Source organism: Hyperoodon ampullatus (assembly GCF_949752795.1).
Source record: "Hyperoodon ampullatus genome assembly, chromosome: 16".
Classification (NCBI taxonomy): Eukaryota; Metazoa; Chordata; class Mammalia; order Artiodactyla; family Ziphiidae; genus Hyperoodon; species Hyperoodon ampullatus.
In genome coordinates, this window is record NC_136929.1 from 60,118,284 (window position 1) to 60,170,156 (window position 51,873).

General features: G+C 43.7%; 1 protein-coding gene across 2 annotated transcripts; it reads right to left on the minus strand.

Moving 5' to 3' along the window:
* Positions 1-8,169: 8,169 nt before the first annotated feature.
* EBPL (EBP like) lies at positions 8,170-51,348 on the minus strand (the record flags this gene model as incomplete). 2 transcript variants are annotated; one of them, XM_079721558.1, is made up of 5 exons in its annotated part: positions 51,255-51,348; positions 21,136-21,278; positions 17,763-17,832; positions 10,135-10,273; positions 8,170-8,410 (listed from the first exon to the last, which is right to left on the minus strand). In XM_079721558.1, exons 2-5 carry the CDS (start codon positions 21,229-21,231, stop codon positions 8,170-8,172), a joined length of 546 nt encoding a protein of 181 aa, XP_079577684.1. In that variant the 5' UTR covers positions 21,232-21,278; positions 51,255-51,348. The 2 variants fall into 2 exon arrangements, with proteins under 2 accessions (XP_079577684.1, XP_079577685.1); XM_079721559.1 differs by lacking the exons at positions 21,136-21,278; positions 51,255-51,348 and adding an exon at positions 50,944-51,144.
* Positions 51,349-51,873: the final 525 nt, after the last annotated feature.

A 51,873-nucleotide genomic window follows, 5' to 3' on the forward strand; every position in this document is an offset into this window, starting at 1 on the left:
GATTCTGAGATTGTCTCTCACACGGAGGCAGCGGCGATGTCATATGTTCAGAACCCGGGTAACAGACCCAGTCAAAAGCTAAATAAACGTGTAAGCTTTTACTTGGATCAGAACAGCGGGTGGAGTGTTTGATATGTGCTCATCCTCACAGCTGTGTGTGCCAAGTACCACGACTCCGTTTCTGGATAAGGAGACTCAGGACCCAAGCATCTGGGCCCCAAATCCCACGGCACGTGAGCCGGGGCAGCGGGTTCGAACTCAGCACCGCTTAGCGGCAAAACCCGTACAGCTCGGCTCCAGGTTCTGTCCCGTGTGCTCCCTGTGGCACGGGACAGATGCTCACCTTTCGTGGCCAGTTCTTCTTCTGTAGAAGGAAGATGATAATCCCTGTCCACAGAGCGTGAGGGATTATCGTGAGGATCAGATAATACAACGAACAGAAAAGAGCTTTGAAGTGGAATGAATACAGGTGCAGGGCGTTAATAGTACCCAGTGTTTTCCTAGATACCAAACAACTTGGCATCCCGAAGGTTTCCACTTTCTCTAGTTCATGCTTACAAACTGACCAAGCAAAGGAAAAAGGCAGACAGATTCAAGAAGACGTACCAAGAACCTGAAAGCCTACAGGAGGTTAGGAAACAGACCCCTCCCCACCCAATTAGGAGGCTTTCAACTTGAACCTTGGAAGAGCTAACTCCCCCAGACCTCACTGCTGCCTCCTGCCCACACCCAACCCCACTCCTAAAGGCTCCACACACTAAAAATACCCCAGCCACCTGCTGCCCAGGCAGGCAGTAAATCACTGGCCCTCGAACACCAGAATTCAGGCCAGGCCTGGCCTGACGTGGCCGCTGGCGGCTGACACGCGCCAGATGGGGCAAGTCCACTTCTTCCCAGCCCGGCGGCCAGGGGGCCTGGGAGGAGAGTGCCCCCAGGAAGCAGGGGCGCTGCTGCAGGTGCTTCCTGGGTGTAGGGTGATTGGAGGTGGGTGTGTCACAGGAGGAAACGGGGCTCCCTGGGAAGGGGCAGTGGCTCCTACAGCAACAAGTATATATAGAATAAGGTCATCTCATCAAAATCCACAGATCAGCCACTCGACTGCTGTCCTATTACCCCAGGGCCACCAGATGTCACTGTTGCAGGGGGCATGAATATTTGCGGTCCCATCTCCAGACAAGCACTGACTTTATGGAGACAGTTCAAACTGTGGGCACTCAAGGCACACCAGTGAGATCCATTTCCTGCTTCCAGTTCTTGGAGATTCGATCCCACCCTCCCATCCCCACCCCTGGGACCAAAATCAGTCCGACTCCCAAAATGCAACCAAGAAATGCCAAAAATCTGTTCACAGTTACTTTCAGCACAATACAGTGAATCAGAAATGAGAGGCCAAGACAGAATATTTAATTTATTTTTAAACTAAAATGCATCATCAGCAAACACAGTTGTGGGGAACAAGAAGTCATGTGCTGTGCTGGAGTGTTGCTCAAATTTGAAAAAGTGGGGACCCTGAGAGCGCGTCCTCCACTTTGTCACCCCTCCCCCTAGAAAAACCAAAGCATTAATGTTAACTGCTGCCACCTGACCACTTGGTCCAACCAGTGAAAAATACTTACAGGACAATACAAAACACAAGATCAAAACAATGAAATTGAGAGGCTACTCAAGTATAATGAATAGACCTAGATGATCAGAAATGTGCTGAGGTTAAATTTTTTTTTCCCACAAAATTGAATAATTTTCATAGCTTGTAGGCTTCTGGAAACATGTCTAACACTGTTGGGCTAGAAAGAGTACTTTTAAGTGAACTAGGTTCTAGTTCACTGAAAAGCTCTGTGGCCTTGGGGAGGTTATCTAACCCCCCTGAGCCTCAGTCTCCTCATATATGAACTGGACCCGTTCAAGGCCCCTTTAAACTATACATGATTCTAGGGTTCTAAGCGTGGCCTTGAGGGGCCCCTGTGTAGTTGGGAAGGTGGATGTCAAAAATAACAAAACAATACAGGGCCACTTAAGTGACACAGACAAGGGCTACAAGAATTCAGAGTCCTCCCCTTCCGACTCCTGGGGGACTGAGGGAAGGCTTCTGGAGGGGAAGGGATTAAACACCTAAAAGGTAACACTGCAGCACGCTCAGCATACTGCATCCCTCCCTTGAAGAGCTGGGAGGTGGCCAATCCAATATTTTAAGATGTCAACTTGATCTGTGTGGACATAAAATAAATGATAACTGCTACCTAACAACCTCTATAGGCACATGAATATCTCAAGAATGGGAGCATGTTCTGTAATACTATCCAGTCGGTTTTGTGTGTACATGTACAACTGCTATTTCTTGGATGATAAATCTGGGGCAAGGGACAGAGAGGAAGGAAGGAGGGAGGTTAAAGTCCTTCTTCAAGTGTTAAAAGCCTCCCCCAGATGTTAATACAAGCACGGACAAGAGCTTGAGAAATGGAAACTAAATTTGTAATAGTGGTTCTGTCTGATGATACTGGGGGTAATGATTATTTTTTTCTTTTTGCTTATCTGGATTTTCCATTTTTCAGCAACGGACATGAATCAATTGTATATTTTTTTAATGCAAATATATTCGGGACAGATAATACATCAAACCACTATCAGTTATTAGCATTTTAATGTGGATTAATGGATGTGATTTGCTTCCTTCAGTGAAGTGGCGTGGGATATGGATTTTGTGAGGTCGGGTCTGCCACTGGAAAGGGAGAGAAGATGTAGTTTCCAAAAGCACAGCGGGTGGAGGAGGCCTGCCAGGCCCCTCCCTATTACCTCAAGGGCATTTTATTAAAGGTAAGGACAGCAACAGTTAACCTTTCTCATTCATGGTTTGGCCCAATTATTCTCATTATAAATTATTTATTTTTAGAAACTCCAGCTTTCAAACCAAACAAACAAAAAAGTGCTCATGGATTTTAAGAATAATTTGAAAAAAAAAAAAAGAAAACAAAGGATTCTTCTCCAAACTCTGTGCATTTTGGTTTCCATCAAGCCTTGTTTGGACAAAGTTTTATTTTACTATTTCATATTGCAGTCTGCAGATTTTTCCTGGAGCCTCAGTGCTAGCACTTCAGGAGTTGTAAAGCTGACATAATTAAATACAAGGAAACGTCATCATTTAGACTCTGATTTTAGATGGGTTATGCCGATAGCTGCCTCAACATTATCTGGAACGGCAGAGTATGCAGAGGAAATTTATAGTGTAAACAATACTGGGGAGTGATGGACAGTCTGAAGGAATCCAGTTACCATCAACATAAGCAATTCATAACTTATTGCAAATCATTTGATATGTACATCCAAATATTCCTTCTATGGCTGGCTCCTAGGAAACGAATGTGATAGAAGCGGGGTGTGCAGGGGGCGGATAGGGAAGTAAATGATTCCTAAGGTCCCATGCAAAATTTAGACTTAAAATATATTTGAACTATCACCTCCAAGTAGTTGGAGATATCGAGGTTTGAAAAGAGGAACAATATTGAAGGCAGTGACTTGTTTAATTGAATCTAAGATGCCATCAATTATAAGATGCATTATATTTTTGTAAGAAAAAACACTGCCAACTCAATTATGACACATCAACTGTAAAATACATCCTAATTTTTAAAATGTTAAAATGTGGGTGGAAAGTATCTATCTTAGAGTTAATGAAATACAGTATTACCTATGTCACCTTTCCCCTACCTCCCTGTCACAGGGAGATGGGCTTCTATTCTCAGTGACCTGTTAGACTTCATATGGGGACATCAATCTTTCTTCCAACTCACTTAAGGGTTAAAACATTTAGATCTGTCCTTACTTGGCAGTAGAATGTATCTGTCCTCCAAGTTCCTGTCAGAGTCTATAATCTCCATTTCTCTCCCATCCAATACTCAGCAAAAACTCAGTTGAGAAAAATCATGTTTTCAGGACTGCCTGCAGGATATGCAGCCCATCCATTTTTCTCTACTCTGTTTACCCTCGGATTGAGCCAGATCAGCAGAGAGCAAAGTACTGGAAACAACTGGGTAATCCCTCATAGAAAGGCTTTTACAGACTCTCTCTCTGGCATCCTGCCTTCAGCCCACGTGGGGGACACTGTTAGAAACAGCCCGAGCTGTACTAAATTCTGCTGTCAAGGACATAGCGTCCTCTTCATGAGGACCCACTGGAGACATATTTCAGGTCTTCATACCAGGAATCTTTAAAAATAAAATGTTTAAATTGAAGTATAACATATATAGAGAAAAGCACACCATTCATAAAGGTACAGCTGAATGAATTATCGCAAATTATAACAACCACTCAAAGGAAAAAAATAAAACATTACCAGCACCTCAGAAGCCCCTCATGCCTTCTCCCCATCACTATACCCACCCTCTTCCCCAGAGGCAATCTCTGTCCTGATCTTTAACACCACAGTTTTATCTGTTTTTGATTACACTACAAAAATGGAATCACACAATATGTATCCATTTAGTCTGGCTTCTTTCACTTATCACTATTTCTTTCACTTATCACTAATTCATCCATGTTGTTATGAGAAGTAGGTTGTTAATTTTCATTCCTATAATTTTCACTGTACAGTAGTCCACTGTATGTATATACCACAACTTACTCATTTAGGTTGTTTCCGGCTTGGGGTTATAATGCTGCCATTCTGGTACACATAGTAAGCACTTCTGTGAAGTATACCTAAGAGTCAGATCGCTGGGTTTCAGGGCTTGCACACGTTCAGTTTAATTTCAAAGTAGTTTTCCACTTTACATTCCACCAGCAGTGTATGAGAGTTCCAGTGGTTCCACATCTTCACCAACCCTCATAATTGTCAGTCCTTTTAGTTTTAGCCATTTTTATAGGTGTATAGCAACATCTTACTGTGGCCTTAATTATCATTTCCTGAATTGCCTTCTCTTTTGTGAAGTATTTATTCAAATATCTTGTCAACTTTTCTATTAGATTGTCTTTCTCTAATTGATTTACCCATTGGGATAGGTCTTTTGTCAATTATATGTACTACAAATGTGTTCTACCTTCTGCTTTTTTTTTTCTTTTCTTAATTTATTTTTGGCTGCTTTGGGTTTTCCTTACTGCATGGGGGCTTTCTCTAGTTGCGGTGTGCAGGCTTCTCATTGCGGTGGCTTCTCTTGTTGTGGAGCATGGGCTCTCGGTGTGCGGGCTTCAGTAGTTGTGGCCCGCAGGCTCAGTAGTCTTGACTCGCGGGCTCTAGAGCGCAGGCTCAGTAGTCGTGGCTCGCGGGCTCTAGAGCGCAGGCTCAGTAGCTGTGGCTCGCGGGCTCTAGAGCGCAGGCTCAGTAGCTGTGGCTCGCGGGCTCTAGAGCGCAGGCTCAGTAGTTGTGGCGCACGGGCTCAGCTGCTCTGCGGCATGTGCGATCCTCCCGGACCAGGGATCGAACCCCTGTCCCCTGCACTGGCAGGTGGATTCTTAACCACTGCACCACCAGGGAAGTCCCTGGCTTCCTTTTTTATTCTCTTAATGGTGAATTCTGATGAGCAGAAGTACTTGATTTTAATGTAGTCAAAATTATTGCAGCTTTCTGTATCCTTTTTAAGAATATATTCTACTTTTTTTCTTCTTGAAGATTTATTGTTTGCCTTTCACATTAAAATCAATAAGCCCATGCACCTAGAGTCTGTGCTCCGCAAAAAAGAGAAGGCACTGCAATGAGAAGCCCGCACACCACAACGAAGAGTAGCCCCCGCTCGCCAGAACTAGAGAAAGCCCACGCTCAGCAACAAAGACCCAACGCAGCCAAAAATGAATAAATTAATTAATTTAAAAAACTAAAATCAACAATTCACCTGGAGTTGATATTGTGCATGATGTGAGGTAAGGATCAAAATTCATTTTTCCCACATGGACATGCAACTGACCCAGCACCATTTATTGAAAAGACCATCCTTTCTCCATTGTTCTGCAGTGGCACCTTTTTCCTAAATCCAGTGTCCATATACAGGAAGGTCTGTTTCTGGACTTTCTAGTCTGTTCCATTGGTCTATCTGTCTGTTGGCTTTCTGGTGCCAATACCACATTGCCTTAATTACTGTGGCTTTATATTAAGACTTGATGTATGGTAGAGTAAGTCCTCCAGCTTTATGCTTCTACAACATTGTCTTCGCCCTCTTGGCCCTTTGCATTGCCATAAAATATCTTAAAATCAGCTTGTTATCATTTAAAAAATGATAAATAGATAAATCTGTTGGGATTTTGATTGGGATTACATTCAATCTATAGCTCAATTTGGGGAGAATTGACTTCTTTGCAATATTGAGCCTTCCAATCCATGAACATGACATATCTCTCTGCTTATTTAGGTCTTATTTAACTTCTCTCAATGTTTTATAGTTGTTTTTGTTTTCTGTGTAAGCCTTAATATCTTTCAATTTCCCCCTAAATATTAGAATGTTTTGATGCTATAGTAAATGGTATTTTTAAAAATTCTATTTTAATTGTTTATTGGCAACTGGTTTGTTTTTAATCTATGAAAACGGAACTCTGTTACTCAGTGCTTCCCTATCTGATGTTCCATGAAACACCATCCTACTTGTTAAAGTGGTCTGGTAAATATGTTGGGAAAAGCTGAGTTAAACAAGTTAATCTAGTTTCTTCACTGCAGGACTTCTAAAGTCTTTAATGTGCGAACGTAATATTTCTCAAACTTACTTGGCCAGACTTACTCAATATTCAACGAATATCATAGTCAGGTGTCATTCAGGATAAAAGCATAGAAAACGGCAATTACTCTAGGTGTTGTAAGCAGGAGGATTTAATAGAGCATGCTTATAAAAATCACTGGAGGACTCCAAGAGTAGGTGCTTGGCTCAGCTTCTAGGAATGGCTCCCAGATGACCACAAGATGGACCCTCCCAAGGCAGGCACTGCCAGTGAGGCCACCACTGGAGCTCCTCAGCCCGCACACCCTTTACTCCCACTGCCCCAACCACAACTGCCTCTCAGTACCCACGAAGTTGAACGCTCGATGTGCCAACGCTCCAAACCCTCACGTTTCCATAGTCATAGACATTACCTGTCGCCACAAAACAGCAAAAGTAAAAAAGGAACAGCTGAAAACAGTCTCCATGCTTTCACCCTCCAAACCACTCACAAGTACCTCTGAAAGATGACAACAATTTTGCATCCAGGATAAGAGGACACCTAGAAGGAGGGGGAATGCAGACTGAGCTAAGTGACAGCATCTGCCACAACCAACCAAGTGCCTGGTGTATATGCTGGGCACCCTTCTAGGCAGAGAATACATCTGTGAGCTAACGGGCTAGTAAGAAAGTCAGGTGTTGAGCAAGTTAATGTGAGTACCCACTCCCCACCTCCGACGGAAGTGCTATAGCCATCTGCCAAAACGAATGTTTTCTGAAACATAGGGTGATCGTGTCTCCCTCTTGGTACTGAAGGTAAGTGTTAAATTTATGCTTCACTTCTATCAGTTACATACGACGTCACGGCATGCATTTTGCATATTAATTTTACCTTCATCTTACTGTTTCTCACTCATTTTCCCTATGTTCCTATTTCCTGATTTACTTTTTATCGTATTTTTGTAAGGTATCTTAAATCTTCCTCCTTAAAAAAGCACAGATATAAATCAATCATCTGTGTGAAACCCCAATGTTCATCCATGAGGAGTTAGCCCACTCACAAATTCCTTCCACTATCATTTTTGTTGGCTTCACAAATTTGATAAAGTACAAATGCAAAACAGAAGCACTCATTTCGTTTCTGGTTTCACTTTGGTAACCAAAAGACTGGAGGGAAGATCAAAGGTTGAAGCAACAACATGTTCTTTGAAATAAAAAATTAATATAACATGCTCTATAGCGTTTCACGATAATTGGCTTTATTAATGTAGAACAATTAATGCTAGCCATAAAAGTATATAATTAAATGTGTTATTATTACAAGTTAAAATTTATTTTCTGTTCCCTGTATTGCCATTTAACTGGAAAAAACAACAGCCAAAACTTGTCAACCTTACAGTCCATTTGAAACTGATTCAATTGAAAGCAATTAGGTTGTTCAAGAATGACAATATAAAAGAAAAGTATAGACTGGAATGTATTACATTTTGGCCCAACAAACAGGTCTGATTCATTCTGGCTCATAAAGCACGCTGATGGTGTTTATGATTTTGAAAATTCACTGAAACTTTTTGCCTGAATTGAATCCTTTGTGATGCATTTTCTTGAGTTCTACCCATGACTGCCACAGTAACAGTCCTGGGATCAGAACCCAAACACCATTGAAAAATACCAGATAGACCCAAAAGTAGAGCCAATTGTTGGTGTTGAGGTTGGGGCTTCCCATAAGCCAGTCTGGGCAGAAGGTCATCCACCCGCCATACAATTCACACACACACAGGGTGATCTGTATGAAATGCCTGTTAGAGAGAAAGAGACAAGGGATGAAACTGCCAGCAGCATCAACAGTCTTCCACGGCAGAAAACCTCACTGAAGTTGGACCTCAGGTTTTACGTAGAGCTCCTTTGATGGGGCAAATTGATAATTAATGAAGACCCATGCTTTCCTTGGAGAAGCAATAGTGCCTTTCCTAGAAGATTATCCTCAGAGTTGAAGAAGGTCTCTTGGGTATCCTGTCCTATTCTTTGGAAGATTTAGTGAGGTCACAACTGACCCAGTAAAGAGAGACCTGGATGTGAATCTCTCTATGAGCCGCAATTTCACTTGTTGTAAAAGGGATAATAATAGTCCCTTCCTTGAATAATATTGTGGAGATTAAATGAGATATGTAGATAAAGCACTGTGCCCGGCACATATTCAACAATGCATATGTGTTAAATGTTTGAAATAATAAACAAATGGGTGCATGTAGTAAATCTACAACCATGATCATGGAGTCAAGGACATGTAAGGCACCCAGGAGAAATTTAATTGTTCCTGCCAACTCTCTATGTAAAACTGGGTGGGGGAAAGTGGATTAAATGACCTTTGAGGTCTCTTTCAAATCTGAAATTTTGGGCTTCCCTGGTGGTGCAGTGGTTGAGAGTCCGCCTGCCGATGCAGGGGACATGGGTTCATGCCCCGGTCCAGGAAGATCCCACATGCCGCGGAGCGGCTGGGCCCGTGAGCCATGGCCGCTGAGCCTGCGCGTCCGGAGCCTGTGTCCCACAACGGGAGAGGCCACAGCAGTGAGAGGCCCGTGTACCGCAAAAAAAAAAAAAAAAAAAATCTGAAATTTTATGATGAAGCTTTACATAAGACTTCTTCTTTGATACAAGATGGTGGAAAATGGAATGCCATTGTGCCTACTTGACATTGTTTTAGGGAATCATCCCCAGGATAGTAATCTGTTTGTCCCAGGTCACCCTGTCCCTAAGATGGAGAGGAAGGAAAGGGAGGGAGGCAGCGGAGTTCGAAGTTTCAGGGTCTGACTGATGGATGGTTAATCCGCCATCTTTCTCCTTCGTTTCCTCACTCTTCTGCCTTCCTCATACCCTCCACAGCCTGCTTCTGGAAAGACTTCTTATTTACCTTGCATGTCTACCTCAGAATTACATAAGAGATTTTTCTTTGTGTCAAGCGGAATGGGAGTTTTCTAGAATGAGTTGGAGGGAAAGGATGCAAATATTACCTTTTTTTTTTTTTTTTTGTGGTACGCGGGCCTCTCACTGCTGTGGCCTCTCCTGTTGCGGAGCACAGGCTCCGGACGTGCAGGCTCAGCGGCCATGGCTCACGGGCCCAGCCGCTCTGCGGCATGTGGGATCTTCCCGGACCGGGGCATGAACCCGTGTTCCCTGCATTGGCAGGCGGACTCTCAACCACTGCGCCATCAGGGAAGCCCCAAATATTACCTTTTGATTCTCCAAAATATTGGTGGCAAATCATCCAATGCTGTCACCACCGTGCTTGTCTACACAGCATCTAGGTTGCCAATACAATCATATTTCTCATATTTTTTATTTTGAATGGTCTGAAATTATCCTGGTGGCACCATGAACCTTAACTAATATCTAACAATTTTCGTTTCTAGTCTACTTTTTGTCTAACAAAGAACTCTGGTCATTATCCCCTCCAAATGTCATGCTGGCGTTGGGACAGCAAATGTTCCTCCTCTTTTCCGTAGGACAGGAGAAGGGCACTTACCGATAATGTTCCTCTTTGACGATGGCATAAATGAGAACCAGTGCCAGAAACCCACCCAGAACGACAGTCAGAATTTCCACAGACACAATGGTTGGATCCAAATAAAGCCATCTTGCATCAGCTTTGCCATATTCTTTCCCTGAAAACAAAATACATTTTGTTACTCATCTGGCAATCATTTTTATGACAGTTAGAGGAAATGACCTTTTTTTTTCCCGTTAGGAGGAGATAAAAGAGGAACTGCCACTCCCTCTCTAGTCTTCATAATGCCTTAGTGGAAGGCGAGAGAGGCCCTATGACGAAAATGCATTTGCCACCGGACACAAGTAATAATAACAATATCATGTTATATTTGTAACATGATTTGCATTTTCCAAAGTGCTTTCACACGTGTGCCCTCTTCACCCTCTCCCTTTTCATCATAAGCAGCAGAATTCTACATCAGTTTGACACAGTCAGGCTTTGCAAAGATAATCTTTAATAGTTATCTTGGTAAATGCATTATAATTCCTTACTTCAAAATTTCAACATAAAGTCTGTATTAGTTAGATGTGGGAAAACTATTATTAAGGAAATGTTTATTAAAAACACACATGTTTATTAGTGATTGAAGAGGAATTGAGTGCTGAGGAGGCAGCAGGGAGGGGCGGCGAATAACACAGCCTGGACTACAGAATGAATCCTAAATGGACAAAGGGGCATTTCGGTCTGCTACAGGGACAGAATTCACTAACACAGCTACCACGAAATTGTGCTGACCAGGGAGCAGGTGTGCCCTAAGAAATCCTTCCAGGCCCCGTTATCAGGATGGTTACTTCTAGGAAGCACCATGGGGTCAGACAGTCTTTTTAGTGAAGGACCAAGGGCCATGCACTAGGTGAAGTCACATTCCCCTCCCTCCCTCCCTCCTTCTCTCTTCTTTCCTTCCTTCTTTCTTTCTCTCTTTCCTTCCTCCCCACCTCCCCCCATCTCTTTCTCTCTGTCTCTCTTTCCTTTTTACTTTAACAAAGTAATACGTGCTGGTGCTAAGATCTCAAATAACCAGAGGAAAAAAACCCCAAAGTCCCCACCTCTTCTCTCCCTTTAACTACTGTTCTCACATTACTTAGAAAAGGTATGAATGGTCAAAAATTAGCTGCATGATCTGATTGGTCTGAGCAGCACAAAGCAATAGTCTCTCTTAATGGTTAGAGTTAGGATCCCTCCAGGGCCAGGGACAAAGGGTTCCCATGAAAGGCTGTCCCCAGAGAAAGGACAGGCCAGTAAACAGGATTAGCTATTTAATGAGATAACACACAGACACACGCTGAGCGGAGATTCTGTGAAAGGCCAGGCGCAACTGGCAGACCAGGCAGAGCCGTCCAGCCTGTCCTTAGCCGACTGCCTGCCATGACCTAACTGGAAAACAACATCATAGTGAAAGTAAAAGTTTTCCCTATAAATTTAAACATAGATACAGGGCTTCCCTGGTGGCTCAGTGGTTAAGAATCTGCCTGCCAATGCAGGGGACACAGGTTCGAGCCCTGGTCTGGGAAGATCCCACATGCTGCGGAGCAACTAAGCCCATGTGCCACAACTACTGAGCCTGTGCTCTAGACCCTGCAAGCCACAACTACTGAGCCTGCACGCCACAGCTACTGAAGTCCACGTGCCTAGAGTCCAAGCTCTGCAACAAGAGAAGCCACCGCAATGAGAAGCCCATGCACCGCAACGAAGAGTAGCCCCCACTCGCCGCAACCAGAGAAAGCCCGCACGCAGCAACAAAGACCCAATGCAGTCAAAAATAAATAAATTAAATTAAAAAAAAAACAAAACACATAGATACAATAGGTGAAATATACTACCTAGTGCAGCCAAAATCTAAGAAAATATCACAAGTAAAAGGTCAATGCTTTAGGAGCTAAGAGATTAGTGGGTGTTTAGACATTCACAAAAATAACCCCATTCTTTCATTCTTTTTTAAAAAATTTTTGATTGATTGATTTATTTATTGGCCGCGTGGCATGTGAGATCTTAGTTCCCTGACCAGGGATCGAACCCATGCCCCCTGCATTAGAAGTACAGGGTCTAACCACTGGACCGCCAAGGAAGTCCCCTTCATTCATTCTTTAATTCAACAATTTTTTTGTAGCATATAGACGCCTCTATGCTAGGTCTCAAGAATGCAGCAGTGACCAGGACACAAAGTCTGCTGCTGGTGGTTCATACTGTAGCGAGCTCAAACCATGCAATAAGTGATGGGGACAGAGAATAGGGACATGGAGAAAAGGCACTGCCCAAGCTAGGAGATGAGGTGTTCTGATCGCTTCCTCTTCACCCTAGACGTGAGGGAAGGGTTCCCACCCTGGGCTTATGCGGTGGCTCAACGCACAACAGGTGACACTGGGCAGATGAGGTTGATGGCCGTTCTTTAGCCACAGAACACTCGCAGACTCGGGCAGAAGCACACTGCGCCACGTGGGGCTGCCCTAGGGACTGGAGTGAACGAGGAGGGACTGTGGGAGGGGGGCTCTGCAGTAACACCAGGGCGGGTGACCCCTGGTCCCCACGGCAGGATGTGATAGGACTGTCTGAGTAATTCTGAGGGCTGGCAGGGAACTGAAGCCGGCTCCTCAGGGGTATGCAGGCACTGTGCTGGCCCCAGAGACCAGGAGGGCTGCTTGTCTAGGGACCTTATATGAGGAAGCAGGGTGCAGAGGGGCCTGGCTCTTATGACATCTGAGCCCTTCTGGATTTACCAGACGTCAAGGCACACGTAATCTTGGATCTTAATCTCAGGCCTTTCTCTTAGTCCCGTACTTTCCACAGTGTCAGAAATCAAGGCTTTGGATTGGGATGAAGGTGAGGGTGACCACCAGGCAAGATCAGTGGCCAGCCCAGCATTCATTTCTGTCCTGAAGGGGACCTGGTCCAGTCTCGAGGGCCAGTTGGATGAGGGTGTCATATAACAGGACCCCCGTGTGGCCTGTCAATTGCCCCCCCCTTGGGGAAGTGTGTGATGATATGTATGAACTGAAACACAGCTCCCATTCCCTAAATCAAAAGGTCTCTTCTAAATTACAGAAATAAAGCACATTTGCATGAAAAAAAAAATCTCAGGGCTTACATCACAAGAGGCGAGCGGAGGGACAGGGCATCTCGGGGAGGAGTTTGAGCAAAGGCCTGGGGCTGAGAGCGCTCGGTGTGTCTGAAACTGCAGGAAATTCAGCAAAGCTGAAGGAGACAGCGTGTGTGTAAGTGAAAGTGGGGGGCAGAGGGGGTGGGGACAGGCGCTGGAAGCAGGCCCTGCTATCTGCTGGCCCCCGTGTATCAAGCCTCTGGCATCTCCTCATCTACTGCTTAACCTTGACCAACTCTTTGCAGGTTAAACACCTACAACAGCGAAAGGGCAAACAGAGCATTAACAAACCTAATGATGTGACCCTCATCCTTTATTTTGTGACTGACTGCCAGGCTCAGGCAGAGGTTTAGAGGGAAAGATGCACACAAAGGGCTGGAGGTTTCCAGTAGCCAAGCCACGGCTGTGCCCTTGGCCACAGAGCGGAGATTAGGGGCCCAACTCTTCTTGACCAAACTCAAGGCAGCCTCCTCCAAGCCCTCTTCTCCAAAAGGTCTCGACCTTGGGCTCTGTGCTTGGCCCACTTAGTCCAGTTTCAGCAAGAATCCTGCTGCGTAAGTTTAGTGAAAATCCTTCACTCTTGGTATCTGATCACTCCCCCAACCCCCAGTTTTACTGAGATATTACTGACACACAGCACTGTGTAAGTTTAAGGTATACAGCATAATGAACTGACTTACATATATTGTGAAATGATTACTGCAATAAATTTAATGACATCCATCATGTCATATAGATACAAAAAAAAGAAAAAGAAAAAATGGTTTTTTCCTTGTAGTGAGAACTCTTAGGATTTATTCTCTTAACAACTTTCAAATATGCCATACAGTAGTGTTAATTATGTCGTACATTACATCCTTAGTACTTATTATTATTATTATTATTTGCAGTACGCGAGCCTCTCACTGTTGTGGCCTCTCTCGTTGCGGAGCACAGGCTCCGGACGCGCAGGCTCAGCGGCTATGGCTCACGGGCCTAGCCGCTCCGCAGCATGTGGGATCTTCCCAGACCGGGGCACGAACCCACGTCCCCTACATCGGCAGGCAGACTCTCAACCACTGCGCCACCAGGGAAGCCCCCTAATACTTATTTATCATAGAACTAGAAGTTTGTACCTTTTTTAAAAAAATAAATTTATTTATTTTTGGCTTCGTTGCTGTGCGCGGGCTTTCTCTAGTTGTGGCGAGCGGGGGCTACTCTCCATTGTGGTACGTGGGCTTCTCATTGCGGTACGTGGGCTTCTCATTGCGGTGGCTTCTTTTGTTGTGGAGCACAGGCTCTAGGCATGTGGGCTTCAGTAGTCGTGGCTCGCGGGCTTAGTTGCTCTGCAGCATGTGGGATCTTTCCAGACCAGGGCTCGAACCTGTGTCCCCTGCACTGGCAGGCAGATTTTTAACCACTGTGCCACCAGGGAAGTCCAGAAGTTTGAACCTTTAGAACATCTTCATCCAATTCCCCCACTCCACAGTCCTCGCCTCTGGTAACCACAAATCTGATCTCTTTTTCTATGAGTTTGGGTTGTTTGTTTGTTTTTTAGATTCCACATATGAGATATTACAGTTTTTGGTTTTTTCTGTCTAGCTTATTTCACTTAGCATAATGTCTGCAAGGTCCATCCATGTTGTCACAAATGGCAGGATTTCCTTCTTTTTATGGCTGAATAATATTCCATTGTATATATACACCACAACTTATTTATCCACTCATCTGTCAATGGACACATAGGTTGTTTCCATGTCTTGGCTATTGTAGATACTGCTGCTATGAACATGGGAGTGTAGATAATCTTGGTATCTGATCAAATTCCTCATCTCCCACCCTCTATATCTTAATACCCTGACCTGTCTTCAGCAAGGATCCTGTTGAGTCAGTCTATCAAGAGTCTCACAGCCTTGATGCTTCTTCTCAGTAATTTTCCATCCACTGACCCCAACCCTGCTCCTTGCCTATGAGTCTCCACCTGTCCTTGTATTTAGTTGAGCCCAATCTCTCTCCCATTGCCATAGTCCCTCTTGAATAAAGTCTTCCTTACCATCTTTAACAAGTTCTACATCCTGCTGAATCAAAGGGGAGTCCACAGATCAATATCTGGGAGGCCCTACCCCAGACACTCTGAATTAGAATCTGCATTTTAACAAGAACCCCAAGCAATCTGTGTACTTTAAAGTCCAAGAAGCACTACTTGACATTATCTACTGGATTTTCACTTTCACACTAATAAAGGGTACCTCCATTAAATAAGTTTTCACTTTTAAAAAAAAAATTTTTATTTATTTATTTATTTATTTATTTATTTATTTATGGCCGCGTTGGGTCTTCGTTGCTGCATGCAGGCTTTCTTCTTAGTTGCAGCGAGCGGGGGCTACTCTTTGTTGCGGTGCGCAGGCCTCTCATTAAGGTGGCTTCTCTTGTTGTGGAGCATGGGTTCTCGGTGTGCGGGCTTCAGTAGTTGTGGCACATGGGCTCAGTAGTTGTGGCTCGTGGGCCCTAGAGTGCAAGATCAGTAGTTGTGGCACACGGGCTTAGTTGCTCCGAAGCATGTGGGATCCTCCCGGACCAGGGCTCGAACCCGCATTCCCTGCATTGGCAGGAGGATTCTTAACCACTACGCCACCAGGGAAGCCTGAGTTTTCATTTTTTTAAAGGTGAAAATGTAGACTGAAGATGACTGATCAAGATCGAATTAGATATTTGCATTTCATGGGACTGAGCCAAATCTGGGCTGTTTGATTTCTCTGACGCTGAGCAGGGCAGCCTGGGTAGGAGGACAGCGACTTGAGCTGGAATCCTCAACCCCAGACTTCCCTAGCAATTCTCAAGCACAGTTTAATCCAGCAGACTCACCAAAAAGGTGCACAGCTGCATTTTCCTTAGCCCGTGGAACTGAGCACGTGGCCTCAAGATGTGGCACTCAGGTGCCCTGAGCTACCATGGCTAGGACCTGATGGACATCAAAGATAGTACGTGTTTTGCTTTGGGAAGCACTAATTGTAGCTGACTCAATGCTCTAGAAGAGTTTTACAACACTAGTGGTGAACAGGAGTTCAGATCCTGGCTGGAGGACACGATTTCAGAATTGTGGAAGAAATGAGATAAACAATGCAGATTTTCAGATGCAATATCTGAAAGAAGTTATCCTGCACAAGGCAGCTCTATAATGGTGGCAAAGAACCCAGATGCTGCACAGCTCATTTATGTGTCAGTACTGACACACTGGAGGTAGTCGATACTGACTGACTGAATGTTGATTGATTTACAGCAACATGATGAAGATACGGAAAACTAGTTAACATCTCTGCAGAGCAGGAAGATTTCTGGAAATTATCTACAAGACCATATATATATATATATATATATATATATATATATATATATATGAAAGTTAATAATAAAAATATGGAAAACACCCAGTTTAAATACTGCAAACTCCTCAATCTGCACTCACGATAAACATTGGAAATTATAGGGCTTCCCTGGTGGTGCAGTGGTTAAGAATCCGCCTGCCAATGCAGGGGGACACGGGTTCGAGCCCTGGTCGGGGAAGATCCCACATGCTACAGAGCAACTAAGCCTGTGCACCACAACTACTGAGCCTGTGCTTTAGAGCCCATGAGCCACAACTACTGAGCCCGTGACCCACAACTACTGAAGCCCGCACACCTAGAGCCCATGCTCTGCGACAAGAGAAGCCACTGCCATTAGAAGCCCACGTACCGCAATGAAGAGTGGCACCTGCTTGCCACAACTAGAGAAAGCCCACACACAGCAACAAAGACCCAGTGTAGCCAAAAATAAATAAATTAAATAAATAAAAACAAAAATTTGAAATTATAGCTTTATTGAGATATAATTCACGTGCCAGACCTGTTTTTTGTTTGTTTTTATAAATTTATTTATTTACTTTTGGCTGTGTTGGGTCTTCGTTTCTGTGGGAGGGCTTTCTCTAGTTGCGGTGAGTGGGGGCCACTCTTCATCGCGGTGCGCAGGCCTCTCACTCTCTCGGCCTCTCTTGTTGCGGAGCACAGGCTCCAGGTGCGCAGGCTCAGTAGCTGTGGCTCACGGGCCCAGTTGCTCCGTGGCATGTGGGATCTTCCCAGACCAGGGCTCGAACCCGTGTCCCCTGCATTGGCAGGCAGATTCTCAACCACTGCGCCACCAGGGAAGCCCAGACTTGTTTTTTTAAATCTGTTTAAAGTGTATAATTCAACAAGTTTTAGTATATTCTCAGATCTGAATCACCACAAATCATGTAATTTTATAATGTTTCTACCCCAAAAAAGAAACTTATACCCATTATCAGTCACTCCCCATTTCTGGCCTATGATCCCGCCCCCTCCCCACACACCCAGGCAACCACTAATCTATAATTTATCTCTATAGATTTGCCTATTCTGGACATTTCATGTAAATAGAATCATACAGCATGGGGTACTGGTACTCATTTAATTGACAGCCGTACTTGCAATTAATCCCTCAAACATGGCAAATGCAAACGTTTTAAATTACTTACACAATGAAGCGATCAAGGCATCAGAATCTGTGATGTTTCCTACCAAAGACAAGTAGACAAAAGGGCCTTCCTAGAGAGTAGAAAACAAAAACATGCTCTAATTTAGCATCACAACCACAGGATGGCACCACAGTGTGGCCAGCGTCCCCAGCCCTGCCCCACACCACACAGTCCCGGTGTGCGTGCCTGGGTTCCTGGAGCCTGGCTCCCTGACCTTGGAAATGGATATGTCCAAAGGGAATGTTTATATAATAAATGTCAGTTTCCAATGATCGGTATTATAAAACCAGAGGTGTGCTCTGATGGGGAAAAAATAAGTTGAAGATTTTGCACGAGAAAAGAGCTTAAACGGCATATTAAATAAGCTAAACTCTGGATTAATCCAGGGATTTGACACCGTTGAGAAGTACCTCACAGTACTTCATTTTGTCTCACCTCAAAAAAATCCAAGATCTCTCTTAACAAAAGTGGCATTCAAATATCTATATCAGAGCTGAACTAGTTCTTTTTCCTGCACAAGGGCAAATTTAGGAAAATGAGAAATGCTTACAGGCTATATTTAAAATGTAAGGTAATGAAATAGCTGCAATTATACTTTGAACAAATTTTGTTCCTGGTCAATACAACCCTTCTCATTTCTTTTTACCAAAACAATCACTTATGTGACATCAAAATTGTGTCTCTGCCTGATCCCTAAGGTCACTTCTAGTACAACTTCCCAGAGGCACCACACTTAACCACTTCTGTCTGTAGTTCTGGCAACTATTTTCATAACATGTAATATATTACTATTTCTTTAGACATTATCAACTGACAGCCCGTCCTGAAAAATTACAGTCTAATTTACAGTTTCCCCTCCCCTTCCCTTCTTCCAATTTTTGATAGGAGGGGAGGAAAAACTTCCTTCTACCCTCTTAGGTTCTGTAGCTGGCCTAAGAATTAACCGACATAAACAGATTAAAAAGAAAAGCATACATATCTTATTTAATATTTTTACAGGTACATGGGAGTCTTTGAAGGGAAAATGAAGACCTGAATAAGCTGTTAGGCCCCAAAACTTATATGCCTTTTTACACAAAAGAACAATAAACTGCAGGGATGTGACAAGACAAAGGGGCTTGAGCTGAGGACAGTAAATTGTGGGAAAGTGACTAGGAGATACATGGGGAGAAAGTAATGGAAGACAAGGGTTATTTTGGTAGGTTTATTTGTACAGGACCATTTCAGCATTGACGCCCAGTCCCCAGTGATAAGAATGTTCTTTTCTTCCTGGTAAAGGGAGGGCAACTTTCTCATGGGAAGTTCAAAGACCTGATTTTAGGTAGAAAGAGGGAGGTCAGAGAGCCCTTCCTGCACCTACAGTTTCTCAATTGCCTTCAGTTCAAAATAATCAATATGCCAAAGTGGTATATTTTGGAGTAGCATGTTCTGAATCCCTTTAATAGCTGTATGAATTCTCTTTTTTTAAAAAAATATTTATTTATTTATTTAGGTTGTGCCGGGTCTTAGTTGCGGCATGCAGGATCTTTAGTTGTGGCATGCGAACTCTTAGTTGTGGCATGTGGGATCTAGTTCCCTGACTAGGGACTGAACCCGGGCCCCCTGCATTGGGAGCTTGGAGTCTTACCCACTGGACTGCCAGGGAAGTCTCTATATGAATTCTCTTTAATTCTTCTATTAGTTACCCAAATGTGTAACTTATGTAGTAAACTTTGGGGAATTCCCTGGCGGTCCAGTGGTTAGGACTCCTCGCTTTCACTGCCGAGGATGTGGGTTCAGTCCCTGGTTAGAGAACTAAGATCCTGCAAGGCACATGGTGCGGCCAAAAAAAAAAAAAAAGTAAAACTTAAAGCCTCAGCTTACCCATTCATCAATGTTGTGTAGTATTTGGACTTCTTACGATATCAGACAAGCATGAGAACACCCACCATCCTCTCTCCCTCTCTCCTCCCCATTTCCAACTCTCAACCTGTGTCCACTTTGCTTGTATGTTGTTGAAACTGACTGCATTTCCATTCAATCAACAGCATTTACAATATGGTGATTATGTAAATAGTGTTCACTGCAATGGGCCACAACTTCTTCCTCTACAAATCCAGTATTTTTGTCACTTAAGAAGAATGTGGCAAATGGAATATTTTTTTACACTCACACATTTCTCAAAATCAGGCTACATTTTATTTTATTCGTTTTATTCTACATTTTAGTTTGCTTCATATCTGGGCCATGACTTTGTTATAAGATATTTTTGTTTATGCTACAGTTTGTAACTGCCTTTCTTTTTCTCTAATTGAGAGAAGAAACCTGACTTTCTCCCCATCTCATTAATACATCTTCCAGCTTCTTATCCTTTCCAATCTCTGCTGAACAGAGGCTTTGAAGCTGGTTTATCTTCTCTTTTCCTGACACTCTGTAAGTTACTTAATTGGTAAGTGTGGTTTATTTCAGAGCATATGTAAAAATTATATTCCTTAAAGGAGATTTTAAAAAATTACATGTGAGATAAACAATGTTTTTAAACAAGAAGTACTCCCCATCCACTCTGCAACTCCTTATTTTCACCAATTGATCTTTTTATTTTTAGCAGAGCCATAGGAAATCCACACCACTTCCCTGGCATGACCTGGGAACTTTCTAGACAAAACACATCCACTGATTGGCCAGTAGGGGCCACAAGACTGAACTGAATTTGATCCTCTCTAGGCCTCAGGATATCTATTTGTGAGATGAAGGACTTCCCAAAATTAGATTGTTGATCTCATCCTAAAACTAGATGTGACTTCCACTAGCAACCTCTTCAACTGGAGCCAAACATGGACACAGACATCCAGTCTAGAATCTTTCCTCAGAAGCAATTCCCTGGGTAAGAGCAAGATGGAAACCTGGAATCTATAACAGGCAGGAACCCAGGAGTGTATACCAAATTTGTTCCCTTTTACATCTACCTGTTGGAGTTCTACTCCTTTTTCAAATCCCAGCTCAAACCCTCCTTTTTCCAAGAAACCTTCCCAAACTTCCTGGTAAAAATTAATTTCTCACTCTCCCTTGATACTAAATTTGTGTTTCTGTAATCAACTGTCTGCTGGTGGTGGATCTCCAGTCCCCATTAGATCATACATCTTGGGGGCCTGGGATGTTGTCTTCTCTGTCTTAGAACCCTCAAGAGCCCAGGGTGATATTTTGTGTTCAGTGTCTGCTAACCTTGATTTAATGACAAGTCCACGTAATGAATTACTTAGAAAGAAAGGTGCCCTGTGGGGCTTTTAGAAGGCACTATATATTTCTTACTATATTACTACTCTAAGTGTAAAGGCAGTATAGCATATAAAGTATAATGAACATATCTACCCTCCAAATGCTGATCAGATGTTACCTCCTCCAGGAAACAAGCCTTCACTAATTCTCTTGATAGGAGGTAGATGTCTTTCCCGAACAGAATCCTGCATATTTGTCTCCTCCTCAAAACCATCAGTTCTTTCGGGTAAGTCTTTGCCTTTGTTTCTGTATTCCAGATGCCTGATAGATGGGACATGATAATAAATGCTTACTAAAAGAATAAGAAATAAAAGGAAGGGTGGAGGGAATGAGTTAAAAGAAAAAACAAAACACAAACCCAATTAAATCAGAAAATGGGCAAAAGAAATGAAGAGACATTTCACCAAAGTGAATATACAGGTAGCAAATAAACATATGAAAAGATGTTCAACATTGTTAGCCACCAGGGAAATGCCAATTAAAACCACAACGAGAGGACTTCCCTGGTGGCGCAGTGGTTGAGAATCCGCCTGCCAATGCAGGGGATATAGGTTTGAGCCCTGGTCCGGGAAGATCCCACATGCCGCGGAGCAACTAAGCCTGTGCGCCACAAGTACTGAGCCTGCGCTCTAGAGCCCGCGAGCCACATCTACAGAGTCTGCATGCCACAACTACTGAAGCCCACACGCCTAGAGCCCGTGTTCCGCGACAAGAGAAGCAACCACAACGAAGAGTAGCCCCTGCTCGCCGCAACTAGAAAAAGCCTGCGCACAGCAACAAAGACCCAAAACAGCCAAAAATAAATAAATAAACCACAATGAGATATTATTATCTATCTGTCAGAATGTCTAAAATAAAAAATAGTGGCAGTACCAAATGCTGATGAGGATGTGGAGAAAATGGATCACTCATACATTTCTGGTAGGATGAAAATGGAACAGCCTCCCTGGAAAACCTGAGTTTGGCAGGTTCTTAAAACTAACATGCAATTACCATATGATCTAGCAATTGCATTTATCCCAGAAAAATAAAAACTTATGTTCACACAAAAACATGTACACAAACGTTGACAGCAGCTTTTTTGGTAATAGCTAAAAACCAAATGTACTTCAAAAGGTATATGGTTAAATAGGCCATGGTACATTTATACCTTGGACTACTCCCCAGCAATAAGAAAGAACCAGCTACTGACACACTCAATACCTTGGATGGATCTCCAGGGAATCATGCTGAGTGAAAAAGTCAACCCCGAAAGGTTACGTACTCTATAATTCCACTTATATAACACTTTTTGAAATGATAAATTTTAGAAACGGAAGACATATTAGTGGTTTTCAAGTTAGGGGGTGGAGGGAGGGGAAGTGCAGGTAGTTACAAAAGAAAAACACTAGGGATCTTCATGGTGTTAAAACTGTTCGGTATCTGACTGCTGTGGTTGAATACACGAGCCTACCTGGTCAGTACAATGGCGTAGAACTTAACACACACACACACATGCACACACACACACACACACACACATAAGTGCAAGCAAAACTAAGAAAATCTGATTAAGGTCAGTGGATTGTCAATGTCAGTGTCCTGGTTGTGATATTATACTATAGTTTTGAAAAACATTACCATTGTAGGAAACTGGACAAAGTGCACAAGGGATCTCTGTTATTTTTTAACAACTGTACGTCAATCTCTAAATTGACCGTAAAGTCAATTATTTCTAAAAAAATTTATTAAAAAAACCAGACAGGTAGAAAGAGAGACATGGAAGAAAGAGTAACATTACTAATTAATAACATTAAAGAAAATCGTCAGGACTTTTTTTTTTAGAGTAAGCTGGGCCCTGGCCTCAGACAGCTTGTTACCTAGTTGTGCTACATTGACATTCTGCTCAATAACGACTGGAGGGAGATGAGGGAGCAGTGGCTGGGACAGTAAGGGAAGACTTCCAGGAGGAGGTGGGCCTCTGGGCCTGCGTACAAGCTGCTCTTCCACCTAGAGTACACGTGCCTGGCTTTCCCCCCACCAAAAAGTACGTAAATATTATGGATTTTTAAAATCATGGTAAAATATACATAGCATAAAATTTACCATTTTACCCCATTTTAAGTATTCAATTCAGAGATATTAAGTACATTCACACTGTTGTGCAGCCATCACCACTGTCCATCTCCAGAACTTCTTCATCTCCCCAAACTGAAACTCTGTCCCCATTAAACGATAACTTCCCACTCCGTCTTCCCCCCCAGCCGCCGGTGGCCACCACCCTATCTCTGCCTCTAGGACTCTGACTACTCTAAGTACCTCATTTGTCTTTTGTGTCTGACATTTCACTTAGGATAATATCCTCGAGGTACATCCATGTTGTAGTATGTGTCACAATTTCATGTCTGTTTCAGGCTGAATAATATTCTATTGTATGTATACACCACACTTTGTTTATCTATTCATCTGCTGATGAACATCTAGGTAGGTTGTTTCTACCTTTCGGCTACCATGAATAAGCTGCTATGAATACTGGTGTGCAAGTATCCGTTTGAGTCCCTAGTTTCAGTTCCTTTGGGTATTTAGGTAGAAGTGGAATTGCTGTATCATATGGTAATTCTATGTTTTACTTTTTTTTTTTTGATTTAACCTTTAAAAAAATTTTTTTTTAATTTTTTATGTATTTTATTTATTTTTTGGCCACGCGGCATTTGGGATCTTAGTTCCCCGACCAGGGATCGAACCCGTGCCCCCTGCATCGGAAGCATGGAGTCTTAACCGCTGGACTGCCAGGGAAGTTCCTGTTTTACTTTTTGAGGAACCCTCATGCTAGCTTCCACAGTGGCTGCACCATTTTGCATTCCCAACAGCAGTACACCAGAGTTCCAAATTTCTCCACATCCCTGCCAACACTCATTATTTTCCTTTGCTGTTGCTGTTTTTTATAATGGACATCCTAATGGGTGTAAAGTGGTATCTCATTGTGGTTTTGATTTGCATTTCCCTAATGACTACTGATCTTATGGCTTATTGGCCATTTGTATTATATTCTTTGGAGAAATGTCTGTTCAAATCTTTTGCCCATTTTTTAACTGTTTATTTGTTGTTAAGAATATAAATGTTTTTCAGTGGAGAGATCACCACTTGGTACTTGAACTTGATGGGCTAGGCTGCCCCATGGGCATGATTAACCAATTATTCTGCTAAAGTCAAAGCATTTGGCACAGCAGAGTGGGGGCCACTATCAAAGGGCAAGATCTGCCAGGCCATCATGGGGAGCAAGGGGTCTGCAGCGAATCTTGAGTGCCTTTACTCTCTTGTCACCTGAGAAACTCCTCTGCAGTCTTTATTTATTTATTTTTAATTTATTAATTTATTAATTTATTTTTGGCTGCACTGGGTCTTTGTTGCTGTGCGCGGGCTTTTCTCTAGTTGTGGCCAGCAGGGGCTACTCTTCGCTGCAGTGCGCGGGCTTCTCATTGTGGTGGCTTCTCTTCTTGCGGAGCAAGGGCTCTAGGTGCGTGGGCTTCAGTAGTTGTGGCACGTGGGCTCAGTAGTTGTGGCTCATGGGCTCTAGAGCGCAGGCTCAGTAGTTGTGGCTCACGGGCTTAGTTGCTCTGTGGCATGTAGAATCTTCCCAGACCAGGGCTTGAAGCCGTGTCACCTGCACTGGCAGGCGGATTCTTAACCACTGCACCATCAGGGAAGCCCACCTCTGCAGTCTTTAAAACCCCAGTGACTTCTCTCCACTGTGCTACCTCTTTACCCGGACACAATTCTACCACTCACTTACCAGACTGCACAATAATGGTTTATTTTTCTGTCCGTTTCTCCTTCTAGCAAAGCTCAATTGCAGGACCAGGTGTTGATTAATGAAATTTACCTGGAATACATGGATGGTGAGCTTTAACAGACAATTCTAAGCTGAATGTGCAAACTTTGTACAGCTATCCTCGAATCACGTAGAATTGGCCGGGTCTCCTAATTTCTCTGTCTGCAGTTTTTTCTTAGCTATAACAGAGATGAAATGGGTCCAGACACATGGTTTTCAAAGGTCTTTGGGTAAAACATTCACTATATGGAGAAAATGCTCTTGTGTGAAAGGAGAAATAGGATGGCCACAGGCTTGGGGCAGGTCCGGTGGGTCAGTGTAGACCTGGATGGTGCAATGGGTCTTCACAGGAACCCTGCCCTTGTGCTTTATGTAAAAAGGGCGCCGAACAGATGCACACACAGTTGGCTTTCCTTCATAACATAGGCCATGTACCGTTAGCATTAGCAACTACTTGATTCTTCCCCCAAAACAACTCTAAGGGCTTCTAACCCTTCCCTACACCATCAAGTCCTGGTATGTTGCACCACAGGAAGGACATTCAATTTAAAGCCAGGAAAAGAACAAAGTGAAAAGGGGTAAGGTGTCAATATCAGGGTTCCAGGGAACTGATGTTCCATCTCTGGAAGGTTCTGTGATTCTAGGCTTGGTCTGATCTTATCCTGTAAGGAACTCACCATGAGAAACGTAAATTGACAAGCACAAGCCCACCATTATCTGCTGCTGAATCTCCACCAGTAGTAGACTCAATGCGAAACTGAGCAAATCAGGGGCACAAGGCAGCGGTCCAGCTTCAGAATGAGACCAGCTCTTATGAGCCTAAAGATTCTTTGGGGGCTTCTGAAACAGATCTCTTCTAACCAAACAGGCCTGAGATGGAAGTCACTGGAAACATTAGTTGCTATTTGCCAAGGGCCAAAATTATCTGTAGAATTCTAGAGAATGGAAACAGACTTAGTTCCTCCCATGAATTCACATTTTATATCAAATGAGCCATAAAGCACGTTTTCTTCCCCCCTTAAAATTATTTCTAGGCTCTGGAACACGAAGTTTATATTAACTTGCAGAATAAACTTGGAAGATTATCAGCTCCAAAAGTCTTTAATCATAGTGTATGGTGAAGAACTAGCCAACCGGAACTAAAATTCATGTTTGAGCTCAACCGCTACCTGGAGATTTTAAGGATCAGATGAAAGGAGCTTGGTAAGCAGCAAAGGCCGTCGGTAGGGTGTTGCTATAACTGGGACGCAGGGCTTGAACCGGTGTACGGGTGAGAACCCTGTGCTGCGCGCTGGAGAGCTCGGTGAGCTTGAGCAAAAACAAGGACAGTAGGTTTTATTTCTTACAGTCCCTGTTACCTCGACCTCGCTGAGCTTCACTTCCCTAATCAACATAAAGGAACAGAGTAAAGCTCTCAACAGATGTCTGATATATGAATGAAAGAGGAATGAGCAGAGTTAGACTAGATCCCCATCTTCACCTTTTCAGAGTGCCTCTTACTGACTGGAAGCCCTGAGTGCAGCACTTGCTCCACTGACCTCACTGGTGAGGTCGATGAGCAGCGGCCCGTGTGGGTGCCTGTCAGGAGAGGGTCAGGTGTGGAGGGACGGGCCCCATGGAGGACTGTGGGGTCAGAGCCTGTTTAAGCCCCAGCCTCTCCAGTGGGAACGGGCTGTGCGTCCTACACCTGCCAGTGCTCGTCAGCCCCGGGAAGAGCAAGCTCGTGGCGACCTCCAGGGTAGACCCCCTGAATGATTGGCTGGGTGTGAGGATGTCTTCAAGAATTCCTGTGCTATTATTGTAGTAATTCCTACCATCGTCTGAGAGGCAGACGCCTGTCCCCTAAGAAGCACAACGTGAATTTTCAGAGATAGGCTTACTCAGGACGTAGGAGCAAAATGACAGGAGGTCTGGATTCCCTTGAAAGTACTTGAGCAATAACAAAAGAAAAAGGGGGAGGGAGGGAGAAGAAGAAAAAGCAAGTGCAGCAAAATTTGAAAACGCCAAACCTATTCATTATACTATTCTCTCCACATTTGTGAATGTTTGAAATTTTTCACAGTAAAACTGAATTTTAAAAAGATATATAGGGGCTTCCCTGGTGGCGCAGTGGTTGAGAGTCCGCCTGCCGATGCAGGGGACACGGGTTCGTGGCCCAGTCGGGGAAGGTCCCACATGCCGCGGAGCGGCTGGGCCCGTGAGCCATGGCCGCTGAGCCTGCGCATTCGGAGCCTGTGCTCCGCTACGTGAGAGGCCCGCATACCGCAAAAAAAACAAAAAAAAACAAAACAAAAAAAGATATATAGCACCTTGTCAGAAAAGAACTGTTGCCCCTCGCGTTTCTGGACTCCTGACTCAGGACCCCGTGGTCCCAGAGGCCCTCGGCCTTTACGCTTCTAACACACAAGTGGGGCCCCCGGACCACAGTCAGGAGTACCTGGGACTCCACAGCCTGAGCCTCAGCTCTCCCAGGATCCCCTCTAGACCCCACGCAGCCTGGGTGTTGGGTCTGGATCAGCCGGGGCTAGCACAGCCGAGGTGAAACCAGACGAGGGGCGCAGCACACTGCATGCAGAGCGCGCACAGCACAGAAGTAAGCCGTTCGCTATCCTTTTCCCCTTCGGATGCACTTTAATATCAAACAAACCAGTGTTTCAACAGTCACTGCTATGAGTCTCCAGATTACTCCAGCCTCAGTAAACCACAGGGCAAACCTGCTCACCTTCTGCCAGCCCCACAGTGTCCTACACACACACAGACACACGTACACGGACACACGGACACTTGCACAAAAGGGATAAAAAGTAAGGAGAGCCGATGGTCATGACCAAAGAAAGAAAGGGAAAAAAGCTCTCATTATTCACACTCCGTTTTCAAATTACCTATGCCCTTCTGGTGAACGACCAGCCATCACAATGCCAGCCCTGGTGTCCGGCTCTGGGTGACATGCTGAGAGAATTCTCTCTTGTTGTCCAGTTAAGTCTGCAGAGAAGCTGCGCAGAGTGGGCCTTTACAAATCACGCTGATCAGGGCTCTTTTCCTGTCACAGCTCACCTGTCCGACCCAATGTCGGTGCTCCCAACACCCACGGCATGCTAACTTTCCATCAGATTTTTCTTTACTCTTCTGACATCCCTTCTGGTGGTGTACATTTACTATTTTAACTAGTAAAAAATATGAAAGGGATACATGCTGAAAGTTAAAAAAAATTTACGAAAGGCTATAAAGTGAAAGGTCAAAGTCTCTCTCCTGACCCCCAATCTCATCCTCCTGAGATACCACTGTTGAGCTCCACAGTAGCCTTCAAGAAATTTTTCATGTATATGTTATTATGTAGCTACAAATACTTTCTCCCTGCCATTAGTTTTTCTACTGTTAACCTAGAGGGTGATAAGGAAAATTCCACAATGTTTATTGACTTAAAAATTTTTTAAGTTCTGTGTATCAGGAATTTTGGTTTAAAAAACATAGGAAAGTTCATACTAGATGTTCTAAAATGTGACCAAACTACACCTATCTAATTAAGTTGCCAACAAAATCAGCTTAAAAGCTAAAATGTATCATGGCAAATAAATTAAGTAACAGAGGTCAGTCTCATTTTTCACTTAAGGTATTCCAGACATGTAATCCTAACAACGGATTTTATAGACTTTAAGACAGCTACAAGTCAAAGGTCAGATTAAAAAAAAAAAGTGCTTGAGTTGGGCAAGCTTCTACTATCTATAATTCAATGACCATTTTGTAGAGAATGCTCAGTTTACTCATTTCACCCTTAAAGAAAAATTTAGCAGCAAAAAGGCTTTATAGAAACAAAAGAGAACATACATTTTCTGTTTTGTAATTTGTGTTTATATTTGTAAAGGCTGAATTTATACTTAAATATATTTGCAAGATTTTTTTAAGTGCGTTTGGATGAAGAACCAGAAAAACAGTGCAACATGCATTAAGAGTAGGAGAAAAAAGTGGAATAAGAATAGAATCAGTACATAAATCCTGTCAAAATTTATTAGCATTTTCTGATCTGACTCACAAAATCTCAGTCTAATCAGACTTGATTTTTCCATATCATGGCAACAGCATACATCATTGTTTCTGGAAGGATCAGCTGCTTCAGCCTCCTACAGTACCTCAATGACAAGGCTTTAGTGACTTCATAAATATATGCCGCCCAGCTGTCATCCACTTAATGAGATGACGACTTCCATTTGACGGAACCTGTCCTAGCAGATGGGCTGTCGCCTGACATTAACAATGGACCATGCTGGCCCTTTTGTGTACTTCAGGAATCATACAGCCACACAAGTCCCATTGTTCCTACAACATAGCAGCTTAGTGTTTGATTTAGGACTTAAAAAATATTTCTCCCGTTTTAAGAATATACGCTTCTCTGCTGAGGCAGTTGTTACTTCTTAGAGATTTGAAACCTTCCAAGGCTCATCTTAATTGGACATGTGTATTACCACATTATTACATAGGGATGGGATGAAAATTAAAAGTTAATCCAACTAAAGGGTATGGCGAGGAGGGGTCACGAAAGGGACAGAGGAAGAATTAACATTTACTGAACTCTGCTAAACGCCAGGCACTGTGCCAGTGCCCTACATCCTTGCTATTCAAATGTGGTCCACAAACCACAGCACGAGCACCTCCTGGGAGCCTGTGACAAATGCAGAATCCCAGACCCTATCCCAGACCTATGGAGTCAGAATCTACATTATAAAAAGATCCCCAGGTGATTACTATGCACAGTCAAGTTTGAGAAGCACGGCCCTAAATTACAAAGCGTTATTTAATCCTATAACAACCATTTGAAGAAAATATTATTTCCATACTTTATAGACATGGCCCCCAAATTCATGTTGAAATCATTCCCCCGAAAGATGATGGTATTAGGAGGTGCTTAAGCCTTGAGGATGGAACCATCATGAATGGGATCAATGCCTTATAAAAGAGGCTCCTGAGGGACCCCTAGTCCCATCCACCCAGGTGCCAGCTATGAACCAGGAAGCAGGTTCTCACCTGACCATGCTGGTGTCCTGATCTCGGACTTACAGCCTCCAGAACTGTGAGAAATAAATTTCTGTTGTTTATAAGCCACCCAGTCTGTGGTATTTTGTTATAGCAGCCTGAAGGATTAACACAATAAAGAAATCAAGACAGAAAAAAGTCCTTTCGTACTTTTTTTTTTTTGTGGTACGCGGGCCTCTCACTGCTGTGGCCTCTCCGGTTGCGGAGCACAGGCTCCGGACGCGCAGGCTCAGTGGCCACGGCTCACGGGCCCAGCCGCTCCACGGCATGTGGGATCCTCCCGGACCGGGGCACGAACCCGTGTCCCCTGCATCAGCAGGCAGACTCTCAACCACTGCACCAGCAGGGAAGCCCTCCTTTTTTTTTTTTTTTTGTAAACATACATTTTGCTTTTCATTTCTCTTTGCTGCCAAAAGGGTTTAATGCAAAATACGAGTCTTAGCAAACTATGAAATAATTAGTTGTACATTTTTACTATGCAATAAAGGGGGAAACCACTGTAGTGAGAATCTTGACTTTTCTGTACATGCTCTGCAGACTCCTCAGCCTGTACTTCTCACACACGTTTAATGCACACATATGCCATAATGCACATATAGTCCTTCCTTCCCCTCCGCATGACAGAAAGGGTTTTCAGCAGGGAAAGGGGTGCTGCCCAAGGTTTCACAGGTGGGAAATGGCTGGGCCAGCTGCACCAGCACATCGTTGGACCCCAAAGCCCATACTCTTCCCACCTGCCCACTCTGCCCCAGGCTTCTTGAATAACAGTCAGACCTCCTCTGTAAAAGCCCTGCGTAACCAGCACCGCCCTTGAAAGGCAGCCTGTGGCGTGTGTGAGGGTGAGTGACAGGACAGAGAAGCACCAGGAAACCATGTCGTGAGAAACAGTGGAGCTGTTTCATAGACACGAGATTCAACTTCCCTTTGGGTTACACAAGAGGGCACAAGTAGGACCCTAGAAGTAGAAGTCATAAGGAGGCTAATTTTAGCTCAACATAAGGAAACATTTTCTTGTAACTAGAGCTATTCTATTTTGGAAAGACGGCACTGACAAAGTTTTCAAGCAAAGGGTGGATGACCCAACATCTGTCTGGACTATCAGTAAAATTCCTATACAAGGGGGAGGCTGGCCTATTTGGCTTCTAAAGGCCCTTGCTTGACTATGGCGGCTTTCTCACTTTCCACACACAGTACTGGGCATTCCTTTATTTTATTTTATTTTATTTTATTTTATTTTATTTTATTTTTTGGTATGCGGGCCTCTCACTGTTGTGGCCTCTCCCGTTGCGGAGCACAGGCTCTGGACGTGCAGGCTCAGCGGCCATGGCTCACGGGCCCAGCCGCTCTGCGGCATGTGGGATCTTCCTGGACCGGGGCACGAACCTGTGTCCCCTGCATCGGCAGGTGAACTCTCAACCACTGCGCCACCAGGGAAGCCCCTGGGCATTCCTTTATTTTATTTTCTTAATATCTTTTGGCCACAGGACATGTGGGATCTTAGTTCCTTGATTGGGGATTGAACCCGCATCCCCTGTATTGCAAGTGCAGAGTCTTAACCACTGGATCACCAGGAAGTCCCTGGGTGCTCCTTTAGATGTGTGGGTCACGATGCACGCAGTGCCCAGCATGACTCCACCCCCAGTTCCCATGGGCTGGACCGTGTTCTACACTGTGACAGCCACTCCTTTGGCTGTAGGTGACTGGATCAGAGGATCAGAAGGGACAAGGAGGAAGACAATGCATAGGCTGGGGCCTGGCCTACAAAGCAGCCTATCCAAAATGCTACACTCAGACACAGATGAGCTGGGCTCGTGAAATTCTTACTCTCTGCAACACAAATTCAGAAACAGGGAATGAATCCAACCAGATTCTGAAAATTAATATGTAGGAGAGGTCAGGAGAGGCCAAGAACAAATCAACATTATGAATGAACTCAAGTTACCAGGAAACATGGTGTATTAATTTGGTTGGGCTGTCACAAAAAAGTACCACAAACTGGGTGGCTTAAAACCACAAATACTTATTGTCTCACAGTTCCAGAGGCTGGATGTCCAGGATGAAGGTGTCAGCAGGGTTGGTTTCTTCCAAGGGCTGCAAGGGAGACTCTGTTTCATGCCCCTCCTTCTATACCTTCTAGGGGCTTGACGGCAAACTTTGGCATTCCTTGGCTTGTAGAAGCATCACTCTGATCTATGCCTTCATGTTCACATAGTGTCCTCCCCGTGTATATGTCCCTACATCCAAATTCCCCCCTTTTATTTTTTATTTATTTATTTATTTTTGCGGTACACAGGCCTCTCACTGTTGTGGCCTCTCCCGTTGCGGAGCACAGGCTCCGGATGCACAGGCTCAGTGGCCATGGCTCACGGGCCCAGCCGCTCCGCGTCATGTGGGATCTTCCCAGACCGGGGCACAAACCCGTGTCCCCTGCATCGGCAGGCAGACTCGCAACCACTGTGCCACCAGGGAAGCCCCCAGATTTCCCCCTTTTATAAAGACACCAGTCGTTATTAGATGAGGAACCACGCTAATGACCTCATTTTTTCCCTAATGACTTCATTTTAAGTTAATTACACCTGTAAAGACCAGATCTCTAAATAGGGCCACATTCTGAGGTCATGGGGGTTAGGACCCCAACATGGGTTTTTTTGGTAGGGACACAATTCAACCCATATTCAACCCACATGGATATGGGTAGAGGCTGGACTTCCAAGTCTCAAGAACATGAGAAATAAATGTCTGTTGTTTAAGCCACCCAGTCGGTGATATTTTTGTTATATCAACCCTAGCAGACTAAGACACTAAATGCTGGTGAGAATGTGGAGCAACTGGAATGCTCAAGTATTGCTGGTGGGAATGGAAAATGGTAGAGCCAGTTTGGAAAACAGTTTGGCAGTTTCTACTCTAGGTAAAGAATCCCACTCGTAGGCATTTACTCAGGAGAAATAATATATATGCCCACACAAAGACTTAGAAGTAGATACCCACAGCTGCATTATTTATAACAGCCAAAAACTAGAAACAACCCCAATGTTAACTGGTAAATGGATAAATAAATTGGGATATAGCCATATACTGGGATACCAGTCAGCAGATCATGCTAAATGAAAGACTACATACTGTACGATTTCATTTATATGAAATTCTAGAAATGGCAAAACTTTAGTGACAACAAATCAGATTAGTGTTTCCTGGGGCCAGAGGTCAGGGCTGGGATCATCTACAAAGGGGCATAAGAAGACTTCCAAAAAGATGAAAATGTTCTATACTGTTACTGTGATGGTGGTTGGTTGCATAACTCTATATGTAATCACCAAAATTCATCAGACCGTATACAAAATGGGTGAATTTTATTGTATATAAATTATAACTCAATAAAGCTGGAGGGGGAAAAAGAGAATTTAGAAAAGTGGCTGGTTACTATATAGATATAGATATAACCCAGCAATTTTCACTTATCACAACAATAGTCTGTTAGAATACAAGGGAGAAAAATCTCATAGTAGCAATAAAAATATAAAATATTTAGAAGTAAATTTTAAGAGACTATAAGAGAAGATTTATTTAAACAAACTGAGATCCACTCAATTCTTAGAAGAGACCCAGTATTACAAAGATATCATTTAATCTCAAATTAATCTATACGTTTAAGAAAATCCCAAACCAAAATACCAAATTTTAGAACTTGGCAAAATGAATCTAAAGTTCATCTGGAAGGATATATAGTAACGTGTTTGAAAAAGGGTAATGAGTTCGCTTCGTTGGCTATTCAAAAGCACTATAGGGGCTTCCCTGGTGGCACAGTGGTTAAGAATCCACCTGCCAATGCAGGGGACACGGGTTTGAGCCTTGGTCCGAGAAGATCCCACCTGCCACGGAGCAACTAAGCCCGTGCACCATAACTACTGAGCCCATGCGCCACAACTACTGAGCCTGAGCTCTAGAGCCCGCGAGCCACAACTACGGAAGCCCTCACGCCTAGAGCCCGTGCTCCGCAATAAGAGAAGCCACCGCAGTGAGAAGCTCACGCACTGCAACAAAGAGTAGCCCCAGCTCGCTGCAACTAGAGAAAGCCTGCGCACAGCAACGAAGACCCAAGGCAGCCAAAAATTAAAAAAAAAAAAAAAAAAAAAAAAACCAAAACTGAAGGTTGCACGGTTGGTTCAATTATGGTATATTCATTCTATGGGAAAAGGACATTTTGACCCGGGTCCCACAGAAAGTATCATGCTTTGTTCTACTACTATTATGGGGATTGCTATCCCAAGGAGGCAGAGGAGGGGAAATGGGAAATAGGACAAAGGAGAAGGATGAATCAGATATGAGGGTGCATTACTGGGATTAGTAACTCAGTAAGGCTGCTTAGTAACAAGCTAACTGATGTCTCAACCTTACATTTTTCTAGAGATTTTATGAACTACTGCTTCTTTGGGGATTTCATCTTGGGGGAGGACAGAAGAAGAATTTATCCTGTAGTTCCCAAATACCACCATCAAAGGTTCAGCCTGTGGGTAGGTGTGTGGGAGCTGAGTGGGTCCCCAGGATCTCACACCCAAGTGGCATCCAAGGGGCCTGGGGCAGGAGGTGGGAGCAGGTGCTGCCTGGTTGGGCCCCAGCGAAGCTGGAATTGGTCGCTGTCATGGTGGCAGGACTAGAGCATATTGTCAAGGGTCCGATGAAGCCAATAAGATCCGAGAGGATGCAAAAGAGGTATCTGATACAATATCGATACCTCGTACTGGATGAGTGTGAGAAAGTAGCTGATGGGAATATAAATGGGTACCGTCTTTCTGAAATCTTTAAAAACTGGCTTCCCTTAGGGCCAGTAATTCTACTTCCAGGATTCATCCTGTGTAAATACTTAAAGACAAGTGAATGAAAATGTACAGAGAGCATTCTATATAATTGCCAGCAGCTGGGAAGAGCCTGTAAGTCCAACAATTAGGGATCGGTTAAATAGATTACATAAAGTATAATGGAATCCTATGCAGTTATTTAAAAATGAGGTAGTTCAGTAGTCTGATCTGTATGGTCACTGGACATAGTTAAATGAAAAAAGTAACAAAGAATGAATAATATGATCCCATTTTTGTAAAGAGAATTCTGAAAAAAATATTTATCTGGATATATGTTTTCATATAAATTCTGGAAGATTATTTATCTAGGCTGTGCTGGGTCTTACTTGCTGCACATGGGATCTTTGTTGTGGCATGTGGGAGCTTTTTTTTTTTTTTTTTTTAGTTGTGGCATGTGAACTCTTAGTTGCGGCATGCACGCAGGATCTAGTTCCCCCAACCCAGGTCCCCTGCATTGGGAGCACGGAGTCTTACCCACTGGACCACCAGGGAAGTCCCTGGAAGACTACTAAGAATACTAACAATAGGGTTTCCCTGGTGGCGCAGTGGTTGAGAGTCCACCTGCCGATGCAGGGGACACGGGTTCGTGCCCCGGTCCGGGAAGATCCCACATGCTGCGGAGCGGCTGGGCCCGTGAGCCATGGGCGCTGAGCCTGCGCGTCCAGAGCCTGTGCTCCACAATGGGAGAGGCCACAACGAGAGGCCCGCGTACTGCAAAAAAAAAAAAAAAAAAAAAAAAAGGATACTAACAATAATTATCTCTAGGTAATTTTTCTTCCTTTTAGATATATAAATGTTATGTTTTGCAATGATTGTGGAAATATACAATTTAAATAAATTTTGTTTTAAAAGACTGTCTGACATAGAAAAAGAACTGACATTTTAGATATCCAAGCAATTTGAGGCTTAAAATGTAAATGACTGATACTGCTATAAACTGAAAGGATAGAATCATTCTTCCATTCATTCAATATTAACAAATATTCCATAATAGCTCCTACAAACCAGGCAAACATGCCAGGTACTAGAGACAGAGAAAGACAAAACAGCTACAAATTGTGCTTAGTGTTATAAAGGACAAATGATATTTCCCTAGAGTATCTTTTCCATTTCAAAGGAAATAAATTTTACTTGTATTAAACTTTTTTGAAGTATTTACATACTTCCTCCTTATACAAAAGATTTTAGGTCAATTACAACAAAAACATTCATTAAATGGTAAAATATATATAATTTACCTTGAATTTGGATCAGGGTCACTAAGAATGTCTATATGCAGACCATCTTTTGTTGTTATTATAGAGCTTAACGTGATTCTGAGTTACCAAGCAGCCAAAGTGAAAAGGAGAAACATTTCTATTGTTCTTGCTGCCAGAGAGAAATAGACAGACCAATTTTTTAAGGAGAAGTTAAGCTTCTCCTAGCACTTATCTGCAAAAGAAATTTCTCATATGGGTTTCACATTGAGAGTGATATTAGTACCTATTATTCTCCAAATGAAACAATAGGAGAAAAACTCTGCTATTCCATAAGCTCTGAGAGGACAAGGGCCATCCATTTTGTTTGCATCTAGCACAGCAAGATGCAAGTACCCCAGCAGGCATTCAAATTTTGTGGAAATGAGGAACAACAGAAAAACACGTCATTTCTGAGATGTGGCTACATAGACAGCTATCCCTATTGCTAAGGAACATCCTTCTTCATGATGTTAGAAAACAGACTGAATTTTGGTCTGCAGAAGTACAAGGGCTGTCTACCCACACCCTAAGTAATGGACAGTGGGTCATTATGGGTGCTATTCCCTAGGCTTTTAATTAGGCACCATTTCTAAGTTTATACTAAGGTTTTGCAGAGAAACAGAACCACTGGGAGATTATATCTATATCTAAATCTATACGTATATATAGGTCTAGCTATCTACCTAGATCTATCTATCTATCTAAAGAGATTTATCATAAGGGACTGGCTTATGCAATTGTGAAGGCTGACATGTCCCACCATCTGCAGGGTGAGTCGTCAGCAAGCTAGAGACCCAAGAAAGCTAATGTAGTTCTAAGTCCAGAGGCCTGAGAACAGGGAGAACCAATGGTGGCGATCTAGTCTGAAGGTCAGCAAGCTTGAGACCCAGGAAAAGCCACTGTTTCAGTTCAAGTCCGAGGGCAGTACAAAGCCAATATCCCAGTTTGAAGGTAGTCAGGCAGAAGGATTTCTTGCTGACTTGAGGAAAGGCCAGTTTTTTTGTTCTAGTCAGGCCTTCAATTGATGGGATGAAGCCCACCCATGTTAGGGAGGGCACTCTGCTTTACCAATTTAAATACTAACCTCATCCAAAAACACCCTCACAGAAACACCCAGAATAACGTTTGTCAAAATATCTGGGTACCGAGGAGCTTCAAGATGGCAGAGGAGTAAGACGTGGAGATCACCTTCCTCCCCACAAATACATCAGAAATACATCTACATGTGGAACAACTCATACACAACACCTACTGAACGCTGTGCAGAAGACCTCAGACCTCCCAAAAGGCAAGAAACTCCCCACGTACCTGGGTAGGGCAAAAAAAAAAAAAAGAAAAAACAGAGACAAAAGAATAGGGACAGGACCCGCACCAGTGGGAGGGAGCCATGAAGGAGGAAAGGTTTCCACACACTAGGAAGCCCCTTCGCAGGCGGAGACTGCGGGGGCGGAGGGGGGAAGCTTTGGAGCCACGGAGGAGAGCGCAGCCACAGGGGTGCGGAGGGCAAAGCGGAGAGATTCCCGCACAGAGGATCGGTGCCAACCGGCACTCACCAGCCCGAGAGGCTTGTCTGCTCACCCACCGGGGCGGGCGGAGGCTGGGAGCTGAGGCTGGGGCTTCGGAGGTCGGATCCCAGGGAGAGGACTGGGGTTGGCGGTGTGAACACAGCCTGAAGGGGGCTAGTGCACCACAGCTAGCCGGGAGGGAGTCCGGGAAAAAGTCTGGAGCTGCCGAAGAGACAAGAGACTTTTTCTTCCCTCTGTTTCCTGGAACGCGAGAAGAGGGGATTAAAAGCGCCGCTTAAAGGAGCTCCAGAGACGTGCACGAGCCACGGCTATCAGCGTGGACCCCAGAGACGGGCATGAGACGCTAAGGCGGCTCCTGCTGCCACCAAGAAGCCTGTGTGCGAGCACAGGTCACTATCCCCACCTCCCCTCCCGGGAGCCTGTGTAGCCCGCCACTGCCAGGGTCCCAGGATCCAGGGACAACTTCTCCGGGTGAACATACGGCGCGCCTCAGGCTGGTGCAATGTCATGCTGCCTCTGCCGCCGCAGGCTCTCCCCGCACTCCGTGTCCCTCCCTCCCCTCTGTCTGAGTGAGCCAGAGTCCCCGAATCAGCTGCTCCTTTAACCCCGTCCTGTCTGAGCGAAGAACAGACGCCCTCAGGAGACCTACACGCAGAGGCGGGGCCAAACCCAAAGCTGAACCCCGGGAGCTGTGCGAACAAAGAAGAGAAAGGGAAATCTCTCCCAGCAGCCTCAGGAGCAGCGGATTAAATCTCCACAATCAACGTGATGTACCCTGCATCTGTGGAATACCTGAATACACAACAAATCATCCCAAATTGAGGAGGTGGACTTTGGGAGCAAGGATATATATATATATATATTTCCCTTTTTCTCTTTTTGTGAGTGTGTATGCGTATGCTCTGTGTGTGATTTTGTCTGTATAGCTTTGCTTTTACCATGTGTCCTAGGGTTCTGTCCATTATTTTTTTTGTTTGCTTGTCTGTTTTTTTAGTATAGTTTTTAGCGCTTGTTATCATTGGTGGATTTGTTTTTTGGTTTGATGGCTCTCTTCTTTCTTTCTTTCTTTTCTTTTAATACTTAAAATTTTTTTAAATAATTATTTTTTATTTTAATAACTATTTTATTCTATTTTCTTCTTTCTTTCGTTCTTTTTTTTTTCTCCTTTATTCTGAGCCGTGTGTATGACCAGCTCTTGGTGCTCCAGCCAGGCGTCAGGGCTGTGCCTCTGAGGTGGGAGAGCCAAGTTCAGGACACTGGTCCACAAGTGACCTCCCGGCTCCACGTAATATCAAACGGCAAAAGCCTCCCAGAGATCTCCATCTCAACGCTAAGACCCAGCTCCACTCAACGACCAACAAGCTACAGTCCTGGACACCCTATGCCAAACAACTAGCAAGACAGGAACACAACCCGACCCATTAGCAGAGAGGCTGCCTAAAATCATAATAAGGCCACAGACACCCCAAAACATACCACCAGATGTGGTCCTGCCCACCAGAAAGACAAGATCCAGCCTCATCCACCAGAACACAGGCACTAGTCCCCTCCACCAGGAAGCCTACACAACCCACTGAACCAACCTTAGCCACTGGGGGCAGACACCAAAAAAACAAAACGGGAACTATGAACCTGCAGCCTACAAAAAGGAAACCCCAATCACAGTGAGTTAAGCAAAATGAGGAGACAGAGAAACACACAGCAGATGAAGGAACAAGGTAAAAACCCACCAGACCTAACAAATGAAGAGGAAATAGGCAGTCTACCTGAAAAAGAACTCAGAATAATGATAGTACAGATGACCCAAAATCTTGGAAACAGAATGGAGAAAATACAAGAAACGTTTAACAAGGACCTAGAAGAACTAAAGAGCAAACAAACAGTGATGAACAACACAATAAATGAAATTAAAAATTCTCTAGAAGGAATCGATAGCAGAATAACTGAGGCAGAAGAACGGATAAGTGACCTGGAAGATAAAATAGTGGAAATAACTACTGCAGAGCAGAATAAAGAAAAAAGAATGAAAAGAATTGAGGACAGTCTCAGAGACCTCTGGGACAATATTAAACACATCAACATTCGAATTATATGGGTCCCAGAAGAAGAAGAGAAAAAGAAAGGGACTGAGAAAATATTTGAAGAGATTATAGTCGAAAACTTCCCTAATATGGGAAAGGGAAGAGTTAATCAAGTCCAGGAAGCATAGAGAGTCCCATACAGCATAAATCCAAGGAGAAACATGTCAAGATACATATTAATCAAACTATCAAAAATTAAATACAAAGAAAACATGTTAAAAGCAGCAAGGGAAAAACAACAAATAACACACAAGAGAATCCCCATAAGGTTAACAGCTGATCTTTCAGCAGAAACTCTGCAAGCCATAAGGGAGTGGCAGGACATAATTAACGTGAGGAAAGGGGAAAACCTACAACCAAGATTACTCTACCCAGCAAGAACCTCATTCAAATTTGACAGAGAAATTAAAACCTTTACAGACAAGCAAAAGCTAAGAGAATTCAGCATCACCAAAGCAGCTTTACAACAAATGCTAAAGGAACTTCTCTAAGCAGGAAACACAAGAGGAGGAAAAGACCTACAAAAACAAACCCAAAACAATTAAGAAAATGGTAATAGGAACATACATATCGATAATTACCTTAAATGGAAATGGATTAAATGTTCCCAACAAAAGACACAGACTGGCTGAATGAATACAAAAACAAGACCTGTATATATGCTGTCTACAAGAGACCCACTTCAGACCTAGGGACACATACAGATTGAAAGTGAGGGGATGGAAAAAGATATTCCACACAAATGGAAATCAAAAGAAAGCTGGAGTAGCAATACTCATATCAGATAAAATAGACTGTAAAACAAAGATTATTACAAGAGACAAAGAAGGACACTACGTAATGATCAAGGGATGAATCCAAGAAGAAGATATAACAATTGTAAATATTTATGCACCCAACATAGGAGCACCTCAATACATAAGGCAAATACTAACAGCCATAAAAGGGGAAATTGACAGTAACATAATCATAGTAGGGGACTTTAACCACCCCACTATCCCCAATGGACAGATCATCCAAGATGAAAATAAATAAGGAAACACAAGCTTTAAATGATACATTAAACAAGATGGACTTAATTGATATTTATAGGACATTCCATCTGAAAACTACAGAATACACTTTCCTCTCAAGTGCTCATGGAACATTCTCCAGGATAGAGCATGTCTTGGGTCACAAATCAAGCCTTGGTAAATTTAAGAAAATTGAAATCGTATCAAGTATCTTTTCCGACCACAACGCTATGAGACTAGATATCAATTACAGGAAAAAATCTGTAAAAAATACAAACACATGGAGGCTAAACAATACACTACTTAATAACCAAGAGATCACTGAAGAAATCAAAGAGGAAATCAAAAAATACCTAGAAACAAATGACAATGAAAACACGACGGCCCAAAACCTATGGGATGCAGCAAAAGCAGTTTTAAGAGGGAAGTTTATAGCAATACAATCCTACCTTAAGAAACAAGAAACATCTCAAATAAACAACCTAACCTTACACCTAAAGCAATTAGAGAAAGAAGAACAAAAAACCCCCAAAGTTAGCAGAAGGAAAGAAATCATGAAGATCAGATCAGAAATAAATGAAAAAGAAATGAAGGAAACAACAGCAAAGATCAATAAAACCAAAAGCTGGTTCTTTGAGAAGATAAACAAAACTGATAAACCATTAGCCAGACTCATCAGGAAAAAAAGGGAGATGACTCAAATCAATAGAATTAGAAATGAAAAAGGAGAAGTAACAACTGACACTGCAGAAATACAAAGGATCATGAGAGATTACTACAAGCAACTCTATGCCCATAAAATGGACAACCTGGAAGAAATAGACAAATTCTTAGAAATGCACAACCTTCCAAAACTGAACCAGAAAGAAATAGAAAATACGAACAGACCAAACACAAGCACTGAAATTGAAACTGTGATTAAAAATCTTCCAACAACAACAACAAAATCTTCCAACAAACAAAAGCCCAGGACCAGATGGCTTCACAGGCGAATTCTATCAAACATTTAGAGAAGAGCTAACACCTATCCTTCTCAAACTCTTCCAAAATACAGCAGAGGGAGGAACACTCCCAAACTCATTCTACGAGGCCACCATCACCCTGATACCAAAACCAGACAAAGATGTCACAAAAAAAGAAAACTACAGGCCAATATCACTGATGAACATAGATGCAAAAATCCTCAACAAAATACTAGCAAACAGAATCCAACAGCACATTAAAAGGATCACACACCATGATCAAGTGGGGTTTATCCCAGGAATGCAAGGATTCTTCAATATACGCAAATCAATAAATGTGATATACTATATTAGCAAATTGAATGAGAAAAACCATATGATATCTCAATAGATGCAGAGAAAGCTTTTGACAAAATTCAACACCCATTTATGATAAAAATCCTCCAGAAAGTAGGCATAGAGGGAACTTACCGCAACATAATAAAGGCCATATATGACAAACCCACAGCCAGCATCGTCCTCAATGGTGAAAAACTGAAACCATTTCCACTAAGATCAGAAACAAGACAAGGTTGCCCACTGTCACCACTATTATTCAACATAGTTTTGGAAGTTTTAGCCACAGTAATCAGAGAAGAAAGAGAAATAAAAGGAATCCAAATCGGAAAAGAAGAAATAAAGCTGTCACTGTTTGCAGATGACATGATACTATACATAGAGAATCCTAAAGATGCTACCAGAAAACTACTAGAGCTAATCAATGAATTTGGTAAAGTAGCAGGATACAAAATTAATGCACAGAAATCTCTTGCATTTCTATACACTAATGATGAAAAATCTGAAAGTGAAATTAAGAAAACACTACCATTTACCATTGCCACAAAAAGAATAAAATATCAGGAAAAAACCTAACTAAGGAGACAAAAGACCTGTATGCAGAAAATTATAAGACACTGGTGAAAGGAATTAAAGATGATACAAACAGATGGAGAGATATACCATGTTCTTGGATTGGAAGAATCAACATTGTGAAAATGACTCTACTACCCAAAGCAATCTACAGATTCAATACAATCCCTACCAAGCTACCACTGGCATTTTTCACAGAACTAGAACAAAAAAATTCACAATTTGTATGGAAACACAAAAGACCCCGAATAGCCAAAGCAATCTTGAGAAAGAAAAACGGAGCTGGAGGAATCAGGCTCCCTGACTTCGGACTATACTACAAAGCTACAGTAATCAAGACAGTATGGTACTGGCACAAAAACAGAAGTATAAATCAATGGAACAGGATAGAAACCCAGAGATAAACCCACGCACATATGGTCACCTTATCTTTGATAAAGGAGGCAAGAATACACAATGGAGAAAAGACAGCCTCTTCAACAAGTGATGCTGGGAAAATTGGACAGCTACACGTAAAAGAATGAAATTAGAACACTCCCTAACACCATATACAAAAATAAACTCAAAATGGATTAAAGACCTAAATGTAAGGCCAGACACTATCAAACTCTTAGAGGAAAACACAGGCAGAACACTCTTTGACATAAATCACAGCAAGATCCTTTTTGACCCACCTCCTAGAGAAAGGGAAATAAAAACAAAAATAAATAAATGGGACCTAATGAAACTTAAAAGCTTTTGCAGAGCAAAGGAAACAAGACGAAAAGACAACCCTCAGAATGGGAGAAAATATTTGCAAATGAAGCAACTGACAAAGGCTTAATCTCCAAAATTTACAAGCAGCTCATGCAACTCAATATCAAAAAAACAAACAACCCAATCCAAAAATGGTTAGAAGACCTTAATAGACATATCCCCAAAGAAGATATACAGATTGCCAACAAACACATGAAAGAATGCTCAACGTCATTAATCATTAGAGAAATGCAAATCAAAACTACAATGAGGGGCTTCCCTGGTGGCGCAGTGGCTGAGAGTCTGCCTGCTGATGCAGGGGACATGGGTTCGTGCCCCGGTCCGGGAAGATCCCACATGCTGTGCAGCGGCTAAGCCCATGAGCCATGGCCGCTGAGCCTGTGCATCCGGAGCCTGTGCTCCGCAACGGGAGAGGCCACAACAGTGAGAGGCCCGCGTACCGCAAAAAAACCCCAAAAAACAAAAAAACCTACAATGAGATATCATCTCACACCAGTCAGAATGGCCATCATCAAAAAATCTACAAACAATAAATGCTGGAGAGGGTGTGGAGAAAAGGGAACCCTCTTGCACTCTTGGTGGGAATATAAACTGATACAGCCACTATGGAGAACAGTATGGAGGTTCCTTAAAAAACTACAATTAGAACTACCATATGACCCAGCAATCCCACTACTGGGCATATACCCTGAGAAAACCATAATTCAAAAAGAGTCATGTACCAAAATGTTCATTGCAGCTCTATTTACAATAGCCAGGAGATGGAAACAACATAAGTGTCTATCATCGGATGAATGGATAAAGAAGATGTGGCACATATATACAATGGAATATTACTCCGCCATAAAAAGAAATGAAATTGAGCTATTTGTAATGAGGTGGATCGACCTAGAGTCTGTCAAACAGAGTGAAGTAAGTCAGAAAGAGAAAGACAAATACCATATGCTAACATATATATATGGAATTTAAGAAAAAAAATGTCATGAAGAACCTAGGGGTAAAACAGGAATAAAGACACAGACCTACTTGAGAATGGATTTGAGGATATGGGGAGGGGGAAGGGTAAGCTGTGACAAAGCGAGAGCGAGGCATGGACATATATACACTACCAAATGTATAATAGATAGCTAGTGGGAAGCAGCCGCATAGCACAGGGAGATCAGATCGGTGCTTTGTGACCACCTAGAGGGGTGGGATAGGAAGGGTGGGAGGGAGGGAGACACAAGAGGGAAGGGATATGGGAACAGATGTATATGTATAACTGATTCACTTTGTTATACAGCAGAAACTACGCACCATTGTGAAGCAATTTTACTCCAATAAAGTTGTAAAAAAAAAAACAAACAGTCATGTACCACAATGTTCATTGCAGCTCTATTTACAATAGCCAGAACATGGAAGCAACCTAAGTGTGCATCGACAGATGAATGGATAAAGAAGATGTGGCACATATATACAGTGGAATATTACTCAGCCATAAAAAGACACGAAATTGAGTTATTTGTAGTGAGGTGGATGGACCTAGAGTCTGTCATACAGAGTGAAGTAAGTCAGAAAGAGAAAAACAAATACTGTATGCTAACACATATATATGGAATCTAAAAAACAAAAAGAAGGGCTTCCCCGGTGGCGCAGTTGAGAGTCCGCCTGCTGATGCAGGGGACACGGGTTCGTGCCCTGGTCCGGGAAGATCCCACATGCCATGGAGCGGCTGGGCCCATGAGCCATGGCCGCTGAGACTGCGCATCTGGAGCCTGTGCTCCGCAACGGGAGAGGCCACAACAGTGAGAGGCCCGCGTACTGCAAAAAAAAAAAAAAAAAAAGAAAAAAAGAAAAAGAAAAAGAAAAAAAAAGAGAAAAAAGAAAATGGTCATGAAGAACCTAGGGGCAAGACGGGAATAAAGATGCAGACCTACTAGAGAATGGACTGGAGGATACGGGGAGGGGGAAGGGTAATTTGGCACAAAGTGAGAGAGAGGCATGGATATATATACACTATCAAATGTAAAATAGATAGCTAGTGGGAAGCAGTCGCATAGCACAGGGAGATCTGCTCGGTGCTTTGTGACCTCCTACAGGGGTGGGATAGGGAGGGTGGGAGGGAGGGAGACGCAAGAGGGAGGAGATATGGGGATATATGTATATGTATAACTGATTCACTTTGTTATAAAGCAGAAACTAACACACCATTGTAAAGCAATTATACTCCAATAAAGATGTTAAAAAAAACATCTTTTTTTATACCCCATGGCCCAGTCAAGCCGACACGTAAAATTAACCATAATAAACATTTACCACTAATACACACCTAAACTAACTGTGATTTATCAGGCTCACCAAACAGCACAAGGACTATACATTCATTTACCAGAGAGGATATCTATCTTAGAGTAGAACTGATGAAGATGATGATGCCAGAAAAGGAAAGAAAAACAGGAGCCAGTAACAGACGGTGAATTAAAAGGCAACTTCAGACCTCATGGTAAAGTAGGAGGAGGAAGAAATTTTTAGAAAGTCCCAAGGTCGGAGGCTGAAGTTATTGTGGTGGAAGGCGAAGAACAGATGGTGATGTTAAATGGAAAAGGGTAATGTCCAAAATACACAAATCAATAGGGACTTAAGCAGCCTCAGGACTTCTTGAAGAAAGACTACCCATGGGTGTTAAGGCAGAATGAATGGAGAGACTACCCAGCCCAGATTTTCTGTGACAACTGCCCTGCACCCTGATGGACAAGCCCAAGTCGTGCTCCACAGTGATGAAAAGGTGGGAGTGACCAGTCAAGGGGCTTGAGCAGAGGACAAGTGGTAGATTCAGGCAGATGCAGCTCTGCTGGAGGTCAGTTCACGCGGCCAGGCAGCACACGGTGTCTGTGTGCACACACCTCTGCCCCCACTCTCCCCTTGACCAGGCTCTTGCTCACAAACATGCTCAGACCTTCCCATCCTAAACCCAGAGTCTCTCGCCTGCCCCTGCCTGTCTTTTGAGCTTTCCTTTGTAAACAAAGAAGAACAAAGAGTGTTGCTCAGCTCCCAGCTCTACAAGAATTAAGTCAATAGCCACTGCAGTCGCTGACAGCGCACCCTGAGAGGAACCTGGGATGAAAGACAGGGTGAGACACTCTGTGCTTCAGAAAAACAGGCCCCACAGGTAGTTAGATGCATATCTCAGGAAGAATTTTTAAGAGCCCAGATTCTTGCATCTTCCTCTACATGGAAAAGCACTGATATCATTAACTGGAGATATCTGCTCTTTGCGACTAGCAGTGATCTTTTACCAAGATGTAGGCTGACTGCACATATTCCTGAGCCAAAAACCATAAACAAGCTGGTTTCTCCCCCATCGTTTGGGAGTAGTTTCCTCAGAGCTCCCAAGAGGTTGTCTCCCAGGCCATAGTCTTCAGTAAGGTCCCTGAATAAAACTCAAAACCCTTAGATTGTCCATTTTTCTTTAAGCCGGTGCCTCCCTACACTCTCCCTACCAAATCTCCTGAAGGTCTTGCATATGCAGCCTCCACTTCTTCTCTATCCCACCTGCTAAGCCCCTGCCTCTGGCTCCTGGTCCCTCCATTCAAGCAATACTACTCTACCACTGACTTCCTGATGGCTGGTCCCAGAGGCCCTGGCTCAGCCTTACCTTTTTTTAAATGTTAAATTTTAATTTTTTTAATGGTGCTGCGCATCGAACAGGGATCTTGAAATTCCCTCCCTTGGGTCCCAGGACCCAGCACTATCCTGTTCTTGGTCTTTCCCACTTTCTCCCCTTCCTGATCTTCCTCTCCCTGATTGTTCAATGCAGACATTTTAAAAGACTCTGCTGTCATCCCTCAGCCTTTTCACGTTTCTGTTTTCTCTTACTCAGAAGTCACTCATCTCCAGGGCTTCCTGTTGTCTCCTCCAAGGCAGTGAAGAACTTCCAACTCTCTATTCTGCCTTGTTTTCCCAACAGGTCTTACATTTTCAATGCCTTCTGGCCATCTCCCCTCAACCACACCCCCAGCCCCAGATGCACAGTTCTAAAATCCGACTTTCCTGTCTTCGTTAACGTTATCAACATTATCCATGTCGGCCAGGTTCTAAACCCCAAGATCATCTCCACCCACAATGTAAAAGGGGTCACTTTGACTTACAAAATTCTCCCCTGCAAAGTCTCTCGTATTTATCTTTCCTCCCATTTTAGCTTCCACCATCACCTTAGCTCAGCTCTTTCTTCTCACTCCTAAAATACTACAATTGCTTTTAGCTGATCTTCTCGCCCCTGAACTGTCCTTTCCAATCCACCCTGCACCTGTTGGGAGACAATTCTCCTTGACTATCTCCTCGTCCTGCACTGTCTGGGATGTCTGAGCACAGGCATTTACAGATAATTTAAGAATATTTATGTAAGGAGACATTCCAGGGAAGTAGAGCTTAGAGACATCTCCCTCCTGAGAAAAAGACCTCGCCTCCTCTTCCCCAGGGATTTGTTTTCATGCCTGAGTAAAGATACAGTCTCTCTCCAGAGAGAAGTATGAGCAGGTCACCAGCAGCTCCATATAAGAAGGGAGGCTGGGCTTCCCTGCTCCACAACGGGAGAGGCCACAGCAGTGAGAGGCCCGCGTACCGCAAAAAAAAAAAAGAAGGGAGCCTAATTTGGGGGGTTTCTCCTGTAATGCACCCCCAGCATGCACAGGTATCATCTGGCCCTCACTGTATTGCCCTGTGGAGCTTGGGGAATCAACCAGGCTAACCTGTTGAACTTGTAAGAAGGGTAGAATCTCAGACCCCTTACAGTTTGACTTACACCACCACCAAACTATCTTTTGAAAGATCTACTTTGGCCATACTTCCTTGCTTGAAACCCTTCAATGGCTTCCTACCACAGAATAAAACTCCAAGTCTTACCTGTCATTCAAGTTCCCTTTCCTGCCTGTCCTCCCACTTTATATAAGGGACTTGAGAATTTGAGGATTTTTGTATCCCCAGGGGTCATGGAAGCAACCTACCATGCATACCAAAGGAGGATTATAGTATTGAGAAAGAAAGAGAAAGTAAAGTTTTCAATAATCATCTAGGTCTGTAGATGTTTGTCAGTTGGAGAGATGTTGCTGGAATCTTACCCTATGTAAATCTTGTGCTCTAATCAATCTGGACTTCCAGATGTTTCCCAAACATAGGAGTACACATCCTGCTTCCAGGCTCTGGCCATGCCTAGAATGCTATACTTAGATTGCAGATGAGGGAAAACCCATGAAGCACCAGTGCAAGAAATGCCTATTGCCAACTTTTGAGGGATGGTGAGTCTCGCCATTGATTTCCTCATGTATGTCACCATGGCTCCTACCAGATGGGAAACGAATCAGACCTTCATCTTGGCCATAGCTGACTAAACTGAAGGTCAGTTCTGCAGCCCCAAATAACCACAGTCTGGCTGGACATCTGGGAGGTGAACTACCTCTGGGAATGCTTGGTCTGAAACTCTGTCCAATAGGGGAGCTCTGCATTTGATGGCGGCCAACAAACCCAAACATCTCTATTTGAGAAATAAAGGCAAAAGGGGTGAGGAGAGGCAGCTCAGGTTCTAGTGGGAACAAGTGAGTTGTGGTTTCAGATCTCCTCCAGCCTCTACATTCCAATCTTAGCTCCTGCCACATTTCTAGGCATTCTTGCAACGAACTCCCAATTATCCCAAAGATAATACGGACATGCATTTGTCTTGCAGGCCTCAACCACTTAGTCAAGTGCCTTCTCACCAATCTCTAAGACTTGTGTACCAAGATGCTGGTTGAAACAGTGTGTAAATAGTAAATTTAACCAGCCAATATTAACGGGCCTGTTTTTATTTATATTTCTTCATCAATGTAAGATATATCCCAATCTCAGAGACATAAAATATCAACAAAAGAAGCCACAGTGGTTATGTCATTCATTGTTGCAACGTGTGAAAAAATGTGTATTTTAGAATTAAAGAACTAAGATATGGTGCATTCAAACAGTGGGATGTTTTGCAGCTGGGACAGGTAAACGGCACAAGATGGGGCCGTGGGTGGGGGCAGGGAGGCATTTCCTTCAGAACAAGGAGGGGGGAGAGTGGAGCAATGATTCCAACCATGGGGCTACACCTCAAGTTGCCACAAATGGAGATGTGTGTAGTGCTACCTGTCACAGTCTGTGCGTGAAAAGTAGAATTAATTTTAAACCAGGTGGTAGACATATGTGTATATGTTTTAGTGTTTTTATAACTTTTTTGTGGGTCTAAAATATAATACTCTCTTAAGTGGGCCTAGTAACCTGATTACTGCCCCTGTTCTTTGGGACACCTTGTGTTCAGTGACAGCTTAAAAATCAATTCTATAAATAAAGAAGTTAAGGGAAGTATTTACTGTTATCTCCACAAGTTGACTATTAGGAAAGAAGGAATTTCATCATTCCAGCAACATCTGGTATGTTCACATATCCAACGGATAAATATCTATAGCCCTAGATGATTATCCAAAACTTTGCTTTCTCTTTCTTTCTCAATACTCCATCTCTCCCTCAGTATCCTCAGGTGGACTGCTTCCAGGACCCCTGGGGATACCAAAATCCGCAAATGCTCCAGTCCCTTAGGTAAAAACGGAGTAGTATTTGCATAGAACCTGACATCCTCCCTTATATTTTAACTGTCTCTAGCTTACCTTTAATGCCTCACACAATGGAAACGCTAATGTAAATCGCTGCAGGGAAGTAGGTTGTGAGGGTGGCAAATTCAAGTTTTGCTTTTTGGAAATTTCTGGAATTTTTTTTTTCTTTCTGGTATTTTCTATTTTCCACTGGTTGAATCCGCAGCTGCCGAGGAGGATGGATTGTATAGACTGTGGCTTCACATTAGCTATAGGTTTGCCTAGATTTAAGCAAGGTCAAATTTGCAAAAAAAGATATTGTGGCATAGTTTTAAACAACGCTTTAAAATAAGAGGTGCGTGCACAGGGAGGGGGGCATTTTCAATAGAATCCCTTAAATACAACCGCCCTGGCCATTTATAAAGTGAGTTGAACTTTTAAGGATATGTTTCCTAAGGCCTGGCGTGAAAGAAAGTGCAAGTTTTGGAGCCAGACTAAACCTGACTCTGAATCATGCCAGTTGTGTGGCACTATAAAGTCACCTAACTTTGCAGGGCCCGTCTTCTCCTCTGTAAAATGGGGACAGTAATAAGTACCTTACGGGGTGTTCAGAAATAGGTCAGAAATTTTAAACACAGTACTGTGCCTGCATACAGTCGTCACCCAATAAATGGTGACTACTATAGCGGGGCGGGGGGCTGGTTTTGGTCCAGGGCCCAGCATGCCTCATCACCTCTCCCTGCTCCCTCTGGGGCATTCAAAAACTCTCTCAATTACGTTCAACATTTATGTGCAGGATAAGATGTTAAGTAAGCCAAGGCCTTTCGGCAGTTTACAAACCGACTAACAACACCGTACACGAATAACAATTTTCATGGTTTTCTGACTTTTTGGGTTTTTTTTTTTTTTTTTTTTTTGGTAGAGGAATTGGCACCATAGGGAGGCTGCGCTCTCATTTTACAGACTTGGGACCTCGGAGAGGTGTAGCATATGGCCAAAGGCCACGGGCACCGCGGCCTCCAGAGGTTTCCCGGGTCTCCCGCCACAGGGGACGGGGCGGCCGAGTCGTCCATGTCATTTTCTGGAAACTCTCTGGGACAAGGGAGGGAAGGGTCCCAAGAAAGGCGGCGTCCGCCCGCGTTTTCGATGCCGAGGAGACCACACTTACCAGTGCGAAGTGTACCAGCGCGTCGAAGCAGAGCCAGGCTAGCGCCCCGCGGTCCACAGCCCCCAGCCCGCGGCCCAGGCGCAGACCCAGTGCGCAGCCCACGGCCAGCAGCGCGGCGCACAGCAGCAGCGGGCCTCCAGCCACGTCCCCCAGCTCCCAGCCGCCGCGCATGCTTCCTGCTCCCGGCGCGACTGCGGGGCACCTACAGCCAGGATTGCCCGGTGCGCCGGGAGAGGCGGGGCGGCGAGGGGGCGGGGCTACTTGGCCGGGGCGGGGCGGAGCGGAGCGGAGCGGAGCGGAGGGAGGCTTACCCTTCCGCCTGGCCGCCCTGCAGCCCCGCCGAGTCGCTGGCTACCAGAGCCCGGAGGTTTTCTCAAGCCAGGAACGTGCTTACCTCCTCGCTTTACTGCCGGAACCAAACCTATTCCCAGACCACGCCCGAGGGACTGGTAATAGGACCACACCATTTGACGCAGTGTGATTTTTAACAAGGTTCAAAGCCTTACACCACAAAGTGAAATCCAGATGGTGGAAATTTTGCCAATAGAGGGGGGAGAATTTTAGGGACAAAAGGTTCTAATTAGGCTCTTGCAAGCAACCACCATTAGGCATTTTAAAGCCCTTGTGGCTTACTCTGACCCTATATCTTAAAAATCCAAAAAGCGGGGACTTCCCTGGTGGCGCAGTGGTTAAGAATCCGCCTGCCAATGCAGAGAACACGGGTGGGATCCCTGGTCTGGGAAGATCCCACATGCCACAGAGCAACTAAGCCCGTGCACCACAACTACTGAGCCTGTGCTCTAGAGCCCACGAGCCACAACTACTGACCCCGTGTGCCACAACTATTGAAGCCCGGGCACCTAGAGCCAGTGCTCCGCAACAAGAGAAGCCACTGCAATGAGAAGCCTGCACACCGCAACAAAGAGGAGC